The following is a 69759-nucleotide window of genomic DNA, read 5'->3' as shown; positions in this document are numbered from 1 at the left end:
TGCCGCTGGCAATTCCCAGGCCTCTCCCACTAATGACCAGGCGACGACTAGTCAAATGGGGTGGGGTTTTAGTGGGTAGGCGCCACTCCAGCAAAGTTCCGCTGGGGTGGTGAATCGCACACTCTCCTTTCGCAGTGCGGTCATTAGGACTGCACATTGCACGCGGAAGGGGGTCTTTTTGAAGATTTCCCCATCCTTGGGGTCACCCGCGGGTGGCCCCTGCACCAAAAAAAAAAAAAAGGTTAGAGTTCTCTTCCTCTCGTTGTGCGCCACCTTGTCGTGGTGAGAGGGCTCACCGGGGGATGGCCCGCTGGAGTCGTTTCACGGTGCTAAGAGCGCACAGTTCCTCCTTAGGGGGGAACGGGGATCCGGCTACCCCTCAAGAGACTTGTCCTGATTAGCCGGTAGGGGTTGGCGGCCCTGACTTCAATCGCCCGGATGCCTGGATCCGTTAGGAGTGTTATTCACTCCACCGGGATAGAGAAGTAAACCTTGAGAAAAAATCTGGGGCCTGACCAGCCTCGTTAGCACGCCGATGTTTCGGCATAACGTCGAGCCCCCCATGGCACGTGGGGGGGCGTGGCGACACATACCGTAACCCCAGTTAGTGGGGCCGGGGGCCGGTGCTAGCTTAGCTAGGACGGGCCGCGAGGGTGGTAAAACCTCTATAAAAAGACCCGGGCAGGACGGGCTCGTTAGTCATGGTAGGCAACCGTCCTAGTGGAAGGAAAACCACGATAAAAAACCCGGAGAAGAAAACTCTGTTAACAAATTACAAATGATGATTCTGCATGACAGACAAGGAGGTAAACTTACCGCAACAGGGTTTCGGGTGCCCAGTTGCCGGCGCGGGAGGAGGTACTGTCCCTGCCCCTACCGCGTCGTTATCAAACGAAGGGCTTATCGCGACGTTGGCCTCGAGCGTGGCGGTGAACTCGGCTATCGAGAGCGCGTTCAGCCTGGTGGCTAATGCAGCGGAAGCGCGGGCCCAGAAAGGAGGAGAACCCCCCCTGTGGGTTACAAACGTGGTAGCTGCGTAGTGGCGCAATTTCTCGCCAAGAGATTTGCGGGGGAAGCGGCAGGCGTCGAGCTTGGCTTGCTCGCTGGGGACCTCCTCCGCGGGTTCTACGCGGAGAAAATACCCGACATCATCGACCGGGATGAATGGGAGTGTGTCTGCCAGGCGGTGAAGACTGTGTGTGTTTACACACACAAAAATTACGGGGGGGGCCCAAGCATGCCCTTATATTGGCGGCGTACCGTAGCTTCCTGGCGGTGCGGGAACTGGGGGAGGGCCCATTTCCCCACGACATTCACGTGGGGGTTACGCGGGCAGAACTGGAGAGGGCCGGATCCCCTTGGGTGGACGGCCTACTTGCGGGACATGCGAGGGCGCGCAGGCCGCGAACATCCGACGGCCCGGCGAGGCGTGTCCGTACCCTTTCCCTTAGGGGAGGAGCGAGTGACTCGCCCGAGCCTCGCCCTAACACGCCCGGTAAAGAGGAGGAGGAGAGAGAAGTCTCCCCTACGGTGGAAGGTCTCCCTCCAGCGGAATTGCTGGGGAGGGAACTGGGGGGGGCCCCTACGGGGAAGGCCCGCAGCCCCTTCCCGAGAATGGACGCTGGCCCGTCACGCCCTAGAACAAGGGCGGCGGGTGAGCGGCATCTGTTCCGGATCTTGCGCAGGGGCCAGGGAAGGCCCCGCAAGGACGGGACGGGCCCGTTTAAGTCTTCCCCCGTCACGATCCTATCGGATTCTGACGACGAGGGGGGGGGAGCTAACGGGCATGTCGGCGGGGGGCAGTGCCTTGGAAGATACAACTGCCTCACAGGCGGGGGGATCGGTGGGAGGAGAATTCTCCGCGGAGATCGTCCTGCCCCCCTTCACTGGCCCTCAGAAGAGGAGGGCCGAGGAGGAAATCAGGAGGATGGAGAGGGGCAACAAGGAAGAGATGTTGCGTAACATCGATCGAGGGCTCCTCTCCATCGAGGAAGTACGGCAGAGGGCCGGAAACCTCAAGGGGGGATAGAGCGGAAAGCACAAGATGGGGGTCTACGTCCTAGAGAGGTCGTCCGGACTTTGGCCGGGCGGGCCTCTGAGAACGGAGACCCTGGATACTGGAGGGAGCGGGTTCAGGCGTTGGAGGGTGTCGTGGAGTCTGTCAAGGCAGAAAATGGACGCCTCCAACGCCGTACCCGAAAAATGCAGGCGGAGCTCGCCAACCTACGGGCTGGCGAGAAGCCCGCCTCCACTGGGAAGGGCGATGCCCCCCCCGGCATGAATAGTGCTGGGGAAGCCGCCATGGAGGTGGTGGAGGGTGAGGGGGGTGCCCCACACCCCTCGTCAGGGGGCCTTACGGCGACTCTGAGGGAGATCGCCAAAACACTCTCTGAGTTTGGCGATAGATTAAGGGGGCTAAAGGAGAGGGTGGCTATGCCTCCCCCTCCTCCGGCTCCTCCCTCTTCCCGGCCCCGGGCGTCTTCCGTTGGGAGGGTAGCTCGGGGTAGTGGGGGGAGGAAGAAGAGGAGGGGAGGGAGGACTAGGGTGGCGGTCCCTCGGGTGGGTGGGAGTATCTCCCAGCCTTTCACGGGGTCTCCCGCCGTTTCTCTCGGTCCTCCGCAGAAGGGGGAGACCGCTCCGGTGATGGAGAACCCCAACAGCTGGGCTACCGTCGTCCGGGGCGGTAGAAAGAAGAGCAAAAGGGAGGAGGCGGAATCTCGGACCCCCGCCCCTGCACTCCGGACCGGGCGGGGCCCATCGAGGGCGGCCCTTGGCGGGATCAAGCCCAAGATGGACCGGATTGCTGCGGTGCGGAAGCGGCTTCCGCGCTCGGCGGCGGTGATGCTCTCCGGTCAGAGCAACCTGAGCGAGGCACTCACCGTCGCGAGACGGGAGATAATGCTGAGTGACCTCGGGATTGGGACACTCAAATCCAGGGTCGCTCTTAGTGGGGGAGGCGTTTTCCTGGTAGTACCAGGGGGGAGCCAGAAGGCAGAGGTTAAGGCGGACCGCCTGACCTCCGCCATGCAGATTGCCTTGGAAGGCAAACTGGAGGGGGTAAGGGTCACACGACCCAAAAAATGCCTCGACCTCCAGTTGAAGGGGGTAGAGGAGTCGATCTCCGAGGAGGAGATCCGCCGGGCGATTGCTGTCAGCGGCGGATGCTCCGAATTGGAGATCCGGGTGGGACCTCTGCGCCCCGCCATAAGAAAGCTGCGCACGGTCTAGGCACAGTGCCCGGCTAGGGCTGCAGAGTGGCGCAGGAGGGGGGAATCACATTCGCAGGGTGGCCCCTCGCACGGGCGGAACTGCTGCCAAGCAGACCGGCCCGTTGCTTTCGGTGCTTGGCGCGCAAGCATGAGGAGCAACGATGCCCATCCAAGGTTAGCAGGACCCGCTGCTGCTTCCACTGCGGAGAGGAGGGGCACAGAGGGGCAACTTGTAAGCGCCCCGCGCATTGCTCCATCTGTGCCGCAGCGGGGAGAAAGGCGAATCACAGGGTGGGGACGGGGAATTGTCCCCCTGTCTCTCCTGCGCCCAGGATTCTTCCCAAAAGGAATCAAACGGATCCCCCCTTGGGTGGAGGCGGGGAAACTGCGCCGGTAGGGGTGGCCCCCGCCGCTCCGGAGGGTGAGGGGGCAACATTGTTGCAGAAGGGGTCTCCCGAGCCTGGACCCAGTAGGGCCAGCTCCCGGGAAGACCAAGGGGAGGGGGGGCGGCCAGAACTTCTGCCTGGACCCCCCTCACCCCGGCAGAGAAGCGCCCAAGAGGAGAGGGGGGAGGACGTAAGTCCCCCCCTGCAACAGCCCTCAAAGGTGCGGGCTCTCCTTGCTGCTCCGAGGCTACCTCCGGGTAAACCGGGACCGAGGAGCAGGAAGGGGAGCGAAGGAGGAGGAGGGTCCTCTGCGAACGGGCCGAAGGGCGGCACCCACTCATTTAGTGATGGGGGGTGCGTCTAGCCGTCGACCGTCTGCGGAGAGTTGATTACGGGGCCTGCCGGGGAGGGGGGGGGGCGTCGGACGGAGTTCCGTTCGGCCTCACCCTTCCGCCGGGTAACCGACTAGGGGGGGGTGTAGTTTTTCCCCCACATTAAGGAGAGTGGCGGGGGAGGAGGGTGGAGACTCGTCCCTGCCCATACTACCGCTCTATTTGTGGAGTGGGCTCCTTCCTCCGGACGACAGGAGCGCGCACTTAGCGCCCCTGCCAATAAGTCTGGAGGAAGCGTGAGCCAATCATGGTTTGGTCCCCTCCTTAAGCCCGGCCCGACCTAGGTCGGGCAACACACGGGCTTGGGAGGGACCCCTTGGGTCACGACCCAACGACCCCTACTTGTAGGGGAGGATCCCCTGCGGCACGGGGTGGCAAGCGGCACCCGCACTGCTTGATGCGGGTGCGTCTTGCTGCCACCTACGACCGTAGGCGGGATCACCGGGCCTCCGGGCTCGGCGCGGAGTAGCGCACTGTGGAGTGGGGGGAAACTTTGTTCTCCCCAAATGAATAGATTTTCGCCGGGCAACCGGCCCGCCAGGGGGGATGGCTGGATGAATGCCGTTGGGCGATGCCCAGCCTCCCCCCATATGGCAGCTAAGAACACAGCAATGGGGGTGGGGTTTAGTTGGTAGGCGTCCGGGGGAGCAGTGGTGTCGCAGACCACTCCTCCGGACGAATCCAACACTACCCTTTGGCAGAGATTTTCCCATTGCACGCCAGAGGGTGTCTTTAAAAGATTCCCCACCCCCAGAAAGGGGCTTGCCCTCCCGCATAAAAAAAAAAAAAAAAAAAAAAAGGTTGGAGTTCTCTCGTTCCTCTCGTTGTGCGCCACCTTGTCGTGGTGAGAGGGCTCACCGGGGGATGGCCCGCTGGGGTCGTTTCACGATGCTAAGAGCGCACAGTTCCCCCGCTGGGGGGAACGGGGGTCCGGCTACCCTTCAAGGGACTCGTCCCGATTAGCCGGTAGGGGTTGGCGGCCCTGACTTCAATCGCCCGGAGGCCTGGATCCGTTAGGAGTGATTCACTCCACCAGGATAGAGGAGCATTACCTTGATAAAAAAGCCGGGGCCTGACCAGCCTCGTTAGCACGCCGATGTTTCGGCACAACGGTCGAGCCCCCCATGGCACGTGGGGGGGGCGTGGCGACTCACACCGTAACCCCAGTTAATGGGGCCGGGGGCCGGTGCTAGCTTAGCTAGGACAGGCCGCGAGGGTGGTAAAACCTCTATAAAAAGAGCCGGGCAGGCCGAGCTTGTTAGCCCTGTGTGGGCAGTCGGCCTAGGAGACGGACACTCCGAAATCAAACCACAGGACTGGCGGGGGGAAGGTACGCTGCTCTCCTCCCCGGTTGTACCCGGACTCGTCGCGCTCGGCCGGGGGTCGTCCCTCCCCGCGCGACCATTCACACACACATACACACACAATCACACACACACACATTCTTGGTCCCCGGGCTGTCTGGGCGCCTTCACTGGTGCGAAGATGCTCGGAAGCCGGGGGCCATGCATGCATTCGGCGGGGGACACCCGCGCATAATGGTGATGCGTGGGTTGCCGCTTTCCGCTGTGCATACTCACACACAATCACTCACCTATCATACACGCACACACACACCATTTTCATACACATACACACAACTCACCACATTCACGCCCGCTCGAGTGGGGACCTGTGGTCCTCTTGTGGGCCGGCATGTGGTGGTGAGGGGGCGGCGGTCGTGTTGGGACGCGTCGCTCGGGGGAATCCGCATTCTACTCGGCGGCGCGCTTTCGGGGCGGTCCGTTGCTTTTGACCCGCCGCATGTCGGGTCTCATGCGGGCGGATGGCGAGGCGGGTCTCCCCGCTGGCCGGTCGAAGGCGTGCGCCGAGCGGGCCAATTTCTTTTTTGAAGGCCCGTAAGGCGTTCGCGCCGATTGGTGTGTCGAGTCCGGGGCAATAGCGCGGAAGTCTTAAGCCAAGGTGGAAGGCATCGTGCCGAGGGCTGAATGGCCGCAGAGACTCTAAAAATGTGCGGTCGTAAACGATCCCTGTGGGGCACCTGGCGCAACCCCACAGTATATTAGTCGCCTTATCCCGGTAAGGAGACTCTGCCGGGATGGACGTGTATTTTCTACCATTCTCGTGGGACAAAGATGGAAAGACATACACAAACAAAAACACAAAACACAAAGGACGGACAAATTGAGGACGACAACATGGCTATCCAAGAGGTCGCTGCAAGGACACGGAAGGAAATGGGTGAGGGAAGGGGAGTAATTGCCGGCCAGTACACGGTGGCCGACAAAACTAATGTCGCCCGGATGAGAAGGGACTCTAAGGCGAGCATGGCCAGCGGAGATTCCGACCCAGCCAACACGAAGAGAGGGAGAGAGATTGCCTCTTCGAGTGAGTGCGAGGAGGGGTCACCCTTCAGAACCCCGAGGGGTAAAATGATGGAAGGACCTGGAGAGGTGGGAATAACGCCCATAACCAAAGGGGGATGGCCGGCGGCGGGACCGAGAGAAGGCCGAATAAGGTCAGGAGGAAGGAGGTAATCACCCCAGATAAGGACTACCTGAGGAGGCACAACGCTCTCCGAAAGGAGGTGGAGGAACTGAGGGAAAAAAATAGAAGGCTGAAGAAGGCGGTGGAGGAGCTGGAAAGGAGGATGGCAACCCACCCTCCCCCAGTCACTACTCAGGCTGCTGGCCCGCCTCCGATCAGCTTAGTTTTGGGCCAGATTGGGAGGGGGGAAGACAGAGGGCCAGCCCAGCCGCCCAGGCGGGAACGAAGGGCTGGGCAACTAAAGATAGGAAAAGGAAATGCTCCTCCCCCCCAATTAGGTTTCGGGGAGGATGAGATTAGAAGGATAATGCCTGAAATGATGGAGGAGATCACGCAGGCATTCCTGGTCAGGCTGGGGTTGGTCCCACGCCCAGCCACGACAACGGGGAAGGGGTTTCCCCCTCCAGGGGAGAAAAAGGGGGAGGCGAGAGGCGGAAAAAGGCCGAAGCCGTCCCCCCTCCTGCCGCCGCCCCCTCTAAGGAAACCCCACGTCCGGGTCGGACTGGGGGAGAAGCAGCTGCAATCCCTGCCAAGCCGCCGATTGCAAGAGAAGAGAGGCCTTTTTTCCCTCAACAACGGCAGCAGCAGTACGCGCAGAGTCCTCATCAGGACACCACAAAATGATCGGAGGTGGCAGGGAAGAAAGGAAGGAAGGGGAAAACAGAACAGGGGGCCAAGGTGCTGGCCACTGGAATGAAGGAAAAGGGAAGGGCCTCGGGCCAAACCGCTTCCTCGAAAACCCAAAGGGTCCGGAGATTCCCCAGCATGGCGGCTGTTACCGTTACATGCACGCAGGGGGAGAACTCTCGGATCATGAGGGAAGCGAGGAGCGGGATCAGCCTTGGGGATCTCGAGATGGACTATTTGAAGCCCGGGAAAACCAGGACGGGGGCTACCATCCTGGAGATACCGGGCCCGAATAGTGAGAAAAAGGCTGATGCTCTGGCCGAGGCCCTGAGGAAAATTTTCCAAGGGAGGGAAGAGATCAGGGTGGTGAGACCGCTGAAAATGGGGGAACTGCGGGTACGTGAACTCGATGAGTCCCTGGAGACGGAGGATGTGGAGGCTGCGGTGGCCAAGATGGGTGGGTGCCCCCCCACCCAGGTCAAGGCCGGGCCTATACGGATACCCGCTGGGGGAAACGGGAAGGGCTTATGCTGGGTGAGGTGCCTCCTCAAGGTGACGACCAAGATCGCGAGGGAGGGCCGCATTAAGGTGGGGTGGGCGATGGTAGGGGTCTCACTATTGGATGAGAGGCCCCTACAGTGCTACAGGTGCCTGGAGGAAGGTCACGTGCGGATTCATTGCACGAGCACTGTGGACTGGAGCGAGGCCTGCTACAGGTGCGGCGCAAAGGAACACGTCGCGAGAGGCTGCGATAAACTGGCGAGCTGCCCCGTATGCAGAGACAAGGGGCTCCCTCATATGCATAGGGTGAAGAGCACGGCCTGTAAGGCCCCCAAGAGCGGGGGGAAAACGGGAAAGGGTGGGGCGGAGGGAACGGCCTCGGCTTCCGCGCCCACACCGAAGTCTCCCAAAAAAACGGGGAAGAAGACGAGGAAGGAGGAAAGAACGGGGGCGACTCTGGCCCCGGCGACTGCCCCAGTGTCTCCTACTAGGATGGAGGTGGAGGTAATAGGACAATTGGGCGTGGCCTTGGCACCCACGCCCACTCCTACCCCAGAGATTGAGATGGATGAGGAGGGGGTGACGAGTGCGGCAAGGACCACAGGGTTCAACGCCGCAGGTGGGACGGAAAAAGAGGCGGAGCTGGTGGGCGCGGCCTTGGAACCCGCGTCCACTCCCGCAGGCGAGATAGGAAAGAAGGTGGGAATAACGGGCGCGGACTGGGGACCCGCGTCCGCCACCGCGTGGGGGGTAAAGGAGGAAGTGGAAGGGACGGTAGGGGGGGCGATCCATACACCCGACCAAAAGGAAGCCCCATCCGAATATCAGGAGGATGTGTCCCCTACCTGGAAGACGGCCGGAGCGCCGCTGGAGCAGAGACCGACGGTGGGCCACGCGCAGCGAAGGAGAGAGCGCGCAACAAGAGCTGCAACAACAACAGCAGCGGCATAGGAGAAGGAGGTCCCATGCTTCAATCTGGAGGATTCTGAGTAGGCCAATTCTCGTCTACCAGGATCCTCCAAGTGAACGTGAACCACTCCGCCATGGCAATAAATCTCTTCCATCAAAACATGGCGGAGGGTGGGTTCGAGCTGGGGGTGGTCTCCGAACCGTACCGAATACTGGAGGACCACCCCAATTGGTTCACAGACCCAACGAAAAAAAGGGTCGCCATTTTTTGGAGACCCCCGAAGGACTCCCGCCCGTGCTCCAAGATAGGAGACGGGCCCGGTTTTGTGGTAGTCGAGTGGGGGGACTGGTTCGTCCTGGGGTGTTACGCCCCACCTAATTGGAAGCTCCCCGCCTTTAAAATCTTTCTATCGGAGCTGGGGGACTGCGTACGCAGATGCCTCCCCCGGCCCACAATAGTCGCGGGTGACTTCAACGCGTGGTCCACGTTATGGGGTTCCTCGCAAACCAACGGGAAGGGTGGGGAGTTGGTGGACTGGGCGGCGGCACTCGGCCTGTGCGTCCTGAACACAGGTTCGAGGAGCACCTGCGTGCGTACCGGGGGGGAGTCCATTGTGGATCTCACGTGGGCTTCCCCGTCTGCCGCGCGCAGGGTCTCGGGTTGGTTGGTGGACGAAGACCTGGAATCGGGGTCCGATCACAGGTACATTGTGATCGAGGCCTCGACCACCCCCACCGGACAGCTCAGCCGTCGTCGGCGTAACACCCGAAAAGCATGGGTCCTCAGAAAGTTAAATGAGGACATCCTGATGGCGGTCATTCTGGTGAAAACCTGGCCAATACCATCCGGCCAGGTCGTGGACCTGGATGAAGAGGCCACGAGGATCGTGAGCATGGTTAATGACGCGTGTGAAGCGTCTATGCCGCGATCCAAATGGTCCCCTGGTAAGGCGATGTACTGGTGGACCGAGGAGATCGCCGATCTTAGGCGTTCCTCCTCGGCCGCCAGACGTATATTCCTGCGCGTGCGCAGAAGGGGGGACCACACTAGAATGACGGAAGCTCTGGAGGGGTTTCGTGCCGCACGAAACGCCCTGCGAGCCGCCATCAGGAAGGAGAAGGCCAGGGCTTGGGAGGAGCTGACCTCCACCCTGGACCGGGATCCGTGGGGGCGACCCTTTAGACTGGTGCTCAGGAAGCTGAGACCAAGGGCGCCCCTCACTGCGGAAAGACTAAAGCCGGCAATCCTCGGGAACGTTATAGACACGTTGTTCCCCGTGGGAGAGATAAACATTCCTCCCCCTACGATCGGGGAGACGTGGCCCGAGGAACCGGCAGTCTCGGTGGACGAAATGACCGCGGTGCGGGCTAGGCTTGGTGGTGCCGCTAAAGCACCAGGACCCGACGGAATACCCGGCAGGGCCTAGGCCCTGGCCGCAAGGGTGCTGAGTGACCGGATGGGGCGGCTGTTTACCGCTTGCCTCAGGTTCGGCACTTTCCCCTCGCGGTGGAGGAGGGCCAATCTGGTCCTCCTCCACAAGGATGGTAAGCCGACGGAGCATCCCTCCGCATACCGGCCGATATGTTTGCTGGACGAGGCAGGAAATTTCTTTGAGCGAATCATCGTTGGGCGCCTCGTCCAGCACCTGTCTCAGGGTGGTCCCATGTTGAGCGATAAGCAGTACGGTTTCCGGGAGGGACGCGGCACGGTAGACGCTATACGTCACGTGCGCTCCTTCTCGGATGCCGCGCTGGAGGGGGAGAGGTGGTAATGGCGGTGTCACTTGACATTGTGAACGCCTTTAACTCCCTCTCTTGGGACTGTCTGGGGGCAGCCTTTGATTACTTCCAGCTGCCCCCATATCTCCAGGCAGTCCTCTGGGACTACCTTAGAGACAGGTTATTTGCATACACGAATGGCAACGGCACGGTGTGCGAAAGGAGGATGTACCGCGGGGTTCCACAGAGGTCTGTTTTGGGCCCGATGCTGTGGAATCTCGGGTACGACGTGGTGCTCCGGACGGCCCTCTCTCCGGGCTGTGACATCGTTTGCTATGCGGACGACACCTTAGTCATGGCACGGGGGGAGGATTGGTGGGAGGCCGCGGCTGCATCGAACGTAGCCGTGGCCAGCGTGGTGTGCGCAATACGGGTCCTGGGATTAGAGGTGGCTCCCTTGAAGACGGAAGCACTGTTCTTCCATAGGAAGACAGATGGGAGACCACCCCCGACAGTCATCAAGGTCGGAGGGTCCCGTATCTCTGTGGGGTCCAAGATGAAGTACCTTGGCCTCACCCTGGATGGACTCTGGGAGTTTACGCAGCATTTTAATGCCCTTGCTCCCAGAGTGGACAGGATGGCGAACGCGTTGAGTCGTCTCCTGCCCAACCTTGGCGGTCCAAGTGCCAAAGTAAGGCACTTATACACAAACACCGTCCGGTCGGTGTCCCTCTACGGGGCACCGATTTGGGCAGAGGACCTGATGGCCAACAAACACGCCCTGTCCCTTATCAAAGGGGCAGACAGGCGCATGGCCATCAGAGTCGCCCGGTGCTACCGGACGGTGTCGTACGTGGCGGCTACGACCCTGGCGGGGGTGCTCCCGTTCGACCTCGTCGCCGAATCGCGTGCCGAATCCTATCGGTGCGCGAAGGAGGTCGAACGGAGCGGCATTTCCCCTAAGAACATCCCCAGGGAAGTGGCGAAAGAGAAGGCCAGAGCCCGGATGTGGGCGCTCAGGAAGTGGAAACACAGACTGGGCGAACACAACACTCCGGGCTTGTCTAGATTATGGACCGTCGGGGCCATCCAGCCCTGTCTACTGGAGTGGGTAGACAGGAGGGGAGGAGGCATTTCTTTCCGAATGGCGCAGGTTTTCACCGGGCATGGTTGCTTCGGTGACTACCTGTGTCGAATCGGTAAGGAGCACACCATGCGGTGCCACCACTGTGCGGCCGGCCGGGACTCGGCGCAGCACACGCTCGAGGTTTGCTCGGCGTGGGCTGAGGAGCGTCGAGTCCTGGTTGAAGTGGTTGGCAAAGACCTCTCCCTCCCTTTTCTAATTAAGGGAATGTTGGAGAGGGAAGGGGTCTGAGAGGCGGTCTCCTCCTTCTGTGAGGCAGTCATGTCTCGAAAGGAGGAGGCCGAGAGGGAGAGGCGGGGCGAGGGGGGTTCAACCTCCGCCCTGGCAAGGAGAAGGAGGGGCCGAGGGGGCGGTCGAGTCGGACCACGTCCCCCGCGCCCGGGCGCTATTAATGCGTCAAAGTAGGGCTGGGGGGGTGGGAGAGTCGGCGATTTTTCACTTCCCTACCCCCCCGGTAGGTTCACGGTTCCCTCGTTTGGAGGGGCCGTGCGGAGTCCAGCGACTTTGTGAGGGTACTATCCCAATCGCTGGTAGGAGACGGGGACTCTGATTCCAAACCCCCGGGTGCCCGGACTCGATAGGTGTGTTTTTGGAAAACACACCCCCGGGATAGAGGAGCATTACCTCGATAAAAAAGCCGGGGCCTGGCCAGCCTCGTTAGCACGCCGGTGCTCCGGCATAACGGTCGTGCCCCCATTGCACGAGGGGGGGCGTAAAGCGTCACATACCGTAACCCCAGTTTGTGGGGCCGGGGGCCGGTGCAAGCATGGCGCTTGCACGGGCCGTGAGAGTGATTCAACCTCTACAAAAAGATCCGGGCAGGGTGGGCTCGTTAGTCCTGGTCGACAACCGCCCTAGTGAAAGAAAAATTACGATAAAAAACCCGAAGAGGGAAACTCTGTTAAAAAATGACAATTTATGGATTGAATGTCGGACAGAAGTAAGAAGTTACCGCAGCAGAGTTTCGGGTGCTCAGCTGCCGGCGCGGATGGAGGTACCGTCCCTGCCTCCGCCGCGTCGTCATTCGACGTAGGGCTAGCCGCGGGGTTGTCGTCGAGCCTCGCGGTAGAACCAGCTATCGATGGTGGACTGGTCGACTATGTGGAGGAGTTCGGGGGGCTACTCCCCCCTCTCACACTCAGAGGGGGGTGGAGGCGATTCGCCCGAACCCCACCCTGTATCATCGGAGGAGGAGGGAGAGAGGAGAAATGCCCCTGCGGTGGAGGGTCTCCCTCTACAAGAACTGTTGGAGGGGGAACCCTGTGAACCCCACAACAACAGGGACGGTAGATCCTCGCCGAGGACGGACGCCGTGCGGCGGCGCGCTACGGCGAGGATGGCTGGCGGACGGCTCCTCTCACTGAGGAGAGGCCAGGGGAGGCCGCGGAAGGACGGATCTGGTCCGTTCAAACCCGCCCCTCCCCTGGCAGCGATGGAGTCCGACACGGACGAAGAGAGGGAAACCCGCACGAACACCTCGGCGGGAAGTGCGTCAGAGGGCGTGGCCGCAATTCGGGACGTTGGGGGCCCCGCGGGGATCAGCCCGTTTGCGGAGGTGGCGCCGCCCAACTTCTCCGGCCCGCAGAAGAGAAAGGCAGAGGAAGAGATTAGGAGGATGGAGAGGGGCACGACTGAGGAGATGCTGAGAAACATTGATCAGGGGCTCCTCTCCATCGAGAAAGTGCGGCAGCGTGCCGCAAATTTAAAAGGGGAGCTGAGCGGTAAGCTCAAGCTAGGGGTCTACGTCCTCAGAGAGGTCGTTCGGACCATGGCCGCTAGGGCCTCTGAGGGCGGAGACCCCGGATGTTGGAGGGAGAAGGTCCTGTCGTTGGAGAGGGACATGGAGGTCCTCAAGGCTGAGAATAGCCGTCTCCAACGCAGGACTCGTAAGCAACAGGCGGAGCTCGCCAACCTAAGGGCCGGCGAGAGACCCGATTTGCCTGTGGAGGGGGGTGCCCACCCCCCAGCACGGATGATGCTGGGGGGACTGCGATGGAGGTGGCAGGGAGTGGGGGGATCCCTCCCCTTCTCCACCCGCCAGGTGACCCGAGTTTAGCGGAAAGCCTGGCGGGAATCGCCAAAACCCTGGAAGGGTTTGGCAAAAGGCTGAGGGGCCTCGAGGAGAGAGCGGCTGGGCCTATTCCTCCTCCGGTCCCTGCCTCTCCCCGCCCTCGGGCGCCTCCCACTGGGGGGGTTGCTCAAGACGGGGGGAGGGGGGGAAGAAGAAGAAAAAAAAGGGGAGAAGGAAGACCGGGGGGGCAGTCCTTCGTGGGATTGGTGGTGCGTCTCCCCAACCCTCGACGGGGTCTCCCGCCAATCCCCCGGATCCTCCACTGGAGGGGGATGCTGCGCCGGCAACGGATAATCCCAGTGAATGGACCACCGTTGACCGGCGCAATAAGAGGAAGGGAAGGGCTGCGAAGGAGGGGATGGGGCCTAGCCCCCCCACTTCTGCAAGTCGGGCCCGGCCGGGTCCATCAAGGGGAACCCCTGGTGAAGCACCACCCAAGGGAAACTTGGTCAGGGCGACGAGGAGAAGGCTCCCGCGCTCGGCGGCAGTGCTGTTCGCCGGACAGGGCAACCTATCCGAGGCACTGGCCGTGGCGAGGCGGGAAATCGACTTGGGGGAACTTGGCATCGATAGGCTCGATGCCAGGAGAACCCGCGGAGGAGAATTCCTCGTGGAAGTACCGGGGGGAGGGCGGGATGCGGAGGCGAAGGCCTGTCGCCTAACCTCCGCAATCCAAATAGCCCTTTGGAAGCACGGGATTGAGGGGGTAAGGGTCTCCAGGCCCACAATCAGGCTGAACCTCCGCCTGAAAGGGGTGGAGGAATTGGTCTCAGAGGAGGAGATCCGCAGGGAGATTTCCCGACGCGGCGGGTGCTCCAAATCTGAGATTCGAGTGGGACCGCTGCGCGCCACGAACATCGGCAAGCGCACGGTCTGGACCCAAGGCCCAGCGAGGGCCATGATCAAGGTGGCGGAGGCAGAGAGGATCGACATTGGGTGGTCCAACGTTCGGGTCGAGCTACTGCCGAGCAAACCGGCCCGCTGCTTCCGCTGCCTGGCGCGGGGGCATACGCAGCAGAGGTGCCCATCCAATGTGGATAGGGCCCTCTGTTGCTTTCACTGCGGAGAGGAGGGGCACAAGGGGAAGGCGTGTAAACGTCACCCTTGTTGCCCCATATGCAAAACTGCCGGGAGGAAGGCGGATCACAGGGCCGGATCGGAGAAATGCTCTCCGATCCCCCCTGCGCCTCGCGCCTCCCTCATAGGAGAGGCAACGAAATGGCTCCCCCCTTCCCCTGAAGGGGGAGGGATCCACGCGACAGCCAAGGTAGGCCCCGCACCCCATGGTAGGGAAGGGTCGACATATGGGAGAGGGTCCCCCGAACCAGGACCGAGCGGTGTTAGACCGAAAGGGGACTCGGGGGCGGAAGAGCCAAGTGCGACCTTCCGCACCCCTGCGGAAAAGCGGCCAAGGGGTGCTGGAGGGGAGGAAATTAGTCCTCCCCTACAGATGCCCGCGAAGGTGCGGGCCCTTTCTGCTTCAAGGCTACCACCGGGTAAGCCGGGGCCGAGAAGCAGAAAGGGCACGGACAGCACTGACTAGGAAGGGCATACGCCCTTCACATCAAGGAAGCGAGCGAAAAGGGATGTGGAAGGGGGCTCGCCCCAAACACATCCCCCTCGCTTCATGTCGGAGGAACTCCCTCCTTGGAGGTGAGACAAAAGTGGTCTAGGTTCCCCCTAGGCCCGGCCCGATCTTGGGCGGGCAACAAACGGGCCTAGGAGGGAGACCCACGGGTCGGCCGCTTTTTGACCGACCCGAAGATTTTGGTCCCCTGCGGGCGATTAAGGCGCGACGTTCAGACGCGGGCCGCCCGCAGCGCGGACCACCGGGTCTTGGCCCAGAGTTGAGTAGCGCCGAGGGGGGGGGGGAGAACTTACGTTCTCCCCACGACGATCTTTTGCGCCGGGGAACCGGCCGGCCAGGGGGGATGGCTGGATGTTATGCGTTTGCGGTTCCCAGCCTTCCCCCATATGGCAGCTGACGGCACAGCCACGGGGGTGGGGTTCAGTTGGTAGGCGTCTGGGGGAATTGTGGTGTCGCAGACCACTCCTCCGGACGAATCCAACACTACCCTCTGGCAGGGATGTTCCTATTGCACGCCAGAGGGTGTCTTTGGAAGATCCCCCACCCCCGGGAGGGGCCCGCTCCTCCCAGAACAAAAAAAAAAAAAAAAAAAAAGGAGTTTTCTCGTGACCACCGTAGTGAGAAGACCTATGGGTATGGAGCTCTGCTTATATCTCTTATTTGGATTGTATAGGTCTTTATTTGAATGGTTTTATGGTGGTTAATGGATTGTGTGAATTCCCTGTTATCTGATTTGGTGAGATTTTCTAATAATATCTGTTTTGTGAAAGAAAGACTCGTTAAGAAGGTATGTAACACAAAAGTGAGGTTATCTTATCTCTTGGACTTGTGACTCTATTTGGAAAGACTTTCTGTTAAAATTTTTATGATTAATAACTTTATTATAACGATCTGCATATGGTTGTGTGTCATTTGCTTGCACAAGTGTATTTTGTTAATGCATTTTGCAAGCAAAGTGCTGCGTACGGATATCTCCAGCGCATGCGCTTATGTACTCCGTAGAGACGGATGGCATATAATTATTACACAATTTATGTATATTTTGTAAAATTGGTGGATATTTAACTACGCAATATGAGGGGAGGCCTTATGAGACACCATAGACGCACATCTAGGTTGCTCTGTGTGCTGCGGCTGTCTGGAATGCGTATAGTTTATGCGCTTTGTTGCGGTATTTAACCCTTTCAGTGCAGCTGTATGATAGTACTTTATAAATTAAAATGATAATTAATACTCTTGAATTGAACTATACATATTGCAGTTAAATAATTTGAACTATAAAGTGACATACTTATATACTAGCTGCCTCTTGTGTATTTTTATATGTGCATTGATATAAAGCACACAGTACTGAGTTGCAAATTGTTAATTGCACATTTTGAGTTTGTGCCTAAAATTATTATAGTTTGGGCAATATATTAAGTTTTGTGGACTGAATACGAAGTGGATTTTATAGGTTCTCTTATGTAGACCTTGAAATGTTATAAATTAGTATAACATATACACATAGATTTTTTAGGTTATGTTGTACCTGTGTGTATAACACAAGTTTGAACTATTAGTATTAATGCTTATTGCTGTTTATTGTTTAATGCATAATCTAGTGACTTTAATATAAGAGTCTTATGGTTGCCCATCTATGGTATTGCACTTTATGGCTCACCATGGGTGCAGCATATTGTGCATCTATAATGAAGTTTATGACAGTGAAATCTGTCACTGCTCTATATTATTATTGATTGTATTGTGTAATTATTTGATTGGACGGTTTGTTAGTTTTAATAGTTATGGATTAATGATGTTCACACACTATTGGTGTGATAGATGCGAGAATTCGTGTTGTGCATGGTTATATGCATCGGGGGCATGTTAATCATGTTTTTTGAACTCTGTTTTTTGTATCTGTTGAACAATTGTTATATCCATATTTGAACAATTTTAGTTGATGGATTTTGATGCTAAATATTATAGTGAAATTGCTATACATTAATTAAATCTGAGCTGATATAAACTTATATGTGATTTGTGTGATTACTCTAGATGAACTTCATGATTATTATATTGAGAACTTATTAATTTTACTATCTTAAATGCTCACTGCAAGTTGAATTGTGTCTAGATATATACAATATATTGATATATTCCTTTTGCAGGTTAACATATATATGTGATCTGTCGCAGCGGTGATGGGACAATCCTGTTTGAAATATAATAATCCCTGGACTGATAATCTTTTATTGGATGGATCTATACATGGATTATAAGAAGAATTTGCATAATAATTTACTGGATACGGAATAACAGTGGTGGTCTTTTAGATGCGCCTCTGTACATGCTTAGATAAGATTAAGTCATGTTTATTGTGTGGACTTTTAAGTGTATTCGGATTGTTGATGTATGATATGAGTGAATGTTATTATAAACTACTTAGCATAATATGTTATAATAGACTATATATATTATTATTATTATTATTCTCATTCTGGCTATTATTGTGATTTATAGTGATCATGAATTGCAAGTGAATGAATTAATTTGGGATTATTACTTAAGCGATTAACTTAGTGACTCTATTAGTTCTTATATTATTATTATTATTTGATAAACTGTGAATAGAACGGATGGTTTCCATGAAATTGTTTATGTTTGAATTGAAAGTGCATTTGGTGTACAATATGATTTTATGGATGAAAAATTATTATTTTTATGATGGATCTTGATATAAAGAGATTATAATGTAAGGATTATGAATTTGGAACAGTGCTTATTTGAGCTTTTCGTTTGAAAATTTGTAATGAATATATGAGAATATGCAATGATATAATTTGCGTCATATTTGTGATTTCTTATATAAGATTGAAATAGATTGTAGACTAGACATTGCTTTAATAGTAGGGAACTGAGGAATTTAATGATGAATGATATTGATAACTTATGTAGATGGATGAGTAATTGGTGTGCATAGATATATATAATCATTGATTATTTATTGGCTATAATGATACTCTGTCACATGAAAGAACTTGTCATTTATTGTGTTTCTATGGAAATATGAATGTTCCTATGGTTTGGTAAAAACGCTCTCATGTGGTCAAATAAGTGATTATTATATAGGTTGATTGGTATATATTTACTTACCTGTTAATGTACTGTCTTGTATAGTGATAATTATTAGAAGGTAATTAGCTGATAGATGAAATAATAGTATTCTATGGATATACTAAGTTATGTATTATCTACTATGGGTGGCATATAATTTAACAATAAGTTTTTGAGTGAAAGATAAGAGTTTATTTGAGTAGCTCTATTATAAGGTTTGTATATACAAATAAATGATTTAAATAGGGATTGAATAAATAAATAAATTGTGTGATAATTTGGGTGTTTGGAGGAGAGATCTCATTCCATCCTCTATCTGACTGCTGGTGAATTGTCTTGGATATTTTTGAAACAAAAAGTAAAGATTATTGAATTATGTTTGAAATTGTGATTTGTTATTTGATGGCTGATTGAACATTGTTTCTTGGATCTATTATCATAAATAGAATTGAGACAAATACCAAGAACAATTACTATTACTTTATTAAGTCTCAACAAGAGAAGGAAAACTCTTGTAAATTAAACCGGGCATAAAATATGAATATGGACATGAATAAGGAAATAAACGTCTCGGAGTCGGATTCCGAGAAACGGCAAGTGGGGGATATTGTCCCTGTTCCCCACGGGTCGACAACATGTGAAGGGCTGGCCTCCACGTCTGCGGCAAGCGTGGAGAACCGAGTGGCTATTGCTAGTATAGAAAGGCTGGGCACAGCCATAACGGTATTGCCTAGAAGAAACTCTGTTTCGGGCTCTCTTAGGGGAGTCCGTATTCCGGTGGCTGACGATGTGGAGATGTCTCGCGCCTCGCTGAGTCCTCCTCCATCTGCTTCTATGTTCTGCAGAGCTGATTATTCAGACTCGGAGGAGATTATCCTTTCCGGTGATTCTTTGGAGGTATCTAAAACTAAAACTAAAACCAATATTAGTATCAGGAGTACAAATTAGTTCGGTCCGTTTTTCAAAAGATAGCTCTGGCTGTTGTGAATGGTTCATAGTAACAGCAGATTTTGGCGGTTTCAGAGAGGTTAGACATCTGCTAATAATATTTAGTTTATATCGCTTTGAGTTTCATACAAAAACTTTGATTTTTACTGTGTTCAAAATGTCGAATTTTGTGCTAACCAAGCAGCATTTGCGGGAGGTTTTAATTTTCTGCTTTAATTGGAAGAAAAGTGCAGCTGAAGCCCATCGAATGCTTGTCAAAGTTTATGGTGACACTGCTCCAACTGATACATCATGTAGGGAATGGTTTCGACGTTTCAAGGATGGAGATTTCAGCGTTGAAGACAAGCCTCGCTCTGGACAGCCAAAAAAATTCGAAGACAAAGAATTAGAGGCATTACTCGAAGAAGATCAGAGTCAAACGCAAGAGAAGCTTGCAGGATCATTGGGAGTAACTCAACAAGCCGTTTCTGTACGATTGAGAGCCATGGGAATGATACAAAAACTAGGAAATTGGGTGCCTTATGAACTCAAACCAAGAGACGTTGAAAGGCGATTTTTCACTTGCGAGCTGCTAATTCAAAGGCAACAAAGAAAAGATTTTTTGCATCGGATTGTGACTGGAGATGAGAAGTGGATATTCTACGACAACCCCAAGAGGAAAAAATACTGCGCTAAGCCCGGTCAATCGTTGCCATCGACCTCAACATCAACACCAAAGCCGAACATTCATGGTTCGAAGATCATGCTCTGTATCTGGTGGGACCAAAAGGGTGTTGTTTACTATGAGCTGCTGAAACCTGGCGATTTCATTACGGGCGATCGGTATCGGCTTCAATTGGTTCGTTTGAGCCGTGCATTGCGAGAAAAACGGCCGGAATACGAGCAAAGACATGATAAAGTTATTCTTCTTCATGACAACGCTCGGCCTCATGTCGCAAAAGTCGTAAAAAAATATTTGGAAACGCTCAAATGGGATGTTTTACCGCACCCGCCGTATTCTCCGGACATTGCTCCTTCTGATTACTGGTTGTTCCAAAAGATGCAGCACGATTTGGCAGGTCACCGGTTCACTTCTTTCGCAGAAATCGAAAATTGGCTCCAAACTTGGATCGCCTCCAAAGACGAGTCATTTTTTCGAGATGGAATTCGAAAATTGGTTGAGAGATGGGAAAAAGTAGTAGCCAGCGATGGACAATACTTTAATTAATCTGTTCATTCATTTTGTTTTGAAATAAATGCATTTTTGAACACAAAAAAACGGACCGAACTAATTTGTACTCCTGATAAATTAGCTGGAAGAAAGAGGAAAAAGAGAGGTTCTCCACCTAGCGAGGAAAATGAAGAAGAAAGGTATGGTTCTCGCTTCTCAGTTAATAACAAGAAAAGGCTTGATGAGGAGATGGCTGGACTTGAACTTGAACATGCGACAATTATTAATGATAAAATCAAGGACATGGTTAACGGAATTGAGGAAATCAGAAGAAAATCTACTAATATCAATGGATCTCTTAGTGACCAGATTAAGGTTTTCTTGGAAGTTATACGCAGGGCCAGTACCTTATTGTCGATTAAGGCATCGTCGATAGAGGATCCGGACTATTGGAAATCGAGGTTTGGTGAGATAGAGAAATCAGCAATGGAAAATAGATGCCGGGCTGATGCTCTAGAAGTGGAACTTAAAGAGGTCAAAAGGAGGGAGCGTATAAAGGCTGAATTTGATATAGATGAGAGGGACTTACCAGTGGACTTTGATGCTAATACGAAGAATGTTGATCCGCCGGTGTTGGCTTCTACTTCTTCTGGTGGAACTAGAGACCTGAGAAGAAAAAAAGTTTCTTGTGAAATTCCAGTTAGTGCTGAGTGCAGGGGCGGAGTGAGTAGTGACTTACAGAGTAAGCCTGGATTTGGCTATTATCAATTCTCTGGATAGGCTTGGAGACGGGATGACCCAGATGATACATGAAATGAGACAGATGAAGGAGGCGTTTTTTGGAACGGCTCGGAGTGCTGTGAGAGATCATCCTGCTTCGTCTTCACTACTGAAAAATAAGGTTAGTACTAGTGATAAAATTTCTTGGAAAGAGAGTACCTTTCTCAAACCTATGGACCGTCAAGTTACTAATGAATCGAGTGAAAAAAAGAACAAAAAGAAAAAGAAAAATAAAGTTAAATCTAAAGAATTGAAATCTGTAAATTTGGAACATAGTGAGGATTCTTTAACTTCGCAAGATAATGAGGTTATAAATGAGAAAAGAAAAATAACTGAATCCTCATACAATGCTCTTGATGATGAACTGGAAAATATGGATTTTCTTAATAATGTTATTGACTTTAGTGAGAGTGATCATGTTTCATAAATTCCGGTTAATCAAAATGAAAATGCGTGGACGACGGTTCGTAGGAATAAGAGAGGTGCGAATGGAGGTGTTGGAAGGGATTTAACTCCTGTCAAAAAGCTGTCTTCAGCGGATGACACAAATTCCAGACCTACAAATATAGGAAAAAATCGTAAGATCGGGAATTCAAATAGAGAGCTTTTATCTAACTTAAAGAGAAAAATACCTGACACAGCTGCGGTGTCTATTTTATTAGACGAGTGTGATCTCACATACTCAGATGTCTTGAGTAAAGCGCGGGAACGAATCTCTCTTGCGGAGCTTAATATTGTCGGTACACGGATTAAGCGGTCTGCGAATGGGGGTGTCCTCATTGAAATACCTGGTGAAGAAGCGGACATGAAAGCAGATTTATTGTGTAAAAAACTGAGGGAATTATTTTTTAACGTTAAAGGTATTAGTTTTCGTAGACCGGTAAAAAGATCGCAACTCCGATTATCGGGTATTGATGATTCAGTTACTGCAAGGGAGATTAAAGAGGTTATTTCGAAGCTGGGTTGTTGTGATATTGATAATATTACCTGCGGTGCACTCCGGCATGTACGTGGAGGCCTCGGTGTTATCTTCTTTCAATGTCCGGTTGCGGCTGCTGTAAAAATTTTGGAGAAGGGAAAGATTTCAATTGGATGGTCCACGATTGAAGTAGAGGCCTTGAAATCTAGACCTATGCAGTGTTTCCGATACCTCGCTGTTGGCCATACCGTTCAAAGATGTCCAAGCACAGCTGTAAGAAGGTTTGACTGTTATAAATGCGGTCAAGCAGATCACAAGGCGCAGGATTGCAGGAATAAAATTGTGTGCCCTGTCTGTCTGGAAAGGGGTCTTAAGGCGGATCATATGGTGGGCAGCGCGATTTGTAAGCCGGTGCCACCTAAAAAAATTGAAACATTCTTGAGAACTGTAAATAAAGATAATGCGAAGAGTGATAATTACCTTCCCTCTACTTCTAAGAATTCTGAGGTTTGGAGGCCTCGGAGCACGACGGGGTCTCCCGTTGAAGTTATGGAATGTGTAGATCATATTGAATAATGTTAATTTTACAATGCAATGTTAATCTTTCAAAACAAGCACAAGACAATTTAGGACACCTGATGGAGGAGAGAAATGCTGGCCTCGCTGTGTTGAGTGAGCCGCATTCTGTGCCCGAAGATGATAGGTGGGTTAAGGATGATCTAGTTCCGCCTAAGGCTGCCATCTGGTGGCGTAGGAATAAAAACATATTTTCTCCAATGTTACAATTGGAGAAGGGCCGTGGTTATTGTGTTATTAGATGGAATGAGGTTATTATCTTTAGTTGTTATATTTCTCTTAATATATCGCTACCTTCTTACAATATAATTTTGGAGAATTTATATATGGTTATTCTGAAATATAAAAATTCCCCACTTTTTATACTGGGGGATTTTAATGCGCGTCATAGTTCATGGGATAAGAAATGTACGAACAAAAGAGGCGTTCTTCTTCATGATTGGATGGATCATCTAAATCTTACTGTTGTAAACGATACTTTTACTACAACATGTATTCGATATCGCGGGGAATCTGTGGTAGATTTAGTTATCTGTAATTCTAAAGCAAAAAACTTAATTGTAAAATGCGTGGTTGAGAAGAACACGGTTACTCTCTCGGACCATAGACTTATCAGTATTGAGTTAAAGTCGAATCTAGCTAGAAAGAAGTCATTGGCCATTGGGTACAGCTTTCCTAAGTGGAATTACAAGAAGTTAGATGTGGAATCTTTTAAAATGGCAGCGGCTAGGAAAGCATGGGACTATAATGAGTCGGCTTTGGGAACATCTGAACATATTGTTGATTGGCTGAATAGAGCATTTAAAGAAATCTGTAATTTATCCATGCCTAGGAATAGTGGCCGTTTTCGCGATTCCGCTTATTGGTGGAATAGTGAACTTGACACTCTTAGGAGAGCTGTGGTAGCAGCTAGGAGGACACTTTCTAGAACTAGGAAAAGATTGAATGGAGATACTATTACTAAATATAGGGAATATCGTACTGCTCTTTGGCATTATAGAATCGGTATCAGGAGGGCTAAATCTAAAGCGTGGGATGAACTTCTTGGAGATCTAAACGAGGATCCTTGGGGTCTTCCATATAAATTGGTTTTTAAGAAGCTTAGGCCTGCTTCACATACAGTTTGCGAAACGCTTCCACCTGAAAATGTAGTCGGAATTGTTCGCTCCTTGTTTCCGGTGGGGGAGGATGATTCTGGTGAACAGGTTGAGTATACGCCCCTGTGGAACGATGATATAATGATTAGAGAAGTGGAGATAAAGGAGGCCTTTAAAAAAATACGCGGATGCAAAAAGGCACCGGGTCCAGACGGGATTCTGGGGGGTATTCTCTCGGGATGCGCGGGGAGCTTTATGGAGGTTTGGTTATCGTGTTTTAACACATGCTTAAAGGAAGGAAAATTCCCTAGATCTTGGAAGAAAGCCAGATTAGTTTTATTAAAGAAGAAGGATGGTCCGAGGCTAGATCCCGGCACGTATAGACCGATTTGTCTCCTAGACGAATCGTCGAAACTTTTCGAAAGAATTATAGTAAATAGAATTCATGATCATTTAGCTTTAACTGGATCTCTTTTAAATAATCAATTTGGATTTAGAAAGGGAAAATCTACTATTGATGCAATTTTAAGATTACGTGAAATAGTTTCAGGGGAAATTAATATGGGGAGGATAGTTATCAGAGTCAGCCTAGATATAAAAAATACCTTTAATTCTATGCCCTGGAACGTTATTTGGGATGCCATGACCTCCATGGAATTCCCTGGGTATCTGAAAAGGATGGTATCTAGTTATTTATCTGAAAGAAGCTTGACATATATTAATGCGGATGGTGGTGCGTTTCGCGGATGTCTTGTGGTGTTCCACAGGGTTCGGTTCTTGGGCCGACTCTGTGGAATATTGGTTATAATTCTGTGTTGAATTTACCCCTCCCGGAGAATTGCTGGGTACTCGGCTATGCGGATGACACCATCCTGTTGGTGTCGGGCGAGGATTACGATGTGGTCCGGGAGAGGACTATGTTTTCTGCAAATATAGTGATTAAGGCTATTGAGCGCGTGAAATTGGAGATTTCGCCTCACAAAACAGAGGTCATGGTTTTTCCGGCCTCTGTGCTGGGGTGTGGTCCTTCCAAGAGTATCTTTATCAAGGATAAAGATATACGGATCTCAGATACTTTGAAATATCTAGGGATATTTTTGGATGGCAATTGGAATTTTTCCTACCATTTCAAACAGGTTTCTGCGAAAGTTGGAAGGGTTATTGGTGTTCTTGGAAGGATCATGCCCAATTGTGGGGGTCCGAATAAAAAGAAGAGGAAATTATATCTAAATATGGTGCTCTCGGTTATCTTATACGGGGCACTTGTTTGGTATGAATCTTTTAATAGAAATAAAGCGGCTAGATTAATGATGGAGAAGGTTATAAAAAAGATCACACAGAGGGTATGTTGTCTCTATCGGACGGTTTCTTACACGTCGTCGATGGTGTTGTCGGGTACTTTACCAGTCGAGTATTCGGCGAGGAGACTGGCAGTTATATTTGAACGACTTAGGCCGGCGTCACATAGAACCCGTAATCCGTAATCCGCACCGGAAGTCCGCAAAAGTTACTAGGGATTGCGTCTGTCTGTATTTTAGATATTTCATGTATGAATGTTCTCTCACTTACGGCGTTTGACGCGTAAATTTTAGGTTTTGTGTCAGTGTTCACGATGACTTCTATATATTCTGCAGTAAATATTATTTTATATTAAATGCTATTTGATATATGCAAGCTGTTATAAATATAAATTATTAATAAATGTATCTTATTTTACAGCGAATGAAATGTGGCTATTGCGGGTGGGTAATGTCGGACGACATGGACGAACTAATAAAACATAAATGTTTTGCAACATTCGATGAGGAAGTGGATGTCATAGTTGTCGACAAGGACAAAGTTGTTACAATGAGTATGTTACAATGCTTTCAAAATGTATATTTCGGCGTAGTTCGATATAATCATTTAACCTTTCAGCAACATTTCAAAAATATTACACATTGCAATGTCATATTCCTTACATATTTATACAAGATATGATTGAAAGGAATTGTATACCTCAAGAATACTATAACAATTACTGAAATATGATTATTTTACAGATACTCCAGAGACAGTGGAGAAGCAGCAGCAGAGGCAAAACAGCAGCAGCAGTGCTTCAAAAATCGATAGTACTGCAAAGAATGGCTTGACAGCCTTAATATCAGCAGATGCAATTGACGAATTGCTTATCGAGACTGTCGAGCAGAAAAGGCCTTTGTGGGATCATTCGCAAGGCTACAAAAATCGGACAAAGTTGAAAACCGACGCCTTATGGACAGAAGTTTCCAACATAATGGGTGGTATGAATATCAAGTAGTGATCGTGTATTATTTAATGTTAAAGGTTATGCATCACTTTTAAAGTGAGGTAACAGGCCAATCCAGACGGATTTGTATAACACATAAACATATGTATAAAAAAACCAATTCATTTTCTTATGCATATGCTTATGCACTTATGCAAGTTTGTGTGGATATACTGCAGCGTGATTTCGATTACAATAAAATTATTTTTAATTATGTTAAAATTGCAGGTGTCAAGAGTCCCGTAGAATGCAAAAAAAGATGGGGATATTTAAGAGACAATTATACAAAAGCTAGAAAATTGATGAAGAGCTATGTTCGGAGCGGATCAAGTGCAGAAGATGGCCGGCCTGTTAAAAGCAGTTTCCGCTTCTATGACAGAATGCAGTTTTTAGAATCGGTCATCCAGAGTGGACCGTAAGTATTTTTTATTTCATGGAAATTATTAAATGAAGCTGAAATTTGCAGAATTATTTCGAAATTGTAAAAATATAGTACAAATTTTAAACAATTTATTTCAGCTACTAATAAGCTTTGTAAGTTTCCTCATCACCCAAATTTTTTATATTTTATAACAAAATTAAATATTGTTAAGCGTATTTTCTTTTAAGACAAAATTTCGAACGCTACTGGTAATTTGTGAATAATTTAATATCAATGAAATAGGTCAAATAATTCGCATATTATGTTTATTATAAATTTCTGAGTTTTGTCCATGTTAGCACCATAATTTTCAAAATTGGCTGCTATATTGTAAAAAAAATAAAATAACGGACATTTGAAATAATTCACATATAATGTTCATGACATGAACCCTTCAATATTTTTTGTACAATTTTGAATATTTCTATAAATTTATTTATTTCTTTTATCAATCGAGAATTTATTTCATTAATTTCATTTATTATTTTAAAAAAGCGTTGAAATTGCTCGTATTATCCTAACAAATTTAATGTATATATTGTGCTATGAAGAATGCCAATCTATATTTCATAATTAAAATTTGTACGACTCTTGGCAAAAAGGAATATTTAACTTAATAAAATTCAGCTTCAAAATGTGATTAATAATAACATAAAATCTGATGATCTTGTAGAACAGTCAGCTCCCTACCGATGACATTGCGCGAAAATTCAGACCCATCAAATGTTTCTGTAGATGACAACATAGAAACATTCACAAGACCCCAATCAGAAGAAAAAAGCAATGATAGCAACAGCCGGCCGGGTAGTTCTGCGGATAGTTCTGTCAGCTGCAATTCGCGAGTTTCGAAACGACTACGTATGTGTATATATATGTATATATATATATATATATATATATATATACATATTATATACATATATATACATATATACATATATATACATATATACAATTGAGTTTTATTATAATATTGTGACGTCCTATATCCTGCACGGTTTTTCCTTGCGCAACTAGAATATATATATATATATATATATATATATATATATATATATATATTCTAGTTGCGCAAGGAAAAACCGTGCAGGATATAGGACGTCACAATATTATAATAAAACTCAATTATTATTATTTTCTCTTTAACAGGCAGCGAAGAAATTACACAAATTGAAGCTGAGTTGATGTCATACCTCAAGGAATCCCAGCCAATTCATGATCCAGTGCACAGCTTTTGCGATATGCTAGGGGATATTCTACGGCGTTTGCCATATAACAAACGGCGAGATTTACAAATGGAATTTCTCACCCGGGCAATCGAAGTAGAAAAGAGTTCAGATTTAGATATATAAGATATTAGATATATAAGATATTAGATACATTAAGATAATATAATTAATAACTAATATTTTTATATATGCAGTTTTATTTTATTCCAAAGAACTATTAAAATAAAAAATATAATTGTTGGAATTAAAGCTAAATCTACTAGAATGTTATGCTATTATTTTATTGATTTTAATGAAAAAAATATGTACATCTTTTTTAAAAAGATTATTTAAATAGAGACTAAAAATCATTTGCGAGTACTTTATCCCACTGCCACGATAATGGATTCACATCTTCAAAATACGACGCGTATGCATTTCGCACTCTAATTGCTTCAAGATTTTGATATCTGTTTCTTTTATTAATATCTACTAATCCCATAGAAATTATTTCACGATCTGCAGTACTGAGAGTTTGGTAGCGTCTTTCTCGCAATGGCAGATGTTCTTCTGAAGTAATAATAAAATTATGTAAAGCTGTTGAAGCTTGGACAATTTTTTGGACAGTTGACGTACATGCTATAATCGGCCGACGAAAAATTCTCCAACGTGCAGCTAATATTCCAAACGAACTCTCAACGACTCTTCTCGCGCGACTAAGTCTATAATTAAAAATTTTATTTGTTATATTTAAATTTCCACTTCGAGAGTACGGCCTCATCATGTAGGTCGTGAGTGGAAACGCTTCGTCTGCAACAAAAACGAAGGGAAATTCTTCGTTACTGCCATCAAGTTGTGCAGCTGGCGGTATTTTTAATTTCTTGTCTTCCAACAGATTCATCAGCCCGCTGTTAGTGAGAACTCCTGAATCACCTTGCCTTCCCGGAGCTCCGATGTCAACAATTATGAAGCGATACTTAGCATCGCTAATGGCTAGCAAATTGATGCTATGGTTTCCTTTGTAGTTGTAGAAGCAAGAGCCACTATTAGCTGGCGCCTGAAATTATAAACAATAGGAGTAAAAATAATTGTTTTATAATTATGTGTTCCAGCACAATTACACTTTATCAATATATATATATATAGATTAATTATAAAGAAAAAAGTTATATATATCTAGTTATATATATCTATATATATATAGATTAATTATAAAGAAAAAAGTTTCAAAAGATAGAATTAATAAAACCGTACTTTTTCCAGAATCGCAATTTATTAAAACCGTATAATTTACAGATAAAAAATTATAAGAGAGAAAGCGTTCCGTTTAGAACTTTCCTTTAAGTTCTTTTATCACTGAAGTATATTACAAAAGTGGTAATATCGTAGTGTGGTTCACTAATGAAAAATTGAAAGAAAATATTCATTCCACTATAGAATTCTGCCTTTCAGTCTTTCAATGCAACTCACTCATATGCTGACATTGAGTATAAATTTAGATTTTGATATAAAGTACATTGATTATATCTCATACAGGATCATATCTCATACAGATTATATCTCATACACAATATAATATTGTTAGAATGTTTGAAGGATATCATGTGCTATCTGAGATGAAACAGCATAAGTTTTAGATGTTCTGCATATATATAATTAAAGGGAGATTTATATCATTTTCTTACCTGCATCACAATGTGTTTGCCGTCTATTGCTCCAATGCAATGTGGAAAGTTCCAGTCTTTGTTGAAATCGTCACTGATTGTATGCCAATTAGTTTCATTAAGTTGCAAAAAAACTTTTTCTTTCAAGGTAGTCCATATTTCTTCGCATACCTCTGCTATTATTTTGGAAACTGTATTATGACCGATTCTAAATGCATATGAAATTGATGTCATACTGTCTCCAGATGCTAAATAGCGTAAAGTGACTTCCAATCGAGTACGAGGAGGTATTGGTTCCCTGATACACTCTTGTTTTGTAATACCTGGCCCAACCAATACTAATAGTCTTTGAAATGTTTCAGGTGACATTCTAAAGTAATTGAAATACTTGTCTGAATCATTCAATTGCATTTCTAGTACCAAGTTGTCGCTTGCTCCTTGCAATCGTCTTCTTTCCAGCTGAAATATCGGTCGCACCCAGCACTTGCGCTTCTGTTTTTTGGCACTTTCCAGTCTCTTCAATTTTAAATAAATTGTAAACATGTAAATCACTCTATTGTACGTTAGTTTTCTTTGATGAAATGGAGAAGCCACTGAATTTTTCAACATTGTAATCATAACTAATAACATGAACCGAAGATTCATTATGCTTCTAATTTCAAAATTGTCAAACAAGTCACTTTATAAAAATAACAATTATTAAGATTATGACACGTTTATTTTTATTTAAAGTCGGAGTGCAATTGCATTGCGTGCTTACATGCCTCCTTGTAGAAATTGCGTCCGTAACGTTACGTGTGTTTTTTCTCCTTGTGTCCCATGGAGCCGTAAATACACACGTAACGGTATTACTATTTTTTATTTAACAGATTATAATTGTTTATTTGTATTTTATTCATAAGAAAACTACAAAATATATTATAATTTTAACAAAAATTTTAATTAAATCGTCAAATTTAGTTAAATAAATAAAATTAAAAAAAGCATTACTAGTAATAACTAGTAACTTTTAGTAACTTTTACGGAAATTTCATGGAATTACGGCTCCATGGGACACAAGGAGATAAAACACACGTAACGTTACGGACGCAATCCCTAGTAACTTTTGCGGACTTCCGGTGCGGATTACGGATTACGGGTTCTATGTGACGCCGGCCTTAGAATGGCTAAGATGCAGGGAGAAGAAATTTCCCCTAGATTTAGGGAATTACTAGGTATGAGGACTAAACTCGACGCATTCCAGGCCTGGAAGCGGGAACTGGAGGCTATGGGTAGCAATGAGCCGAGACTTAGGGCCACTTTTTCCAACGTCGGTTAAGCCTAACCGTCCGTTAACTTTTCAGAATAGCCAACTTCGAAACTTGTAACTAAAATACACGTCATCGATTCTAACTGATCCTAACCTGTAATCTTTTAGCACGGTGACGGCACGTTAAATACACAATAAAAAGAAAGTGATATAAAAGTGAAAGAGTATATAAATATATTAACAATTAAAAATAGATAACAATGCAACGATCAAGAAACTTCACAACTAGTGATAAAAATAGTTTATTAGACATTATTTTTTTATATCGACACATAATAGAAAATAAAGAATGCAATAATAATATAATTTTAAAAAAAGATGAAACGTGGGCAAATGTTACAAAGGAATTTAATGCACGTAATACGATACAACGAACAGAAAAAAATTTAAAATATTTATGGGATAATATAAAAAAAGAAACAAGAAAATATTGCGCTACATTTAAGCGAGAAATTTATAAAACAGGTATAAATGTTATATCGTGCCTTTTATGTCAAAACCACGAATGTGCAAATTTTAATCTCATTTTTCTTTGTAACATTTATTTTGTATTATTTGATTTTGTATTTACAAAGCTTCAGAACTAAGTATTTAAAATATCCTAGGATATTTAAAATATCCTCTGAAGCTCCTAGCTTTGTAAATACCTTATCAAGTAGTATAAAATAAATTTCACAAAGAGATTAAAGAAAATTTGCACATTTATGATTTTGGTATAAGAGGGACGATATGTATATTAATATAATTAATGGTATTATATTATTATATTAATGTTAAAATTAGAAAAGTATTATACTTTGTTATCGAATTTGTAGGTGGAGGTGTGTCTAATTTAGAAAAAAATATGTTATATGAACGAGCTAAAGAAATTATGGGGAAAACAGCAACAAATGGATTATTAAATCCCTATGATTCAGATTTCATTTATAATAAAGAAAACATTATAACAGTTGATGATATTTTACAAGATACAAATGATGAAAGCAATTCAACTGAAGTATTTACAGTAAATTCATAACTCAATAATACAAAGTTATTAACAAAATATAAATATATAATATTTAACACAAAACATTTAAAATTTTTAGCATTTAATAAAGAATAAAGAAATTAATGATTGGACAATTTGGAATAGCAAGAAATTAAAATCACAAATAAGTTTTCCGTTACAAAATAAAGAAGAGGATATACCAACAACATCAACATGTACTATTGGTAAAAAAAGGAAGCATGATGAAATCAGCCAGTGCAATAAGATTTCAAAACTAAAAAATACTGAAATAGCATGTAATAAAAAAGCTAATATAGAAGAAAAAGAAATGTACGAAATGGAAACGTTAAAGAACAAATTAGAAACAGAAAAATTAAAAGTAGAATTATTAAAATTATCTATAGAAAAAGAAAAAATATTAATAGAAAAAGAAAAACTGATAAAACAAAAAATTGAGGAACAAGAGGTAATATCTTTAGAATAATATGAAAATAAACTTTTAGTTTATAGTTTACAATATTTTTATTGATTAGTTTTTTTTTACTCGAATTTTACTCGATAAGATTGAATTTTTTATTTCTATTAAGTTTCTTTGAAGAGATAATCTTCTGTACCTGAAATATGTTTGTTTTGTTCATTGAATTTAAAAGTTGAATTTATTTAATTTCTTATTTAAAACATATTTTTAGTTTATATTATCAGAGTTTGATAAACCAGATTATTAAATACGACAAATGCATTATATTAAAAAAATAATATAAAGGTGCTGTATTTTTTATTGTATTTAATGTTATTACTATTATAAATACATCTAAAATGTCATTATTTTTTGTAAAAGGTTATTAATAATAACAATTTCTTTCTTTAAGTTGATAATCTGTTTTTATTTATTTATATTTAAAAAATTAATAAAATATATTATTGTTGCCTTTAATGTTTTTTTGAAGTTTCTTTGACATGCTTCAAAGTAACCTGCAATTATTAAATTTGTAGATACATAATTTCATATTATATCTTATTTGTAATAATTTCATATATATATATATATATATATATATATATATATATATAATATATATAATTCATTTCAATATTACCTTTTAAAATATTCTAAAATTAATTTTTCTCGTTCATTATTATTATTTCTAGAATTTAAATCAGCATTTTGTATTTGTATAATAGTATTATCACATTGTTCAGAATTACTAATTAAGTTTGAATTATGTTCCTGTTGGGCAATATTATGCAAAACGGCTGTTGCTATTATAATAGGAAATGTATTTTCAACTGTGCGACATCGCATTCCAATTGATAAAATAGCAAATCTTCTTTTCCAAATGCCAAAACATCTTTCAATTCTTGTACGTGTTCGAATTTGAGCTTCATTATATAAATGTTCTTCTGGTGTTGTGGGATGTAACAACGGTGTCATTAAATATGGTAGATTTGGATACCCAGAATCTGCAAGAAGTAAACTGTCACCAAATGTATGTGCATCAAATAAGGTTTTAATTCTAGAATGATTAAAAATTGTAGAATCATGTGTTGATCCTGGCCAACGTGCTACAATATCAATTATTTCTAATTTGGCATTTATTATGACTTGCACATTTATAGAAAAAAAGCCTTTTCTATTGCGATATAATTCGCAATTTTCTCCTCCTAAAATACAAATATATTATTTGTTAATTACAAATATATAATTTTGTAAGCTAAGAATAAGTTCAAGTATTACATACCAAATGATTCCACTTTAATATGTGTGCAATCCATACAACCAATAACACGAATAAATTTGGCTACTTTGAAAAATTTTTGTTCATTTTCTCGAATTTCCTCAGATAAAAGAGGTAATTTTATAAAATCGTTTCGTAATGCAGCAATCTCAGGAGATACTCTATGAATAATTTTGTGAGCGCTTGTTTCACTAATTCCACAAAAATCAGCAGCTGTTATTAAAAAGCATCCAGTTGCATAAAATCTGAGTGCAACCAATAATTGAATGACTGGTGGAATAGCAGCATTACTGAAATAACACATAAAATGATATTAAAATATTGTTCATAGAAACGTAATTGTGTACACTTCTTTTTTGGAAAATTTATTTTATACTACTTGGTTTTGTATTTATAAATATTATTATTTATACCGATTAGTATTATATTGTATTTTATTTTCGATTTTTTGTAATAACATTTCAAAACTTTTTTTTGATATTACAAATCTTCTTTGAAAATCTTTTTCTTCACAAATATTAAAATAATTGTTGCGTAATTTTATAATATGTAATTTTTTGAAATTTTTTTTATTTAAATTATCACACTCATCACTTTCATCATTATAAAAATTGTCATATTCCGAAAACCAATTATCATTAATAATATCCATGACAGCAGCTCAACAGTTGTTTAGGTTATGAGAGAAATTTTCTCTTTCTACTACAATATTTTGTTCTTCATGTTGGCAATCCTGTAACAGTCGGTTAAAGTTAACCGACGTTGGAAAAAGTGGCCCTTAGGCCGGTATTCATAGTCCGTTCTTATATTTAAGATTGTCTTAAGTTTTGTCTTAAAATGCTATGAACCAATCAAAAAGCCACATTAGTATCTTAAGACGACGATGACGACGACTTAAGACAATCTTAAATATAAGAAACGACTATGAATACCGGCTTTAGAGTTAGAGAGGCGGTGTGTCCAAATTTAATGGAGTGGACAAATAGAAGATTTGGTTGGATAACGTTCCATATGGCGCAGGTCCTTACAGACCACGGATGCTTAAATAGCTTTTTATATAAAATAAATAGAGCACCTTCGCCTGTGTGCGCACATTGTCTGCTAGGGGTTGACAATGCCCAACATACTTTAGAGGATTGTCAGGCTTGGAATGTAGAGAGGGAGGCCTTAATTGCCTCTATCGGTGATCGGTTGGACTTACCCTCTGTCGTGGTTTTCATTTTGGAAGATGTCGGGAAATGGAAGGCATTCTCCAAATTTTGCGGCACGGTCATGCGTAGAAAAGAAGTAGCTGAGCGTGAAAGACAGGCCCTGGATCGGAGTCAGGCGGTTGGCTTTCTTGATCCTGAGGCTTCGGATTGAAAATAATAAATGGTTTATTAATTAGTTAGGACTCTAAGTCATAAATGTTCTATTCTATAGTATGTAAAGAATTTAATTATAAGTTTGAGTATTATTATGATATTTCTGGTTAGTTTTAATTTAGTTGGTTAAGTATTTTGGATGACCCGATTAAACTAAGTAAGGGCCTGATGGCAAGGTCAGGAGAAAGGTGGAGTAATGCTCTTGTAAGTAATCCCACTTTTCTCCTCTTTTGGCTAGAGAGGGGCGAGAGGTGAGTTTTTTAGCTGGTAGGCGGTTGAGATGGTCATCGGGAATCCGGGGAAGCCCTGGGACTGGTGCAACCATTTTCTTCTGGAAATCCAGCTATATCATACCCGCATGGATGCTGGATTCTGGTCAGGATGTGGAGATTGCGGGTTCATGGATTTTGTCGGGTATTTCTGATGCGAGTCTCAGTCGAATCCAGCACTACCTTGGAGTACGGGCTCCAGGGTGTCTTTCTAGAAGATTTTTCTCATCTCCGTAAACAAAAAAAAAAAAAAAGGTTAGGTTAGGTTGGAGTCTCTCGTGGCCACGGAGCAAGACGGACGCGTCTCAGATAGCTCTGCCTTGTGCTACCTATTTTGGATTGTTGGAGGCTTCCATGGATTGGAATAAGTGGATATTCGTGCTCAGCGCATTGAATTTTACCGGATTTGGTGAAGTTTTACTACTTTTGTTATTTTCTAAAACTTTTATCTTGTTAATAAGATACTCACTCCTATAGTGAGGTTATGATGCCTTGTGCCGTATAGGCTCAGTATATTTGCTCTTTGATTTGAACTATTACTAAATAATATCTTTATTGAGAACGTTTGCGGCCAATTGTGCACCAATTTATTCATATATTTGTGTTGTTTTATCATAAATTGTGTTAAAAGAGATGTGCGTGGATTACTCCAGCGCATGCGCGATTGCATCTTGTAGAGACAGGTGGCATATAAAATTGCTACAATTAATATATTTGTTCATTAAAGTGAGTTACTTTATATGTGATTGCAAGTGACGGCCTACGGGACACCATAGTTGCTCCTCTAGAGTGCCGAATTATCTATGGATAACTCTATAAGAGGTGTACTTTAGTCAGTGGTGCTTAACTCTTTTATGCCGGATAACCGTTGTACAAGCTTAAATAATAATGGAATAATGTTAAATAATTTGGAGTGAATAATTAGTATTTTACACTAATTACTTAAATTTGTCGTGATAAACTTATACTTATACTTATTTGTTTATGTGTAATGTGAATACAGTGACTGATTTGCAATTGTATTTGCAAATGAACTTTATGATTGATAATTATTATTGAAAAGGATTCCACGGAAGGTCCTGTGAATTATTATAAAGTTAATTTTATTAGTACTCTATGTAGACTTTAAAATTTCTTTAACTTCATATATAATACATGTCTGATTTTGAGGTTATAGTGCACTTGTGCACATAGCACAGATGATTAAAACTATTAAACAATTGTGGAACAATACTGAATAACTTTGAGGGAACATTTAGTGATTTATGGTAATTAGTGAATCTTGTTTTGATACTGCTATAACTGCATTTGTTATGTATAATGTTAATATAGTGATTGATTGCAGTTGTATTGGCAACTGAATTTTATGTTTATTAACTGTGTAAAGGACTCTTTTGAAGTTTCTGTGAATTATTGTGAAATTGATTTTATAGGTACTCCGTGTAGACCTTTAATTTTGCAATTTTAATTTCATATATAATACAAGATTTTTATTTGGAGGTTATAGTACACCTGTGTGTATATAGCACAGTTTTGAATTATTAATTATATGAATTATTATCGTTTAACTTGAATTGCATAATCTAGTGACTTTTGTGCAGGGGCCATTGAGACTGCCCATCTATGTGGTTGCATCTTTATGGCGCACCATGAGTGCAATGTGTCAACTGTATAGAATGGTTATGTTACTTATATTTGTGTTGAAACCTACATTATTTACGGATTATTGAACATTTTGACTGTTGTTTCTGGTGTTAAATGTGAAGATTGGTGCGATGCTCGTTATTTAGTGTGTGGGGCGTCATCCTGCATGTTTATGTGTATTTGAGGCACATAATACATGCTTGCATGCGCTGAACGCTGACGATGATGAACAGTCGTTACCATTGTTTACACGAGATATCAATATTTAATTATGCTAAGAACGATGCTATTTTGCACTATTTTGTATTGACTTGCTTGTTAAAATGATTATCGTGTATATGGATCATTAACTCTGGTTTTTTGCAGGTTAACCTATTGTGAACTCTGTTGCATGGGAAACCTGCATAATATTCCTATGTGTTGGATGGATTTGGACGTTAAATGGATACTATTATAATGAAAAATGGATCTGGAATTATGCATATAGTGATTTACTGTTATGTGTCTGGCTGACTGATATGTCCATTGACGTATGAATATCTGGACGGAGCGTAAGGTCGGATTTTAGGCGAGGGGATCGACATTAGCGGGGCGGGGGATCGGCCATATTGTCTGGCGACATTTTGGCGCTCTGTTTGAAATTCAACATGAATTGATAGAAAGAATTGTATTATTGAATTAAAGGAAAGGAAGTGAGACTGGTTTTAATCGTTCAAAATAATATTTTTTTGTAAAATAAAATAATTTTTATTACAATATTTAAATTGATAGATACAAGCATTAGATAATTAAATTGATACAATATTATTAGAGATACAGGCTGTTCCGATATTCACTGCAAGTATTAAAAATTGATAGTGTACTGCGACGTGAACTAGCTCGGAATCACGCCAGATCCGAGGGAGCACGCCCAATGGAAATCGGTACTCGAGGCATCGGCAATAACTGCTCGACTCGGTAACTTACGGTATCAGAAACAGATGCTTAATTCGGTAACTCGCGGTACTCCACGCTCGTCGGGAGCAAGGTAACTCGCGAAATCGGCAATAACTGCACGATTCGGTAACTCGCGGTACTCCACACAATTCGGGAGCAAGGTAACTCACGCGATAACGGTAACCGGAAATGGGCGCCAGGTGCGAATAATCGCACCGCGGTATCGGTAACTTTAATAGTTCTCAAAATTTGCTCGGCCGCTCCCCGCTCAGTATGGCAGAGGGGCGCAGTTCTTTTACTTAACGTAGATATCTGGAGTGAGAGGCGAACACAAGGACAACTCAATACTTAATAGTTAACAATAATGTATTTCCATAATTTGGCTTACAAGGGTAAAGATGTGCAGCGTTCGGCCTGAGCCGATACGGCGGAGACGGTTCAATGCGGTAGCAGGGCCATTCGCCCAATTACTCGATAACAAGAATAAAGTTAGACAAATACGCGAAATCACGGAGATGCGATCACGATAGTTCGCCGCTGATCCGACTCTATCCGGTAAACACGGGACTTATACTCTGATCATTCGATACGGCCGGTGAAGGCCAAATAAAGGCCAAGTAAACAGACTTTAAGCGACGGGGGCCTAACGGCCAGGACTGAGATGTCGCGGAACGGCTATTTTTCGCGGGCTTTCCCGTTTCTCGCCGAGACGCGAACTTGGCGGTAACCGCAATCTCGCGGAGAACGTTCCCGGATCAAAATCCGCCCGCAGACATTCACGGTACTTCCGGTACGGTGATAACGCGGCAAACGGTAACGGAGCGGTATCGCAAGAAAACGGTAGCAATCGGTTTTTCTTTTCTTTTAAAAGACGGTAACGGCAGGACGGTACGGTAACTAAACGAACGGTAACGAAACGGCAACGAGAAAAGACTGTCGGCGCTGAATTCCCACAAGACAGAGAGACTGTTACGCGATATCCGGGGCCGGCTGGACATGCGGTAATTGAGCGTAATTGAGCGCTCACGATATCAAACACTACGGTTAATGTGAGAGACACTACATATTAAACGAACTCACGCTACCAGCCATCACCGGACGGAACTCTACGGCTACCCGAGAGGCGGCTTACAACGATTGGACGTCCTTGGCGTCTTCGGTGTCGTCGGGCTGAATCCCTGATGTCGTCCTCGCGCACTTGTGTCACACCGAACAGTGACTCTTCTCGGCTCTGCCTCTAGGTCCTTCCAGATTCGCGTCGCCTTCCTGCGCATCCTGCCGATTTTCCGAAAAGGGGGGCCCCTGAGAACCGCCCACAGTTCATCCAGGGCGCCCCCTTCCGCTCACTGTGGTTTCCTCAAGTCTTTCGGCTGATAACGTGTCGGTAAGTCGATGTTCCCGGAAGAGACTGGTTAGGCTGGCCGGGTCATACTCCGGTCCTTCCGGGTGCAGCATCTTCGGGGTCCTCGAAGCCGTCTGCAGCCGGGCGAGGTCCGCTGCTGCGTGTCTTTGTGTTGCTTTTGACTTTGTGGCTGAAACCAAAGCGGAGTTAGATAGGGCTTGGATGGCGGAGGCGACGGAATCGTGGTACCTGACCTTTTTCGTGGGGTCACTAACGCGTGGCCCCTGCGGATGATCCCCCGGTGTCCGGCTTCCCTGGCGATGCTGTCTTCGCCCTGAGGCACAAAACACGCAACGCCGCCCGCACGGGGTCTCGCCTTACAACTCAAGAACGGTATTACGGTACAAAAACAGGAATTACAATACAAACGACGCGCAAAAATTGTGGAGTCTCGCGGGTTGCTCTCTCCACGCGAGGAGCAACACCAGGGCTCCTTGCTCCCTCGGCCGGGCTATCGCCCTTGTGACGGCGCTCGAAAAGCGTCACGTCACAGTACATGACGTAAACTATAGATTTCCAGTACTTGCAGTAAATATCGGAAGAGATATAGTATACAGTCGTCAATTAAAAATTAAAAAATAAGATAGAGTAATTTGAAATACTATTGTCCTTGGAACAAAGTTAATTTATTGCGAAAGTGTCTTTTACTTTGTTTATTATCTTCCATAGCTTCTTTGCAAATATGATGTAATCTAACTTTAATATATTTGGCAGCAATTGCTTTTGTCAAATGTACTATATGGTTTTCCAAAGCATTTTTATCATGTGAATGTTCATTTAAATTACTAAATAAATTATTGGAGTCAGTAAATTTCCGAAGTACTGAATTTACAAGATAAGAATCTGTAAATTTTTTTTTCATAAATTTTCCTCCACTTTCTGCTAACGCAAAGCGGATAATTCTTTCTGCTTCGTGACAAATTTTCGTTACACTAGACGATGGGCATTGTAAATGCCCGCAGCTTTTGAATTGTATCAAAATAGAGTTGTCATTATTTTTATCATCTGAAGTTAACGCATGAACACATTCTTCGCAATATAATGATTTTTTAAGATGTCTTACGACAAATCCAGCAATATATACAATAATTCTTGACGAAAATTCGGTGATTCTACGAATGTCTGGAAAGTACCCGTGATCTTCTATAATGTCTGCAGTCACATTACAGTTTAATTATAGATCATCATTTAATGATTGTAACGGAGTTGAAGCATTGATTATTTGTTCACTATTTTGGGAAAAAGTTACGTGTAAAATTGCTATGTTTTCAAGAGGTATACAATTACCAGAGCCCGAATCTCGAATTTCGGAATGAATTAGCAATTTTTTAATAGCTGCCTTAAACTGGCGACTTGTTGGATTATTATTGTAACCTCCCTTGGATCTAATGCAACTAAAAAATAATTCAATGTGATCTTGACTTATTTTGTATGTTGGAATATATTTCAAAAGCTTCTGCTTCTCACAAACTTCATTGTATAAGCCTTTTAAACTCTCGATACATATCAAAAATCCAACAAGCCCCGTTTTTCTTACAGAATCAATAATTGGAGTCCCATTTTGCAATTTTAAATTCAAAATATAAGTTTTACATTCTTCTAATTTGTCCATTATTTTTGTATAATTCCAAGAGTTAATAGGTTGTTTATAATTAAACTGATTCATATTTTTTGAATTAAAAATGTCAAATAAATCATTAAATTTTAATAAAAATTCTATTGTTGCTGAACAATCTTGAAACTGTTGAAGACATAAGTTTTCTTTACAAAGTTGAAGTGCTTGAGCAACAGATTTACTAAATAACCGTAGCAAAACGAACTTTCATTTTCTGTTTTTTATATTGAATATGTGCTGACCGTAACTTATTTCCTAAATGTAAACTTTCTTGTCTTTGTAGATCATGTAAATCTGAAATGTACTGCCATTTGATATGTTGGTTTGATCCATCAATAATTAATTTCATATCTCCAAACAAGTTGCGAATAAGCTTTATCATATGACATGGATCAGGAAAAATAAATATTTTGTCATTTGTAACTGGATGAGGAAACCAAGTCTGTAAAGAATTTGGCATTAAATTACATTGTAATTTTTTTGCCGTAGATAAATTTGTGGTAGCACCATCAAAAGTCAATCCAATCACTTTCACACCAGTATCATGCAGCAAGCAAATGCATTGATTAATCAAACCACTTTTTTGATCTGCCGTTATTCCATTAATAAAACAATAGCCCACGGGTACTTTCCATGCAGCATTCATACATACAAAAAGAAAAACCAAAACATCTTTGGCAATGCTAGTATTGTCGTTTATAATTCCATCCCCAAAATCAACGTAACCACTATAATTTTTACCATCGTATTCAATGTGTTGTCTAATCGACATTCATCAAAAATTAAAGTGCCTAATAGTGGATAATCTGCAGCTTTTACTCGTTCAGTAATACTATTTAATGCTTCTTGCATAAAACCGGGATTTCCATTAATTGATTTGTACCACTTACTAATTGATTTTGGGTGTGGAAGACATGAATTGAAATGTGTGCGTACATAGTTGTATGCTTTAGGTGAGTAATAATGCAAGCTCAAAGCAAATTTTCGAAGCTCAGGAGAATATTCTTTAGAAAGAAATTTTTTTTTGTTTTTTGATATTTTACTTTTTGCTGTTAAACGCTTTAACAAATGTATATTACTCTTACCTATTGTTTTTAGAATATCGGCATGTTCGTCTGCTAATAAACTTTTTTGTTTCAGTTCTTTTAGAACTGTATTTAATTGCGCGATCCGTTTCTCTTGCCGCTTATTTTTTTGTTTCAACGTTTGCACTTGCCTTTCATAATATTTCTTCTGATTCATTAACGTTTTGCGCAGTAATTTTTTCCGTGGTGTATCCTCCAGTCGCTCGGTATACGCATTATCAACTGAAGTAGACTCTTCTCTTTTTCTTTTTAATGTCATCGTATCGCTGTCTTCGACTTCTTCTCTGCTTATTTGCATTTCCGGCTCGCACTGTAATTGTACATAATATTTAAAATTTTATTTATTGCAATTAGTTAAATAAAATTAATCTTATGCTCGAGAAAAGTACTCACAGTCAAATCATCCTCGTGCACTGACTCTGTTGATGTAGCTGACACAGTAGCTGACAATGTATTACTTGACAAAGAGACTTCTTCTGCACCCGCAACTTTTGAAATATTTGACTGTAAATATAAAATTTATTTTAATATATACACTGCCGCTCAAAAATATCAGATTGCCTACCGAAAATATTCGCTAATTTTAAATATCAATAACTCAAGTCTAATTATCGTACAGAGGTGAAAAAAATGCAAATCAAAAAGGAGACTCTCAGCTTTCCAGTCGCGTTGATGAGCTCATGCAGATATGTCACCTTGTCACTGCATTGTGTTAATTTACTAACGTAGTTTTTTGTAATTTTTTTTACTATTTCAAACAGCTCCCGTTTTTGTGAAACTAATCGCACATGAAAATTATCAATTTTATAAAACTAAAATGTATACTAATTTTCTTATTATAAGATATTAATTTGTCTAATCATAAAATATTTAAAAAATGTATTTTGTTAAGAATGTATGTATTTGTAATATTAATAATAAATATATAAATATTTTTTATATTGTTTAATATTATTTATCAAAAATTAAATTTTGACCATGTGTAAAAAAATAGAGATGGACAAAAAATACGCGAAAAAAAAGTTGCTCCAAAAAATTTGAAATATAAATTCCAGCCGCTAGATAACTGCAAGACGCAACTTTTTTCCCTTTCGACGTAAGCGTCCAGTTTTCGAAATAAGAGATATTATAAAAATACCGCACTTTTGCACAAAAAAAATAAATATACAAAAAAGATTGTAAACAAAATCTTAATACTCGAAATTAAAGCTGAAACTACAAGCTTTCAAATGCTTTTTCTAATTTTCATGTGCGATTAGTTTCACAAAAGCGGGAGCTGTTTAAAATAGTAAAAAAAAATTACAAAAAATTACGTTAGTAAATTAACACAATGACAAGGTGACATCTGCATGAGCTCATCAACGCGACTGGAAAGCTGGGAGTTTCCTTTTTGATTTGCATTTTTTTCATCTCTGTACGATAATTAGACATTGAGTTATTGATATTTGAAATTAGCGAATATTTTCGGTAGGTGATCTGATACTTTGAAGCGGCAGTGTACATTTATCCATAAATTTTATATCATAACTGCTCTATATAATAATAATCTAAAGATTTTTTGATAGATTTTAATATATCAATTATGTGATCTCGAATAAACTTTTCAAGCAGAATTATATTAACATAAATAAGATAATATAATTCAAATATAAAACGATATTTACAATTGGAATGGCATTTTCTCTCAATCTTATTCGCGTCTGAGAACTGCGATCAAAGTCATCGTCCGAAAAATGCAACGAGCATAAATGAGGAGACTTGGGTAAACGTTCCACCTGAAGGCCCATAACTTTAGCCCAAATTAATTTTTTTGATTCATCTTGTGGAAATCTAATAAAACACATATCAACTAAATTGTATATAAAATAAATAGTAGCATGCAAGGTACATTTGAAAAATGTTATGACATGTAAATTTATAAAATTAAATATATAAAAATATAACATTAATATGTAATATATCGCGTATTGAAATTATAGCTAAGTATTTGAAATAATATTTTCAAGCTGTAGCGTTCTTGCCTTAGCATAATCTCAAAGGTTGGAGTTCAGGTAGTTGATGGCTCGCGGAGCGTACAGAACACGCGCACCGTCGGCACCTTATATTTACGCACGCACGCACTGATTCAATTTTACAATCACTAGCTTGTCTAATATTTTGAGTACTATTTTTTGACTAGATACGCTATCGCGATTTTATAAAATAGAAGTCGCAAGTCTATTAATTGCTTCAATAAGAATTTTCAAAGTTATCGCTGCTCGCCGCTTACTCGCGTCGTGGCTTTTCGCACAAGAGAGCGAGCACGGCATTCGGCGGATCGCGGCAGTGTCCTGACACCCCCCCGATCCGCAGGAATGCGCCCCAAGAACGCTTCAATCTACCTAAGTCCGTGTGTAAAAACAGCGTTCACGCGGTTCACGCGAGGAGCTTCCGTCAATAAGCCTATATTTGCGTTAGAGACAAACAACTCGAAAGACGGATAATGTATAATGAATACAAAGAATCTAAATTATTTATATGAATCGACGAGATTGTTCGACGCTCAAACAGCAAAAACATTTTCATTAAATTTTACTTTATTTCAATATATAAAACCGGAGCAAATTTTATTTTGTAGGTTACAAATATACAGTATACTTACCGGTGAAATGTTATTTCAATATTTTTTTCAATATTAATTTGCTCTTTGCTTTTCCGGTAGCTTTTATTGCAACAACCGATTGCAATACAAAGCGGCATTTTTGTAAATTTATTTTTTAAGATAACTTTTTTGTACACACAATACACGTGTCACGTCACACAGAAACTGGAGCACTGGACGAACAGACGAAAACACAGTTGTTTCCTTAGTCTACTCATAGATGGCAGGACTAATGTCGCCAGACAATATGGCGGCCCCCTCCTCCCCTAAAATGTTCACTCCCCGCGCCTGTGGGCTCCGTCCAGATATTCATACGTCAATGGATATGTCGCTGGAATAAGGAACTGTCTGGTTACTACCAGGGGGTCGACACTCGCTCTTGCTAAAATGGGGGGACCGGTTTCAGCGCCACCATACCTTGTACCATCGAAAATAAGGAACTGACGGGACGCGCGGGAACATATAACCTATATATATATATATATATATATATATATATACACACATTTCTGTACTGATTACTGACTCATTATTATTATTAATTATGATTATTATTAATTATAGTAAAATTGAGAGACATTATTCTTAGTTTTTATAACATTTATTTGTTATATAAATTTTATATGTATAATATTATATATATATAATTACTTAGCTTTAAAACAATTAATTTAATATTTTGTAATTTTTAATACAACATTACAAAAATAACAAATTTATAATACATAAAAATGCAATGCAGCTCATTTTTCCGTCCCACTTAACAGACTGCGGACTGTCGGATAGATATTTATTAAATATCCGGTGTGGTTAAAAAATGAGATGCAAAGCATGTATAATTACATGCACCACAGCATCTCAACATGCATCACTCATACCTAACAAAAATAATACAATAATAATACAACTGTAAATAAAACATAATTCATACATGCCACATTCATACATCATACAGCTAAAGTTCTTCTCAGATCGGCATATCCCGCTACCGCAAAGAAGCCGATCTTTCCTCTGAGATCATCAACCACAACCACCACTGCCAATACCTGAAGGCACGCCTTCCCGGATAATGCCCACAAGGAAAGCATGACTTCTTCAGGCAGATGATTCAGAGTAGAAAAATCCTACCTAATTCATCTTTCTAATTACACACTTATATTTCATACCAATTTTATACTTATAAATATATAACAATTTTACAATTTTTTAATTCATATTAACAATAAATATTCAATCTGATTAATATCTGATATTAAACAATTTTTTTTTTGCACCACCATACTAAAGTTTTTATCGCTATTACACGTACTATTATTTAAAAAATACTATTATGATGTTCTATACATTCATGCCAATCCAAATTAATATTCCACTTTTCAAAATGTTTAATAATTACTTTTAAAATATTTTTTTGGTGGGCTCGCGTTTTTAACAACTTATTTATAGTGCATATTATTTGTCTAATACAAATTGGAAAATTACTATTTTTAAAACTTTCCTCACATTCCAAACAAAAATTAATTTCTTTTAAAATAGTTACATTAATTTCTTCTAATTTTTCAAACAATAATGTTACAATAGAATTTTCCGAAACATTTTTATCAGTAATAAATTCCACGGGTTCGTCATCACAATCATCGTTGCGAACATCATGCACCTGAACATTTGAAGCATCACTTTTCAAACACTCTTCTAATGAAAACAACATGAAGCCATCATTAGCGATTTCGCAATTACCGCCAATGATTTTAATAGACTTCATGTTGCTCACCAATAAAGTGATGAACGATTCTTTAAACTGTGCAGGTGTCGGATTGGTATGACGAACAGCGTGACTTCTAATTTGACCAAAAAAATTTTCTAACGGATCTTGATTACAATATCGCGTATATAATTTATTAAAATTAAATTTAACATGAACAATTTTCCATAATTTTTGAAAGTTATTAATAGTAAAATACCAATTTTTTATACTTCGCACTGTGTTGACAATTTTCCGCGATGTTTTTTCTATAAAAACCATATTTCCTAATGTTTCTTTTGCACTCACCCAGAACGCATGATGTACACTGTTCTCAACTACTGGACACCGCAATTCACAATTGTCATCCTTCACTTTATCGCAACTATTTGTTGAGTCAAAAAGATTGTTGAAAAAGTTCACCGCCTTCGCTGTCGCAAGTCCTTCTTCCTCATTTATTTTCTTTTCTTTGTTGTCTATTAATACGGTACCTGTAACAAACATTAATGTAAAAAAATTAATGTAAAAAAACACTAAATTGCTTCTACTACGAATACATATATCTTTATTGCTTTTAATTATTGCTGTACTCACACTTCGATCTAGCTAACGTTTCAATGTAACTCGCAACTGTCCCGCTTAACACTTGAGTCGCGTATTTAACACGCATCTTCTTAATTTTCTTTTCTAAAATATGTTCTTCAGTTAGTTTCTTTAATTGCGGTCGAATGGTGTTCATGGTCCTGTCCATTTGCCATGCAGTCTTCACTATATCCCACGATGCCACGGAAGCAGTGTTCCTTTTTATTTATTAACAAGTTTTTCATTAATAAATTGTTTCTCACACCTTTGATTAAGTGCGGATAATCGTACAATGGAACGATTTCCACACCATCCACTTCGAAAGTTTCACCTGTTAACAGTTAATAATTACAATTTAATATTAAAATATTATTACCTATAACTATTATATACTATCAAATATTAATACGTACTTTCAGTCCTATTTTCCAATCTTCGTTTAATATTAGTGTGCAACAATAATTCTTTTATTGCGGCAACGTTGCTTGACCCTTGATCGCAAACAGTACTAACGATGTAAAAGCCTGCTTTGTTAACATCATGAATATGTTTCTTAATGCAACGTAATAACTGCGCGGTATTAGTTTGTTTACTGCAAAAACTATACGAAATTGGCAATTTCCACCCCGAATTTAAACCACGTAACATAAAAACTAACGCGTGATCTGCTACTTTAGCGGTACGGTTGGTGCCCCAATCCTCAAGACCACATATAATATCCTTTCGGATATCATAGGTGACAGAAGATTGAATAGAAACCTCATCTCACATTAGAATGCACACTTTATCTTTCAATGGCAAATTTGGAGCTATTTTCTCCAAATGTGTCAGAATAAAAGGGTTTATTCCAGTGGTCACAGGTATTCTACGTACCGCTAACTGTAGAGTTTTAATCGAGGGAATATCTGTAAAAACTTCGCGTAAACAAGTATATGCACGCTTCCCCATCGTTTTGTACATCGTTAATGTGAGAGCCTTTTCTTTTTCTTCATATCGGTGTCCCTATATAACATAAAACCTTATTAATAATGTATTAATTTTGCAAATTATTATCATGCAAAAATATTTAAAACGTTTATTATTTTTATATAAAATAAAAACAAACGCATACCAAGTGTTACGTCCTGATCAGACTACACGATTCTTTTCTTTTCATTAAATACCAGACCTAGTAAACGCGGAACCAACAAAACTCTTAAGAAATATTATAACGCCAGAGCTGTTTTTCTCATGAGACACCAGGAGCTCGAATCTTCTCACGGAGAAAAATAGCATGGATATTTCAAAATACCTTGGCCGCTCAGCGTGCCTATCGTCGCCAGAAAAACCGTAAAAGTCAAAACTTCGCGGTAGCTGGAGTCCTTAACCGACTCCAGACGGTTAGAGTAAGAGATAAAAAGAAAAAACTGGCACCAACTAGTCATACTCTTGGATTCCACCTACGGGAACTCTAGCTAGTAGATAGGGTTTTACCGAGTAACGATCGGGGAATGACCGCAGTCGCATGCCGAAAAGGCGCGACACCTGATACGGCGCACGTGTTTAGTAGGTCTGGGAAACCGAGATGCATTAGTCGCACTCTCCACGCGACACCAAGGGCACGCGACAGTCGTAAACTGTCAAATTTATTAGATCAGTGACCCAAGGCTTTGCGAACTTATATACCGATTCTTAACCACCCAATCCGAAAGCCGAGAATCGGGGCAAGCACTTCTATAGACCACCCATCATTCCATCGTATGGTCTAAAGACTACGCCCACCCAGATCTTAAGACACTGAGATGCACCCCACCTATACTAATTAACACCAACCGGGTTACGCCACCTCAAAAACCTACCCCCATCATATATGAACCCGAAACGACGCTATTCCTTATTCGTTAGGGCCTCTTTCTTCCTATCTCATTTCAAGTAACCTAATCATCTAAACCCAATCCTATTAGCTAAAAATGACGCCATCCTCCCCCACATTAAAAATTTTTTCGCAAGACTAATTCCTATTCGATCCCCGCTCCAAAAACCTAAGATTTTCCAAAGGGATCTACCCCAAAGAAAAAGTATAAAAACCCGTGTTCTGGTGGCTCCGGACACAATCACACACAGTTTTTCAAGCAGTTTGCGCAGTTATTCCGTTTAGCTCAGTTTCTCGAAACAGTTTTTCGAGTAGTTCGGGGGCGCGAATCAAAGAGTAAAATCAGTTGATACTTTGTCGCGACCATCTCGTGGTGCATCTCAAGTAGAAGGCCCATCACCCTGACGACACCATCCCGCAGTAGGGTGCCCACTCGTTTACAAAAGGGTCCGACGCCTATACAACACCTTCCCTCAACGGGGCGCCTGCTCAGAACCACCGAACATATTCAACGCGATCCGAAACTACTCTGCAACGAGTAAGTCAGTTCATTTCTCTTTATTTTATTATTTCTTCTGTCCTCCCTCCGGAAAAATAAAACACTCACACACACACACACATACACACACACACTTGTAAAGAATACATAAATAAAATTATTAATATATGCGATTAAGAATTAAGTTTTTGTATCCTAATTATAAATTCAATCAAATTAAAATGTTGTCTTTAATAAATTAAACTTTTGTTCTTTTTCATTTAACCACACCCTCCTCGTTCGTCACCCCCCTCACACCTTCCCTCTCAAATTGCGCACAAAGGTTCCGCCCCGGGTAATAGGGATTCAATTCCTTGACCCAAAAAGGGAACCACGAGCGGTTGACTTGTTGACGGAGTAAAAACGACTCTTCCAGTCGCTGACCCGTCGCAAGTCCTAAACGTGCCGCTCGGCTCGTGCGGTCAGGTCCGTTTACGTCGATCGCCGAGCCCAACGAAAAAATTCTACATCTATCAGGACGTAACACAAGCAAATGCTATTATAAGTGCACATTAAAAACATGTTACGTAAGTTGACAAACATTACAAGTACACACACACACATCCACGCCCACACATATATATATTAAAGCATTAAAGCATTTAAGCATTACAAACATACATTGCAGATTTTACATATAAGCATATCAGCCATAACTGATATAAGAACAAACATGCATATATATTCAATAAGCACTATCATTAATAGAAAGCATTTTTTACTACTATAAACTATTAACTAATACTATTTTTAATAAAATAAATATTAATTAATATTATATATCCATTAACTTGTAAATAGAGAAAAAACAATAGATATTTCATGCAATCAAATTCGTAAAAAAAAATATTTGTTATTATATTAATTGTAAAGTTATTAAAAATATGTGCGTTCTAAAAATAGATAATAGTGCAGAAAATAAGAAAAAATCAAGGCAAAGAATTTCAAACATGAACAATATTAAAGTTTTGACACACATATACTTACATTTTGTGTAATATTGTATTTTTCAATGTGATGAAATATCTCATTTATTTTCATTTCTTTTGCTATCCAATACTTGTGTACTTCAGTACATAGTTTGCCATCCATAGATAATGTAATAATCTTCAACATATTAAATATTTGAAATCTTACATTTCTTACAATATTTCTGAAAAGCCTACGAAAAATTTTCTACATTACGGACATTTAAAATATAACACAACGTAATGTTTCATTGCAGAACATTGCATATTTCTATTTTGCTACATATAACAGTATATTTAACAATATCTAAATATCTATACATATATTTATTACTATCTAATAAATTTCTACAGTACCATTAATGTGCATGCAAAATATATAAGGATTAGTAAAGCATACATACGTTAAGCATTAGTGAAGTATTAAAGCATTTACAATTTAAGCATTTTAATAAAGCATATATTAATATCTTGTCTTTAATAAAATATATATTAGTATGAAGATATTAATATTGTTGGAATGCAATAATATTATTTCAGTATATAAAGTGTGTAAAAATAGCAATATTCTTTAACTATGACATATTTAAAATGATAGATTCGCGCAGCCATATGTGCTCTGAAACGATTTAAATTAATCTTGTAATAATCTTATAATCTTTAATCTTATAGTACCAACAAAATATTAAAAACAAACTTGTGATTTATACTTGCGATTTCTCTGTATCATTTTCAAAAATATCCGTTGCATGCTGTTAACATCTTCAGTAACATTTTCCCAGTTGTTCTGACGATGCAGTTTTATAATTTTTCGATATTTCTTCACTTGAGCCTTCTTCTTGTAGCTTCTTTATGTATCTTCTTTTGGTTGTTTGGATTAATTTTTCTTCTTCAATATTTCTGTCTCTTTGCACTCTCTTTGATGTAGAGGCCAAATTAATTTTGTCTTGAACATTTTCGAAAGATATATTTTCATTTTCATTATGCAAATTTTGAACATGTTTATTAAAATTAACAAAATTATTTTCAAAAATGCTATTGTTAGCATTATTAAGATTTTCATATTCTACATTATCTTCTAATTCAATATTATTTTCAAGTTCTACATTTTCAAATTCCATATTATTTTCAAACTCTACGTTATTTTCAAACTCTACGTTATTTTCAAATTCTACATTATTTTCATTATTATTATCATTTAAATCTGGCAAATTTCTGTTTGATACAGCATTTTCTATTAAATTCCTTCTAATTCCGTAAGGTTTAATCATATCTTCCGAAAAATGTTCTGTACAAATTCTTAATTTAACCATTGCTTCTTTTGGTGCACCTATAACAAAAAAATGAAGCATATTGTAAAATTATTATATATATGTATATATGTATATATATATATATATACACATATATTTAAATAAAAATTTCAAATAAATATTAATGTACATGTGAATATATATAATTTTTTACATTAAGTATTAATAATTGCTACTTTTATTATAATATTAAATAATATATATTTAATAAATAACTATAATTAAATATACTTTTATTATACTTACCGATCATATCGGTTCTTTTAATAATCTTCAACCATGCTTCTGATTTCGCGGGTTCCGATGGAAATCGATGCACTGGAAACTTGCTTGATAAGGTGCACCCTGGCACACAGCATTTCCACACCATTTTAATATTTTATCTATAACTAATAATACAATCTATAACTAATGTTATAAACAACTTAAATCTAAAATTAATTAAAAAATAATACAAGAAACAGAAAAAATAATAATAAAAATAAATTAAAAGTAAGGTAACCAAATAGGTTACAAAGATAAAAATAAGAAAAATAAGATAAAAAAAAATAAAAATTTTTTTTAGGATTTTTTCTTAATGAAATTTCTCCGTAAACGCTGCTAAAAACTGCTGTCAGCTGCTATGCACACAAAAATTCTTTTTGTCACACCGGCAAAATCACATTGAGCACCACAAAATATGACAAAATGACAGATAACCGAACTGTTTGCAACTGTTAAGCAACCGTTCCAAGTCGCGGCCGACAGTGCTGCGATCTTTGGTTGTACCGTCAAACCTGACTTCCGTCCCCGAAAAATTCGAGGAGTGACGACCCCCTGGTTACTACCGTATCGTATTGCGTTGTATTAAGAAAATGAATTGATTTTAACATCATATAATGAGCACATAGTGATAATATGGTTCGATAATGAATTTTAAATCCTGTTGCTTTGAACGGTCTATGAGACTTATAATATCTATGATTTCAGACTGATATATTTTTCTTGTTTGTGCAATTTCAGTTATATTTAGTTATCTAGATGGCTTAGTTATTAAGTCTATAAGTTGTAATTTCTTAGTAACATGCAGTAATACGCATTTGTATATTTGTGAGATTCTGATTATTGTATCTATATGAACTTTGCTACAATCGTGAATGACTTTCGGAGTGTATAAATTGTATATGTCTATTGATGTTTATCTGTAGCTGGGGAAACTTACACATATAATTATCGTTAATACATGATAGTTTATTATTGTGAATTAAGTGATTACCTGTAGCATCAGTTATGGGCATCAAAATATATCATTTTCATCTGAATTCATATAAACTTTATGCAATATCACGCGGAATGTCGTTTTGAGAGATTGTACAGCTGTTCTAATTGAAGTGTGTACTCTATACTAAGTAATGCTGATTACGTAATGATACAAGGATTAAATGATTTGTTTTAATGGACTATTATATATACGGATTATGTCAATGGATTGATATACTATCATGGATTATAATATATAAAATATGTACTGTTTAAGAGAATTAAGTGACATTAATGATACTAATGATTTGTTATAATGAATTGTCGCTGGCTTGAAGTCTGCTACCAAGGAATTGGATGGACACTGATATAATTAGACGTACACTAACTAACTATGTCATATTGGATGTGATATCTAGTATATAGATAAGAAATGGACTGGATCATACTTGTTTACTGAGCTACTATAAGGTTCGTACAAATAAGTGAAATATTAGCTATTAGAAAATAAACAAATAAATAAATAATGAATGAACTATGTTATGTGATGTCCGGGGAAGAATTCTTTCACCTTACCTGCCTATTGTTGATAGATCTGCATACTCCTGAAACAAATTCTATATCAATAGAAGGTTAAGATAGAAAATAATTAAATAATTAGAGAATACTTATAGATGACTGTGAGTAGATTGATTGATTGGACAGGAAATTTTGGTGGTATCTGAAATAAGAAACATAGACAAAGAACTTAATTTTTGAATGTTTATGAATTAAAGGACTTTATGAAACTTTATGAAACTTTATAAGGTTACTCAATTATTGAAGTGATTACTGAATGGTAAATACCTGTCTATTGTTAATGGATCTGCATACTCCTGAAACATGGAATTAAACAATTATAATTATAATAATATTTATGGATGACTATGTGTATGATTAGTTGGATGAACGGGAAATTTCGGTGTTACCTGAAATAGGAAACTTAATGTTCGGTATAATGTGATTATACTAGAAATAAAGACAATTATGGAATTAATGAAGAGAAATAAGTATAATAATGAGGTTTTGCTCTATGATATAAAAGATTTTTAAGAAGCTCATAGAAACATTGAACTTGATTGTTGAATGGCAAATAAATGTCTTAATAAGTTAAAATGAACTAAACGGAGCTAATTTAAAGATAAGTGGAAAGTGACTATTATATATTGAACTTGTTTATTGTGGTTTGCCCTGAGCAATTAATTCCTATTACTATTACTATTACTACTGCTGTTTTGTTTTGTTGTTCTGAATATTGATATGTACATTCAATTATCAAATAATAATAAGTGAAGTAACGTCCAAGAATAGTGAAGGTAATGTTTTTGAATTAAAAGGACTCTATGAAACTTTGTAAGGCTATAGAAATATTGAACTGATTATTAAATGGTAAATACCTGTCAATTGTTGATGGATCTGCATACTCCTGAAACAAAACTATATTAATAGAAGGCTTATGATAGACAACATTAAATTAGCAATTATAATTACAGTAATACTTATAGATGACTATGGGTATAATTATTTGGCTGGACATGAAATTTCAGTGGTATATAAAGACTTTTATGAAGCTTTGTAAGCTCATAGAAACATTGAACTTGATTGTTGAATGGCAAATAATCGTCTTAATAAGTCAAACGAACTAAATGGAACTAAGTTAAAGAGAATTGGAAAATGACTATTATACATTAAAATTTTTTATTGTAGTTGGTCTTGAGCAATTAATTGCTATTATTATTATTATTATTATTACTATTACTGTTTGTTTTGTTGTTTTTTGAATATTATTTGCATAGTGAAGATAAAGAGGAGGAACTATATATTGATTTCGGATTCTATTGTCAAGAATAGAGTGGGACGTCATCCGAAACAATTAAATACACATAGTCTCATCAAGAGAAGGGAAACTCTTGTTAAACAAACCAGGCAATTAATATGGTAATGAGCGAGAATCATGGGAAAAATGCTCCGGCTTCGGATACCGGAGACTGGCACGTGGGGGGTCTCGTCCCTGCCCCCCGCGGGTCGTCATCCTGCGAAGGGCTTCCCTCTGTCTCCGGCGAGCACGGGGGCTAAAGCTGCTATCGCCAGCATAAAAAGAGTCAGTCCTGAGCTCACGATTCGTAGATCGGATTTGGCTTCAGGTTCTATGAGGGGAAGCAATACGGATGGTGGAGGCTTCACTCACTTGGGTGCCCCCTTTTCGGCTGTACAGTATTGCCAGACAGAATTGTCAGATACTGAGGACCTGATCTGTGTTTCGGATGGATCCTCGGAGGGCTCAAAAAAGAGACCAAATAAGGAACTAACAGGGAGGAAGAGAAGGAAGAAGAACTCTCCTAAGGATGATGAAGAGGATGATTACCATAAATATGGAGCGCACTTTTCGGACGGAAATAAAAGAAGAGTAGAAAAAAAAATGTCAGGTTTGGAACTAGAGCACGCTGGCAATATAAATCTGAAAGTCAAAGACATGGTAGATGAAATAGAGTCTATTAGGAAAAAATCCACAAATATCAAGGGCGTTTAGTGGACAGATAAAGGTCTGCCTAGAGGTCATCCGCAGAGCGAGTATGCTCCTTTCCAAGAAGGCCTCAACGAAGGAAGATCCAGAATACTGGAAGGCGAAATTCTACGAAATGGAAAGGTCCTCTTTCGAAAACAAATGTAAAATAAGTGCCTTGGAGGAGGAATTAAAAAATATTAAAAGAGAGGCCAGAATTAAGGAATCCTATGATGTTGGTAGGGATGAAATAGCCGAATCATCTGCTGTAATGGGGATCTCACCCACTGGCCCTCCTCGAAGACAGGACACTGGGAAAGATACATCCAGAAATAAAAAAGAGGGTAGAGTTTATGAAAGTAATGTTCCAAAAGCGGCAAAGAATGAAGGAATTGTAGCTAAGAGTAATCTAGACAGAGTAGATTTAGATTTGATGATTATTCATACATTAGATAAACTCGGAGATGGGATGAATCAACTGATACAGGAAACGAGGTTATTGAGAGATGATTTAGGCTCAGGCTGCCGCGAGGGTGGAAATGTCCGTAGAGATCTTTTGATTGTTGCACCACCTGAAAAAGAAAAAAGAGACATTAATAAGACTGTTGGTAATAGGAATTACAGTAAGGCTGTTAAATCCTTAAAGTTGGCCCCGTTGGGCCTAGATAGAAATAATAATAAAGGTAAGAAGAATAGAAATAAAAGAGCAAGAAAGGTGAGAAGCGAAAGGAGCGAGGACTCAGTGACCTCGACGGACTGGTCAACGGTTAAAGGTAGGAAGGAGGTGGGCTTCACAGGTGAAGACGAAGTAAGGTATACAAAAAGAAGAAACGTCTCAAATGTTACTAGTATGAGCGGAAATGAAACGGGTAACGACCCCATAGATTTTGACAAAAATAATGAGGACTGGATTGTGGTAAGGAAGAAATCCAAAAAACTTGTGAATGATAGTCAAAATTTTGGTAGTAATAATTCAATATCTAAGGGGATTCCTAGTTCAAATCCAAAGGCAAGAAATAATAATAATAATAATAACCATAAGGACGTTTTAATCAATAATTCGAATAAGGAGACTCTGAGTTCTCTCAAGAAGAGGATTCCACGTACTGCGGCGATTTCTATACTATTGGAAGAATGTGATTTAAATTATTCGGAAGTGTTGGGTAAGGCAAGGGAGAACATTTCTCTTACAGACTTAGAGATAGCAAATACCCGGTTGAAGCGAGCTGCCAATGGGGGTATACTGATTGAGATTCCTGGTGAGGGGGCTAACGATAAGGCTGATGTACTGTACAAGAAATTGAAAGAATTGTTCCGTGATCGGAAAGGTGTATTGGTTCGCAGGCCGGGCAAAATGTCTCAACTTAGATTGTCCGGTCTCGATGATTCTATTACGGTCAAGGAATTGGTGGTCATGGTCTCAGCCGTGGGTAAGTGTTCTCCGAAGGAGGTCGCATGCAGTCCAATTAGGTATGTCCGTGGAGGTCTGGGTGTTGCGTTTTTGCGTTGTCCGGTCCCCGCTGCCGTAAACCTGTTGGAAAAAGAAAAAATTAATGTAGGATGGTCGACAATTAAAATAGAAGTCCTCAAAGTTAAGCCTATGCAGTGCTTCCGGTGTCTAGCGGCGGGCCACGCGGTGCAGAGATGCCCCAGCACTAATATACGTAGATTTAGCTGCTACAAATGTGGTCAAAGTGATCATAAGGCGCAGGACTGTAGAAATAAAATCTTCTGCTCTATCTGTTCGGAACGAGGTCTAAATCCGAACCATATGATGGGGAGTATTCACTGCAAACCGGTTCCGCCTAAAAGACTAGAAATAAACAAATCAGTTAGTAATAAAGAAATAGACAAAGAACCTATTCCTTCCACGTCTAAGGCTACTGAGAAACTGAGACCTCAGGAGACGATGGGGTTTTCTCCTGTCGAATTGATGGAATGTGTTACTAAACTCCCATAATGAGTATTATACAGTGCAATGTTAATTTATCTAAACAGGCCCAGGACAACTTATGTCAATTGATGGAAGAAAAGAACGCGGACTTGGCTGTCATTTCGGAGCCAAATAACATTTCCGAGGATGACAGGTGGGTGGCAGAACTAAATATTCCGGCGAAAGCGGCTATATTATGGCGTAAAAACCCCCAAAAATTTTTACCCATGCGGATGTTAGGGAGGGGCAAAGGTTTCTGCTATATCGAATGGAACAATTGCATAGTTATTAGTTGCTACTTCTCACCGAATGCTCCAGAGAGCATGCTTAATGCCTTACTTGATGACATCCGCATGGTGGTTATTGAGCACAGAAATCTCCCGGTGCTACTTCTTGGAGACTTTAATGCTAGGAACAAAGAATGGGATAGAGGGCTCTCAAACAAAAAGGGAATTATACTTAAAGATTGGATTGATCACTGGGAGTTTTTCGTGCTCAATAATAAATACATACCGACGTGCGTTAGATATCAGGGCAGATCTGTTGTTGATCTCTCCCTGGCTAATTCCGTGGCGAAAGGTTTAATAATAAACTGTAAAGTCGAGGTAAACGCGGTTACATTATCCGACCACAGGCTAATTTCAATCGTGATAGGTTCTGACTCGGCCAAAAGAAAACAGAGAGAGATTAACTGCAATTTTCCTAAATAAAACTTCAAAAAATTAGATATAGTCTTATTCAAAACGGACTTAATTAATAGAGCCTGGAGTTACGATAATGCTAACGTTACGGCGGATTCTCTAGCGGACTGGCTAAACAAAAACTTGGGTGGAGCTTGCGATTTTGCGATGCCGAGAAGTAGTGGCCGGGTTAAAAACTCGGCATACTGGTGGTGCGAAGAGCTAGAGCTTCTGAGGGCCCTAGTGACTAGAGCCAGAAGAGCTCTCTCCAGAACCAGAAAACGGGGAGACCAGAGAGCAATTAACATAAGATATAAGGAATATCGGGTTTCCTTAAGAAATTATAGAACGGGTATCAAAAAGGCTAAACTGAAAGCATGGAACGATCTTATGCGCGAACTTGACGACGATCCTTGGGGCTTATCATATAAAATCGCACTCAAGAAACTACGACCGGGAACGCACCCTGCGTGCGAAACCTTGCCACATGACATAGTTAGGTCCATCGTTGATGAACTCTTTCCGAGGAGGGAAATCAGCGATTCACTGGTTACTGGTGGTCCTTTGTCCTTCTGGTTTTCTGAGTCTGGAGTCGTAGCGGCCGAGATAAACGAGGCTAGAGGCAAATTGAGAGGGGATAGAAAGGCCCCTGGTCCTGATGGTGTGTTGGGTGGGATCGTTTCCGGAAGCTTGGGGGAATTCATGGGGATTTGGCTCTCATGTTTCACAGCATGTTTGAAGGAGAGGGTTTTTCCACACTCTTGGAAGCTAGCAAAACTAGTTTTATTAAAAAAGAAGGAAGGGTTATCAACAGATCCGCATGTTTATAGGCCGATTTGCCTTTTAAACGAACCGGCAAAATTGTTCGAAAGGGTGATAGTGGAGAGAATCCATGGGCACCTGGAGTTGGGTGGCCTCTTGTCTGAAAACCAATTCGGTTTCAGGAGGGGTCTTTCAACTCTAGATGCTATTTTTAGATTGAGAGATATAGTGAGAGGTGAATTGATGGAGGATAGGGTGGTAATGGCGGTGGCCTTTGACATCACCAACGCCTTTAATTCCCTGCCGTGGGACGTGATTATGAGGGCCATAGTTTCTATGAATTTCCCCGAATATCTCACTAGGATTATTTCATCCTACCTATCGGATCGATGGCTGGTATATGTAGACTGCGATGGTGTCATCCGTCGTAGACAGCTGTCTTGTAGTGTACCGCAGGGTTCGGTCCTTGGCCCAACCCTGTGGAACATAGGTTACAATGCCGTTTTAAGTATGGAGCTTCCGGAATTTTGTTGGATGTTGGGCTACGCGGATGACACCATCTTGCTAGTCTCGGGGGAGGACCTTGAGGAGGTCAGGTTTGGGGCCATGAACGCGGCAGCCATGATTGTTCGCGCTATTGAGGGCATGGGCCTTTCTATCGCACCTCATAAGACGGAGGCTATGGTCTTTCCGTTCTCTGCAGTTGGACATGGTCCCCCTGTTCGGGTCTTCGTCAAAGATAGAGACATTTTAGTCTCAGATAAGATAAGATACTTGGGTGTGATAATTGACGGAGATTGGAGTTTCAATTATCACTTTGACTTTGTTTTATCAAAGGTTGACCGAATCATTGGGTTCTTAAGGGGGATCATGCCCAACTGTAGAGGGCCGAGAGAGAGAGAGAGGAAGCTGTACTGCAGTGTAGTGCAGTCAATTATTTTGTACGGTGCGCCTATCTGGTTCGAGGCATTTGTAAAAAGTACGAGATTAAAAGCAAGGGTGGCCAAGGTCATGAGAAAGATCACCCAAAGAGTAAGCTGCACCTATCGTACGGTGTCTTATAATGCATCTATGGTGTTATCGGGAACTCCACCCATTGAATATACCGCGGGGAGACTTTTCAAGGCTTACCAAATGAGGGGGGAGGGTGGACCTGGAGGGGATTCCCCCAGATCCAGACTTTACTCACGGGGGGAGGCTAAATTAAGCGTACTAAGGGAGTGGAAGAGAGACATTGACGGGATGGCCGATGATCTGCCAGGTTTCAGGGTTTGTAAGGCTATCGGGGATAATTTGATAGATAGGGTAACCAGGGGTCACGGCTGGGTCACATTTCATATGGCTCAGCTAATTACCGATCACGGTTGCCTGAATAGTTATCTATACAGAATAAACAGGGTGGACTGCGCAATGTGTTCTTGCTGCTTCTGGGGGAATGACGACGCCCAGCACACCCTACAATTTTGTGAGGCTTGGGAAAGTGAGAGGAACGACCTGAAGAGGTCAATCGGGAATGATCTTAGCTTAAAAAATATTATAAGGGTTATCCTGGATGATAACAAAAGGTGGAAGGCTTTTGCCAAATTTTGCACATTAGTCATGTCTAAGAAAGAAGAAGCGGAACGTGAAAGACAGTTGGTAGACCGTCGGCGGAGAATTGGTTATCCCAACAATGATCTCTCAGATTGATCTCTTACGATTTGTAATAAATGGCGCTGTTGCGAACTTTAGATAGTTGGGTGATATAGCTTCTATTTTAACACTGATTTTTAACACTGATTAGATTAAGCTATATGTTATGTTAGGATATAAATGGAATATAAATGTAAATAGAAATAGAATTAAAATTCAGAGATTTATTTGTTTTTATCTAATGCGTGCGAATGTATTGAGCTTATGCATACGTATGCGCATGTGTATGTATGTATGTGTGTGTGTATGTGTGTATGAGCTGCGTTAATATTTAGGATGCGTATTCAAGGATAGTGGACGTGTATTGTGGAACACTACACTTACCTAAGAATTTATACGTTATTGTAGTATAGTCTCGTTGTCAGCTCTGTTATAAGCCGATAGGCTAGGTCTGAGGAGGGACGGAAATATGCTGTCCTTAGTAAGCCCGTCCCTCTCTCATTAGTAGGCCTTTTAGGGCATGAGGTGAGTTTTTAGCTGGTAGGCGGTCGGGATGGTCATTGGAGTCCGGTAGTTCTGCGGGGGGCGGGTGCTCTCCTTTTCTCTTCTGGTTGTCCGGTTGGTACCTGCACGCAGGTCTTCCGGATGCTGGTTGGGGTGTGGTACCCGTCTCCTCCGGTTCTGCTGGGGATACTCTGATGCGAGTCTCGGTCGAATCCAGCACTACCCTGGAGTACGGGCTCCAGGGTGTCTTTGGAAGATTTTCTCATCTCTAATAAAAAAAAAAAAAAAAAGGTTAGGTTGTAACCGGACGCGCCCCTTGGAGAGATAATACTCAGGACTCACCGGTCGCAGGCAGCAATACGTTCGCCGTAGATTGGTCGCCACTCGCTTTAACCTTTCAAGCAAGAAGGTTGAGATCCTCGTCTCGTCCTTCCATGACCCTCGGGCTCGGATGTCGCCTCTTTCAGCGTGGACGAAGACGCCTGATGAGATGTTGCAGCGTATCTCGTTCTAATCCTTTTTTATTTTGTTCACAGGTTCACCTCGCGCACGGACGACGGATCACCGGGATGCAGAACAGATAAGGTAAGTGCTAACAACTTTCTTTCCACAGGTTCGGACCGAAATAAGTTTTACACATTTTATTTTGATGATTAATTAAAATAAACAGTATATTTAACATCAAACAAAATAAAAGTACACTGGTAATTAGCCATGATGGCTTACAACATTTTCACGCACGCCGATAACATTTCGGTGATTCGCGTTATATGATTGGTCGACGCGATGCCGACCACTCCGCTGAGTGGTGGTACTCTCGCTTCGATTTCTCTGAGTCCCACACTGACTCCCTGAGTCCCTTACTGACTAACTAATTCTCCTGGCACGGGTTTATATACCCGTCTGCTGGCTCGGTATCCCTTCCGCTTGTCCTGCGGCCAGTCACCGCTTTGGAAGGTCTCCGCCAATCGTGGAGCTCGTGCTGGCGGTCGTCAGTTGCCGCCATCTTGATTTGGTCCGTGTCTCAACTGCTGTGTAGCGGTTGAGTCTTTACGCGCTCAATTTAAAATCATCTTATTACTAATCTTAAATCAAGCAATTAAATAATTATTTGTCAGTATATATACATTGTCCTGACCTTATTCTATGTTAACCTAGGCTAAGCTATTACTATTGATTAACATGAATTTCTATCTGTACTTTATTAACATATATTTTTTATTTTACAGGCTTACGCTACTGAGGTTCCTACAACTACTTTATCTATCTTCTAAGAAATGTAATTGTAATGATTTAATGCTAATAAAGTATTTATTAAGTATAGGTTATATACGGGTGCTTACTCGTTATTCCTAAACCTAACTTATTTTTACAGGGAGGTTATATTTACGACGCATTATTCTAATTACGTGTATTTCTAAAGTTTTATAAGTTTTAACCTATGACTTTTATATTTATTGTCACGTAGCTGGTCTGGGCTTTGGTCTCTGCTCAGTTACCCCTTATTGTTTCTCGGCAGGATGTCGGATTTCCCCTTATGGGTTTAGTCCTGTTTAACGGATGGCTCGTTCCGGCTGCATCCGCCTACCGGTTGCAAGATTAGGTTCCCTCTTCCTCCTTGGCGATGGCGTGCCACCTTGTCGTGATGTCAGGGCTCCCCTGGGTCGATGATCTCCCTTTCCGGATCGAGGCTTCGGCCCCAGGATGGATTGGGGTAGACCACGCTGATGATCTCCCTTTCCGGATCGGGACGCTGGTCCCAGGATGGATTGGGGTGAAGCAACAGGGGCTAAGGGCATGCCTTAGGAGAAGGAAGAACTCCGATTATAAAACCCGGGCAGGACGGGCTTGTCAACCTTGGTAGGCAACCGTCCTAGTGGAAGGAAAACCACGATAAAAAACCCGGAGAAAACAACTCTGTCAACAAATAACAAGGATGGAAAAAGGATGACGACTACAGGAAGTATCTTACCGCTTCAGGGGCCTCGGAACTCCAGAGGCCGGCGAGGGGGGTATCCGGTTCCGGTGCCCCCCCTGTCGTCATCTTGCGACGGGCCGTCCAGGGTGTGCCACGCGGGCGCCCTGGACAACTTGGTTACCGCGGAGGGTGGGCCGGACGTTTCCGTCCAGCAATGCCTGCAGATTATTCTGCAGGTAACGAGGGAGATGGCCCTTTTAAGGGCCGATAACGAGCGCCTGTATAGGCTGCTCGAGGGGTCGGGCACCTGCCCAACATGTGGCCAACATCGGCCACAAAAGGAGGAGGAGAGGGTATCGTCCCCCTCTTCCCGGTCGGAAGCCCTTTTAAGGGCTACGACCGAAAAGGGGACGACAGAGAAAAAAGAGGTGGGAGGTAACTCCCCCTCTCCCCCGGATTCCGAGACCGGGAAAGAGGATAGCGGGGTGGGTCTCCCGAAAAGGAGAACCCCATCCCGCTCTAGCGATGGCGCACTTACTGCATCGGGGGAGGATAACACCCCTCCTCGGTGCTTTAAGTGCTTGTGCCGAGGGCACAAAGCGTGGGAGTGCCCTGGACCCCTCGACCGGGGCAAGAATTGCTTCAGGTGTAAGGAGCCGGGGCACCAGGCGGGACAGTGCGCCGCTAAGGCAAACTGCCCCGCCTGCAGGAGCAAAGGGGTGGCACATTGCCACCATATAGGTGGATCATCCTGCCCCTTAGTCCCCCCGCGGAAGCGCGGGGATGGGGGGACTAGGATGAGAGGGAGGAGGAGGATGGGAGAGGATTCCGGTGCGGGCTACACCTCATCGGCGTCCTCCACACCCTTCAAAAAAGGAAGGAAGGGCCGCCCTTCCAAAAGGAAGAAGCGACCCTCTGAGGATGAGAGGAGGAGGGGGGGGGAATGGAGCTTATGCCCGTTTTCCCTGTCCCTCCAAACTCCTCACCAAGAAAGAAGGGGGGTAAGAAGGACTTGGGTAGGCCGAGCCTCCTGCCCCCTAAATCCGAGAAGAAAGTCCGAAAGGACTTGGAGTGAGGGAAAAACATCCCCGTTAAGGGGAAAATTCCCCCCAAACCCCCAGAAGTGGGGACAGGGAGCAACCCCATTCCGTCTAATTTAGACGGTGGGGAACACTCCTACACAGGGAAGGAGATGGAGGAGAAGGGGGATGTTCCCCTGAATCCTCCATTCAGGGTGAAGGGTGGGGGTTTACTACTTTCACCCCTGCAGAAAGAGAAGAAAAAGGGGGATGGACTTCTGTCGCCGGGAGGCGACGACTCGCAGGAGCCCTTAATCCCCCCAACCTTCCTGGAGTTTGAAGTGGAGGCGTATTGCCCCATCGAGGACTCTTCTTGGATGCGTGCGAGCGCATCCTCACAGAGGTGTGCCCAAATAAGACACAGAGGCTGGACCTTTGGGGTGTGAAGGGCGGCTGCGGAATGGTGAACCTAGGGTTCGTCTTTCGTGGCCCGCCCGGAGGAAAAAACCCTGAGGTTCAGGCTAGGGCGGGGAGGCTTAAGAGGGGTCTCGAGAGCCTCGTCGCCCAGAAGGTAAAGACCAGCGAGGTCGAGGCAGGTCAGGTCAAGGTCCGCCTCTTTAAGTGGAGACTTCAGGACCGCCAGACCTCGCTGGAGCGCAGGGATGAGGGAAGTGGGATACTGAGTATCCCATTCCCCAGCTCTGAATGGCCTTTCCCCCAATGGGAAAGGGACATTAAGGAGCTGATCCGAAATTCCCCCCCCCCCCCCCGTAGACAGCCTCAATGGGGATTCGGAAACAGAGGAGGAAGACTAGCCTCTCCCCTGTGGGCGGCGGGGTCTCCCGCTTTCCGGGAAAGGGCCTCGTGGTTGGCAGGGGAGGAGTGCTGCTGCAGTATGCAGCAATGTAGAAAGTCCCGAAGACTTGACCCCGTTAGGGCCAAGTCGGGTGGACCTTGGGAAGAAAGGGACATCCCCTCTCTTACCCAAAGAAGTTAGGCCTCCCACTGGGCGGCGGCCTATCCCGGACCGTTGTCATGTGGTGATGGTCAGGGGGAGAGGGAGATGGGAAGATTGGGCCCTCGGGTACCTATCCCTCTTCCTCAGCCCCCAGATTGAGGGACATTTTGGAAGAAGGAGGAGGTGGAAACCTCCCACTCCCCCACAAGGGGGAGACGACGTACCCCTAAACAGGGTTGGTCAGGGAGAGGTCTGGATGACATGCCTCTGGCGATTCCCAGGCCTCTCCCACTAATGACCGGGCTAAGACCAGTCAAAAGGGGTGGGGTTTTAATGGGTAGGCGCCACTCCAGCAAAGCTCCGCTGGGGTGGTGAATCCCACACTCCCCTTCCGCAGTGCAGTCACTAGGACTGCACATTGCACGCGGAAGGGGGTCTTCTAGAAGATTTCCCCATCCTCAGGACTCGTCCTGACCCCAGCACCAAAAAAAAAAAAAAGAAAAGGTTCCCACTTGGAGCTCTCGTGGCCACGGAGCAAGACGGACGCGTCTCGGATAGCTCTGCCTTTTGCTACCTATTTTGAATTGTTGGAGGCTTCCATGGATTGGAATAAGTGGATATTCGTGTTCAGCGCATTGAATTCTACCGGATTTGGTGAAATTTTACTACTTTTGCTATTTTCTAAAACTTTTATCTTGTCAATAAAATACTCCTATAGTGAGGTTATGATGCCTTGTGCCGTATAGGCTCAGTATATTCGCTCTTTGATTTGAACTATTACTAAATAATATCTTTATTGAGAACGTTTGCGGCCAATAGTGCACCAATTTATTCATAGGGTGTTTACGATAATTCAAGTTCGAGTTAGTTTCACTAGGACCGAAAAATGAGATAGACATAACCATCTAGAATCTTTATGATTTATGACAACTCGACGCTGTCTTGTATTGCTTGAGTTAAATTAATTGAATTTGTTGAGTTTATAGAGCAAATTTTATTGTAATAAAAAAATGTCAACTGCAAATCAGTCTATGAAAGAAACAAATAATGTTGGTATGTATGTTGGTATACTTCTTTAATAGATATAATTATATATATATGTATATAATTATATTTATTAAACTCAACAAATTCAATGAATTTAACTCAAGCAATACAAGACAGCGTCGAGTTGTCATAAATCATAAAGGTTCTAGATGGTTATGTATATCTCATTGTCGGTCCTAGTGAAACTAACTCGAACTTGAATTATCGTAAACACCCATAATTGTGTTGTTTTATTATAAACTGTGTTAAAAGAGATGTGCGTGGATTGCTCCAGCGCATGCGCGATGGCATCTTGTAGAGACATGTGGCATATAAAATTGCTACAATTAATATAATTATTCATTAAAGTGAGTTACTTTATATGTGATTGCAAGTGACGGCCTACGGGACACTATAGTTGCTCCTCTAGAGTGCTGAATTATCTATGGTTATCTCTATAAGAGGTGTACTTTAGTCAGTGGTGCTTAACCCTTTTATGCCGGATAACCGTCGTACAAGCTTAAATAATAGTGGAATAATATTAAATAATTTGGAGTAAATAATTAGTAGTTACACTAATTACGGAAATTTGTCGTGATAAATTTATACTTATACTTATTTGTTTATGTGTAATGTGAATACAGTGACTGACTTGCAATTGTATTTGCAAATGAACTTTTTGATTGTTAATTATGAAAAGGATTCTACGGAAGGTCCTGTGAATTATTATAAAGTTAAATTTTATTAGTACTCCATGTAGACTTCAAAATTTCTTCAACTTCATATATAATACATATCTGATTTTGAGGTTATAGTGCACTTGTGCACATAGCACAGATGGTTAAAACTTTTAAACATTTATGGAACAATATTGAATAGCCTCAGGGGAACATTTAGTGATTTACGCTAATTACTGAATCTTGTTTTGATACTGCTATAATTGCATCTGTTAAGTATAACGTTAATATAGTGATTGATTGCAGTTGTAATAGCAACTGAATTTTATGTCTATTAACCGTGTAAAAGACTCTTTTGAAGGTTCTGTGAATTATTGTGAAATTGATTCTATAGATACTCTGTGTAGACCTTTAATTTTGCAATTTTAATTTCATATATAATACAAGAGTTTTATTTGGAGGTTATAGTACACCTGTGTATATAGCACAGTTTCTGAATTATTAATTATATGAATTATTATCGTTTAATTTGAACTGCATAATCTAGTGACTTTTGTACAGGGGTCATTGAGACTGCCCATCTATGTGGTTGCATATTTATGGCTCACCATGAGTGCAATGTGTCAACTGCATGGAATGGTTATGTTACTTATATTTGTGTCGAAACTTGGATTATTTACCGATTATTAATCATTATGACTGTTGTTTCTGGTGTTTAGTGCGAAGATTGGTGCGATGTTCACTATTTAGTGTGTTGGGTGTCATCCTGCATGACTATGTGTATCTAATATACATAACACATGCTTGTATGCGCTGGATGCTGGTGAACAGTCGTTACCACTATTTACACGAGATATCAGTTTTAATTATGCTAAGAACATTATTATTTTGCATTATTTTGTATTGATTTTGACTGTAAAAATGGCTGCGTTCAGCAGAATAAAGCGCTCAATAAGCGATTAGTGATATATTGCAACAGTTGGTAGTGTTCTGCTGAACGCTATTTTACGGTACGGTAACACAATATAACCTCTTCTGTAGATAATAGTAGAGGTTAGTGAAAAGTGATATAAGTGATATTGTACTGTGAGAAGCCTAAGACATTTTATATTTATATGTATATTAAGAAAAAGAGAGAAACTAAATCATTATTAATGTAATAATGGATGCAATATTATTTATTGCAATGGAAGAAGGAATTAATATGAATAATATAATTAATTTTATTATGGATGATTTAGTGGAACCACAGCCAAATTATTTAGCGGTTAGAAGGCGTAATCAAAAAATAAAAAATCAAAATTATTTTGAATATATAATTCCAAGATACACTGATGTACAATTTATAGAACATTTTCGTATGTCACGGATTACATTTGAGGTAATTATAAAAAATATAGAATTAAATCGAATATATAATTATATTTCCTATTAAATATTTTTTTAATATATGATTTCAGGCATTATTAAATGTAGTGGCACCATTATTAAATCCTGAGATAAATATGAATGTGAATCCATCTAAAAAGTTATTATTTACATTATGGATTCTAGCTAAGCAAGAAAGTTTTTTAGCTACAAGTGATAGATTTGGTTTGCCAAAATCTTCTGGACATCAGATTTTTAAGAGTGTAATAGATATTTTATCAGATTTAATGCCACAATATATATATATTACATGGCCAAATGCAAATGATTGTCAAATATCCAGTAATGTATGATTTTCTTTTTATAATAGAAGTTATCATAAAAATTTGACACATCTATTTAAAAATACTATGTATATAAATATATCTATATTTATTTCAGATATTTGAAACTCGCTCGCGTGGTTTTTACGGTGTTATAGGTGCGATAGATGGATGCCATATTCCATGCAAACAACCTGTGGACAATGCTAATGACTATTATAATCGGAAAGGTTTCCATTCTATTATATTACAAGGTAAGACTATCAAAACTTTAAGCATATTATAATAGTAAAGAAAATATGTAATTAAATAAATACTTTTAAAAAATAAAAATATATAATAAAATAAAATAAATAAAAATAAATAAAAAAATATAAAAACATAAAATATGTAATACAATAAAATAAATAAAAAAGTATAAAGAATAAAATATGTAATATGAAATAAAATATGTAATTAAATATGTAATTAAATATGTAATATGTAATTGATTTTAATATTTTTAGGAGTTTGCAATCACAGAGGACAATTCATAGATTGCTTCATTGGCATGCCAGGACGTATGCATGATGCAAGAGTTTTTAGACTAAGTCCGTTATTTGAATCTTTAAATGCGATAAATTGTCTTATACCCAAAAAATTTCACTTAATAGGAGATACTGCATATCCCTTGTTAATAAATTTAATGACACCATTTAAAGATAACGGTCATTTGACAGTTGTACAAACACGTTATAATCAAAAACTAAGTTTTATTTGATCAATTATTGAACGAGCTTTCGAATTATTAAAAGGGAAATTTAGAAGGTTAAAATATTTAGATATTTCTAATTTTGAACTAGGAAATAAAATAATTGCAGCGGCTTGCACATTGCATAATTTCATAATTAACGGAGATCATATAAATGTGGAATTTGAGGATTATTTGGAAGAATTAAATCTACATGTAAATGAAGAACAAAATGAAGAACAAGCAGAAGTTTTGGAAGCTGCTCAAAAACGGTCATGTCTTGTTGATGAAATATAAATTGAAAACGAGTTTTTGTTTCCGTAAACTTTATTGTTTAGAAATTTTATTTTATGTAAACAACTTTACATAAACTTTATTACATATTACTTATACTTATATTTTATTACAAACTATAAAATATATATTATACCTGTATGTATTGCTAAATAATCAATATTGTTGAACAAAATAAATAATAAGTAGCGTTTTCATTTAAATAAAAAAAAAAAACAATAAGTATGTTTTAAGTAAAACAAAAAATAATAAATCTTTATTATAAGTAAAAGAATTGTTTATCTTTTCTCCCTCTTCAATTCAATTAATGTTTCCAATAACTTATTTCTTTCTGATTGAATACGATTGTTTTCTTCTATTGCAGTTTTTAGTTTATCAATGGCTTCCACTCTTTTCTTTTCGCTATCTGTTTGATTTTTTCTTAGTTCGTATAACTCTCTTAATTTTCTATTTTTTTGTTTCTTGTTTTTTTGTATTAAAATATTATTAGAAGATTCTAAGTGTTGACTATAACAAAATTACATTTGGTAAGTAAAAGCTCTCAAGTAACATAATATAACTAGATATTGTCATACAATTGGCTGTTGAATAGAATTGGCTAATAAGCCAATTAAATTGAATAATAAGCCAATTAAAATTTTAATTATTTAAAAATTTAATTAAAATTTTGAAACTTTTGATTTGATATCCAGTTGTGTGATATTATCTGTTTCCTTCTGGAAAGCGTTATTATAATTATAATTAAGGGAATCCTAAAGTGGTCTGTTTTACCGATTTCTTTTAAAACGTCTTCTTTTTTTAACTGTGTAGAATGAAAAATTCTTTTCTGTAATTAAAGAAGTTATGCTAATACATTACGGAACGTCGATTTGAAAGGATTTTTTATTTCGCGTAGCCAAAAAGAAATCGGTAAAATAGACCATTTT

General features: G+C 41.8%; 6 protein-coding genes and 3 long non-coding RNA genes across 21 annotated transcripts; 5 read left to right on the top strand and 4 right to left on the bottom strand.

Moving 5' to 3' along the window:
- Window positions 1–15890: 15890 nt before the first annotated feature.
- LOC137001566 (uncharacterized) lies at window positions 15891–18469 on the top strand. The gene is made up of 2 exons (XR_010891541.1): window positions 15891–16353; window positions 17247–18469. It is a non-coding gene; the product is annotated as an uncharacterized lncRNA (long non-coding RNA).
- A 188-nt stretch (window positions 18470–18657) lies between these two features.
- Window positions 18658–22699, bottom strand: LOC137001564 (uncharacterized). Of its 7 annotated transcripts, XM_067360641.1 has the most exons (8): window positions 22470–22612; window positions 22238–22260; window positions 22058–22125; window positions 21703–21858; window positions 21584–21627; window positions 21030–21179; window positions 20880–20956; window positions 18658–19105 (listed from the first exon to the last, which is right to left on the bottom strand). In XM_067360641.1, the coding sequence occupies exons 1-6, from the start codon at window positions 22554–22556 to the stop codon at window positions 21177–21179; spliced, it is 381 nt and encodes a 126-aa protein (XP_067216742.1). In that variant the 5' UTR covers window positions 22557–22612; the 3' UTR covers window positions 18658–19105; window positions 20880–20956; window positions 21030–21176. The 7 variants fall into 7 exon arrangements, 3 of the variants coding, with proteins under 3 accessions (XP_067216742.1, XP_067216741.1, XP_067216740.1); XR_010891539.1 differs by lacking the exon at window positions 22470–22612 and adding an exon at window positions 22625–22639 and having other exon boundaries at window positions 21030–21627; window positions 22221–22260; XR_010891538.1 differs by having other exon boundaries at window positions 21030–21627; window positions 22221–22260.
- Window positions 22700–25134: 2435 nt separating this feature from the next.
- On the top strand, window positions 25135–27949 carry LOC105679539 (uncharacterized). 2 transcript variants are annotated; one of them, XM_012379610.2, is made up of 6 exons: window positions 25136–25295; window positions 25382–25514; window positions 25705–25944; window positions 26178–26364; window positions 27044–27228; window positions 27520–27949. In XM_012379610.2, the coding sequence occupies exons 1-6, from the start codon at window positions 25275–25277 to the stop codon at window positions 27720–27722; spliced, it is 969 nt and encodes a 322-aa protein (XP_012235033.2). In that variant the 5' UTR covers window positions 25136–25274; the 3' UTR covers window positions 27723–27949. The 2 variants fall into 2 exon arrangements, with proteins under 2 accessions (XP_067216739.1, XP_012235033.2); XM_067360638.1 differs by lacking the exon at window positions 27044–27228 and having other exon boundaries at window positions 25135–25295; window positions 27520–27700.
- Window positions 27865–30241, bottom strand: LOC137001563 (uncharacterized). Of its 2 annotated transcripts, XM_067360635.1 has the most exons (3): window positions 30003–30238; window positions 29264–29758; window positions 27865–28635 (listed from the first exon to the last, which is right to left on the bottom strand). In XM_067360635.1, exons 2-3 carry the CDS (start codon window positions 29651–29653, stop codon window positions 27940–27942), a joined length of 1086 nt encoding a protein of 361 aa, XP_067216736.1. In that variant the 5' UTR covers window positions 29654–29758; window positions 30003–30238; the 3' UTR covers window positions 27865–27939. The 2 variants fall into 2 exon arrangements, with proteins under 2 accessions (XP_067216736.1, XP_067216735.1); XM_067360634.1 differs by having other exon boundaries at window positions 29264–30241.
- A 302-nt stretch (window positions 30242–30543) lies between these two features.
- On the top strand, window positions 30544–31921 carry LOC105668288 (uncharacterized). 2 transcript variants are annotated; one of them, XR_001100078.2, is made up of 3 exons: window positions 30544–31016; window positions 31367–31548; window positions 31640–31921. It is a non-coding gene; the product is annotated as an uncharacterized lncRNA (long non-coding RNA). The 2 variants fall into 2 exon arrangements; XR_001100077.2 differs by having other exon boundaries at window positions 31367–31557.
- Window positions 31922–32635: 714 nt separating this feature from the next.
- On the bottom strand, window positions 32636–34001 carry LOC105668217 (putative nuclease HARBI1). Its single transcript, XM_012360488.2, has 3 exons — window positions 33692–34001; window positions 33282–33568; window positions 32636–33204 (listed from the first exon to the last, which is right to left on the bottom strand). The coding sequence occupies exons 1-3, from the start codon at window positions 33928–33930 to the stop codon at window positions 32636–32638; spliced, it is 1095 nt and encodes a 364-aa protein (XP_012215911.2). The 5' UTR covers window positions 33931–34001.
- A 137-nt stretch (window positions 34002–34138) lies between these two features.
- On the top strand, window positions 34139–37253 carry LOC137001568 (uncharacterized). Its single transcript, XR_010891543.1, has 2 exons — window positions 34139–36179; window positions 36922–37253. It is a non-coding gene; the product is annotated as an uncharacterized lncRNA (long non-coding RNA).
- Window positions 37254–37839: 586 nt separating this feature from the next.
- LOC105669341 (THAP domain-containing protein 1-like) lies at window positions 37840–45484 on the bottom strand. 2 transcript variants are annotated; one of them, XM_012362240.2, is made up of 5 exons: window positions 44235–45482; window positions 43258–43423; window positions 41987–42097; window positions 41594–41903; window positions 37840–40950 (listed from the first exon to the last, which is right to left on the bottom strand). In XM_012362240.2, the coding sequence occupies exons 1-5, from the start codon at window positions 44330–44332 to the stop codon at window positions 40922–40924; spliced, it is 714 nt and encodes a 237-aa protein (XP_012217663.2). In that variant the 5' UTR covers window positions 44333–45482; the 3' UTR covers window positions 37840–40921. The 2 variants fall into 2 exon arrangements, with proteins under 2 accessions (XP_012217663.2, XP_067216738.1); XM_067360637.1 differs by having other exon boundaries at window positions 37840–41903; window positions 44235–45484.
- A 15853-nt stretch (window positions 45485–61337) lies between these two features.
- LOC136996913 (putative nuclease HARBI1) lies at window positions 61338–69107 on the top strand. Of its 3 annotated transcripts, none has more exons than XR_010891534.1 (4): window positions 61338–66154; window positions 67160–67499; window positions 67579–67749; window positions 67928–68013. XR_010891534.1 is itself a non-coding variant. In XM_067360636.1 (4 exons), exons 1-4 carry the CDS (start codon window positions 67281–67283, stop codon window positions 68567–68569), a joined length of 864 nt encoding a protein of 287 aa, XP_067216737.1. In that variant the 5' UTR covers window positions 66161–67280; the 3' UTR covers window positions 68570–69107. The 3 variants fall into 3 exon arrangements, 1 of the variants encoding a protein (XP_067216737.1); XR_010891535.1 differs by having other exon boundaries at window positions 67579–67828; XM_067360636.1 differs by lacking the exon at window positions 61338–66154 and adding an exon at window positions 68316–69107 and having other exon boundaries at window positions 66161–67499; window positions 67579–67833; window positions 67928–68063.
- The last annotated feature ends 652 nt before the right edge of the window (window positions 69108–69759 follow it).

This window comes from Linepithema humile, chromosome 8, assembly GCF_040581485.1.
Source record: "Linepithema humile isolate Giens D197 chromosome 8, Lhum_UNIL_v1.0, whole genome shotgun sequence".
Taxonomy (NCBI): domain Eukaryota; kingdom Metazoa; phylum Arthropoda; class Insecta; order Hymenoptera; family Formicidae; genus Linepithema; species Linepithema humile.
Note: the sequence above shows the minus strand (reverse complement) of the source record. Positions and strands in the feature narration are given on the sequence as shown.

Bases quoted from the DNA above. Each gene is read 5' to 3' on its own strand.
- LOC137001564 (XM_067360639.1), bottom strand. From the start codon at position 22,556: ATGATCTACACATTCCATAACTTCAACGGGAGACCCCGTCGTGCTCCG. The intron at 22,261-22,469 runs GTAATTATCACT...ACCTTCTTACAG, and splicing joins TTCTTAGAAGTAGAGGGAAG to CTGTGCTTGGACATCTTTGA. The intron at 21,628-21,702 runs GTATTTTTCTCT...CTATATTTGTAG, and splicing joins AGACACCGCAGCTGTGTCAG to GTCTGGAATTTGTGTCATCC.
- LOC136996913 (XM_067360636.1), top strand. From the start codon at position 67,281: ATGGATGCAATATTATTTATTGCAATGGAAGAAGGAATTAATATGAAT. The intron at 67,500-67,578 runs GTAATTATAAAA...ATATGATTTCAG, and splicing joins TGTCACGGATTACATTTGAG to GCATTATTAAATGTAGTGGC. The intron at 68,064-68,315 runs GTAAGACTATCA...TAATATTTTTAG, and splicing joins CCATTCTATTATATTACAAG to GAGTTTGCAATCACAGAGGA.
- LOC105668217 (XM_012360488.2), bottom strand. From the start codon at position 33,930: ATGGATATTATTAATGATAATTGGTTTTCGGAATATGACAATTTTTAT. The intron at 33,569-33,691 runs GTATAAATAATA...GTGTTATTTCAG, and splicing joins ATACAATATAATACTAATCG to TAATGCTGCTATTCCACCAG. The intron at 33,205-33,281 runs GTATGTAATACT...TTTGTATTTTAG, and splicing joins TATTAAAGTGGAATCATTTG to GAGGAGAAAATTGCGAATTA.
- LOC137001563 (XM_067360634.1), bottom strand. From the start codon at position 29,887: ATGAATCTTCGGTTCATGTTATTAGTTATGATTACAATGTTGAAAAAT. The intron at 28,636-29,263 runs GTAAGAAAATGA...TTATAATTTCAG, and splicing joins GCAAACACATTGTGATGCAG to GCGCCAGCTAATAGTGGCTC.
- LOC105669341 (XM_067360637.1), bottom strand. From the start codon at position 44,332: ATGCCGCTTTGTATTGCAATCGGTTGTTGCAATAAAAGCTACCGGAAA. The intron at 43,424-44,234 runs GTAAGTATACTG...GTGTTTTATTAG, and splicing joins ATTGAAATAACATTTCACCG to ATTTCCACAAGATGAATCAA. The intron at 42,098-43,257 runs GTAAATATCGTT...TTATATTTACAG, and splicing joins GAGAAAATGCCATTCCAATT to TCAAATATTTCAAAAGTTGC.
- LOC105679539 (XM_012379610.2), top strand. From the start codon at position 25,275: ATGACTTCTATATATTCTGCA. The intron at 25,296-25,381 runs GTAAATATTATT...CTTATTTTACAG, and splicing joins TGACTTCTATATATTCTGCA to CGAATGAAATGTGGCTATTG. The intron at 27,229-27,519 runs GTATGTGTATAT...TCTCTTTAACAG, and splicing joins GCGAGTTTCGAAACGACTAC to GCAGCGAAGAAATTACACAA.